Source organism: Gallinula chloropus (genome assembly GCF_964237585.1).
Source record: "Gallinula chloropus genome assembly, chromosome: 3".
NCBI classification, from domain to species: Eukaryota; Metazoa; Chordata; class Aves; order Gruiformes; family Rallidae; genus Gallinula; species Gallinula chloropus.
In genome coordinates this window covers 112,285,857-112,349,719 of record NC_140087.1, presented here as the reverse complement: position 1 = coordinate 112,349,719, position 63,863 = coordinate 112,285,857, and the positions used below count along the sequence as shown (strand labels likewise).

General features: G+C 40.6%; 3 protein-coding genes across 6 annotated transcripts in view; 2 read left to right on the top strand and 1 right to left on the bottom strand.

Moving 5' to 3' along the window:
• Positions 1–4,605: 4,605 nt before the first annotated feature.
• WDR35 (WD repeat domain 35) lies at positions 4,606–51,066 on the top strand (the record flags this gene model as incomplete). 2 transcript variants are annotated; one of them, XM_084261732.1, is made up of 28 exons in its annotated part: positions 4,606–4,629; positions 5,210–5,327; positions 6,122–6,193; positions 8,174–8,266; positions 9,711–9,839; positions 10,060–10,193; positions 11,596–11,761; positions 11,858–12,003; positions 14,081–14,206; positions 17,393–17,578; positions 18,154–18,186; positions 20,161–20,221; positions 30,624–30,768; positions 32,003–32,072; positions 32,796–32,849; positions 34,563–34,672; positions 36,196–36,406; positions 36,965–37,045; positions 37,177–37,313; positions 40,606–40,809; positions 42,682–42,828; positions 43,834–43,966; positions 45,242–45,352; positions 46,414–46,578; positions 47,611–47,751; positions 48,555–48,711; positions 49,307–49,547; positions 50,641–51,066. In XM_084261732.1, the coding sequence occupies 28 exons, from the start codon at positions 4,606–4,608 to the stop codon at positions 50,786–50,788; spliced, it is 3,543 nt and encodes a 1,180-aa protein (XP_084117858.1). In that variant the 3' UTR covers positions 50,789–51,066. The 2 variants fall into 2 exon arrangements, with proteins under 2 accessions (XP_084117858.1, XP_084117859.1); XM_084261733.1 differs by lacking the exon at positions 18,154–18,186.
• Positions 51,067–52,001: 935 nt separating this feature from the next.
• TTC32 (tetratricopeptide repeat domain 32) lies at positions 52,002–54,522 on the top strand. The gene is made up of 3 exons (XM_084262587.1): positions 52,002–52,148; positions 52,228–52,388; positions 53,348–54,522. The coding sequence occupies exons 1-3, from the start codon at positions 52,018–52,020 to the stop codon at positions 53,473–53,475; spliced, it is 420 nt and encodes a 139-aa protein (XP_084118713.1). The 5' UTR covers positions 52,002–52,017; the 3' UTR covers positions 53,476–54,522.
• Positions 54,523–59,611: 5,089 nt separating this feature from the next.
• Positions 59,612–63,863, bottom strand: part of LOC311190302 (zona pellucida sperm-binding protein 2-like) — a 12,362-nt gene continuing 8,110 nt past the window's right edge. For 2 of the 3 annotated variants that reach the window (XM_084262188.1, XM_084262187.1), the window contains exons 9-18: positions 63,472–63,589; positions 63,224–63,390; positions 62,999–63,099; positions 62,787–62,908; positions 62,618–62,668; positions 62,341–62,524; positions 62,135–62,258; positions 61,056–61,152; positions 60,536–60,637; positions 59,612–60,014 (exon numbers count right to left, since the gene is read on the bottom strand). In XM_084262188.1, coding sequence (XP_084118314.1) covers positions 60,555–60,637; positions 61,056–61,152; positions 62,135–62,258; positions 62,341–62,524; positions 62,618–62,668; positions 62,787–62,908; positions 62,999–63,099; positions 63,224–63,390; positions 63,472–63,589 — 1,047 coding nt within the window. In that variant the 3' untranslated portion in view covers positions 59,612–60,014; positions 60,536–60,554. Of the gene's footprint in view, positions 60,015–60,535; positions 60,638–61,055; positions 61,153–61,915; positions 61,980–62,134; positions 62,259–62,340; positions 62,525–62,617; positions 62,669–62,786; positions 62,909–62,998; positions 63,100–63,223; positions 63,391–63,471; positions 63,590–63,863 lie in introns of those variants that run through there. The other variant, XR_014617199.1, reaches the window with a different exon arrangement.

Here is a 63,863-nt window from a genome sequence, read left to right as displayed (position 1 = left end):
CACAGGCTTTATTTGGACTATTTCTGTCAATTCGGCTTGTAGGATAAAACACACAAGCTAACAATTAAAATATGTAATTGTTAAAGGAATCCACTCATTTTGCACACCTGGCATTTGTAATCATTCAAAGCATTTAGAAACTACATTTAAATAAATTTGAAAATGGAGTCAAAACTATGATTTTTTTTTTAGATTAAAAAATCCAATATATTTTGAAGAGCTTTGCAATTCAACTATACAAAATATTCTATCAGTAGTTTGCATGCTGAGGACATATAATGACAGCTGTGCTTGCTTCAAACCTACCCTGCTCTTGCAGCTGGGAAGGCCAATGGTATCCTGGGCTCCATCAGAAGAGGGGTGCCCAGCAGGGACAGGGAGGGGATTGTCCCTCTCTACTCTGCCCTCGTGAGGCCCCATCTGGAGTCCTGTGTCCAGATCTGGGGCTCCCAGTACAAGAAAGATGTGGAACTGTTGGAGAGGGTTCAGAGGAGCCATGAAGATGATTAGAGGGCTGGAGTATCTCCCCTATGAAGAGAGGCTGAGGGAGCTGGGCTTGTTCAGCTTGGAGAAGAGAAGGCTGAGGGTAGACAATGGCAGGACAAGGGGGAATGGATTGAAGCTAAAGGGGGGAAGGTTTAAATTAGATATTGTGGGAAGATCTTTGCAGAGAGAATCGTAGGGTGCTGGAACGGGCTGACCAGAGGATGTCCCATCCCTGGAGGTGTTCAAGGCCAGGATGGATGGAGCTCTGGGGACCTTTGTGTAGGTCCAGGCCTGGAGGTTGGTGGCCCTGCCTGTGTCAGGGGGGTTGGAACTTTATGATTCTTGGGGTCCCTTCCAACCCATGCCATTCTATGATCCTGTGACAACAGATACAATTGCAAGGAAGACTGGTAGGCAGAAGTAATCTTGTTCACTGCACGTGCGAATGAGACTTCAGACATGTCTATACAGTAGCAGTAAGTTAGAATACAATACTAAACAGCACAGGTGAACATGGGACACAGCTTCAGCGAGGGCTAAAAATGAGGCTATAAGCTCTCCAAGACTGCTGGATTGGTCTGTGCTTGATATTTTGTGATCTGTCCCCAGTGATATTAGTTTCTTGTAGTTCAATTGAAGTTAGCGTGGGACAACCTCCCTACACTATTCTTGCTTCCTCAAAGTGCTGTGTAGGCATATTTTTCCTGTAAGTCACAGAGCTTTGTATCCAGCACTTCACTTTGCTTACTTTCATGTCCTCTGCTTAGAAATGAGTATTACATATGGATTTATAGGGCCAGAAGTATGCCTCTGCCTCTGTAATTGGTAAGAATAAACAAGTTGTAAATCTAATGAAGACTTTTCAACTTCTTGGCAATTGGAAGTGGATGACATCAGTCCCATTTACTCTAAGGCCAGTTGACAGATGAAATGTATAATTTCATATGATAGTGGAAAATTGTCCTGGAGGCCAGATGTGTCTTGCAAGCTGTCAGCTGGGCAGGCTTTGCTTCCTGCATTATCTTTCATAACTCCATTTTACATTATAAAGGATAGTATTTACATTCGATTCTTCTGAGCAATTATCTCGCCTCACTTTGTGAACACCAGATAAAATACCATGATCTAAGTGACTTCTTCAAAATAGAACATACCAGCATGTCCTATCAGCTGAAAATTTTTATTTTAAATATAGATGTATTTGTTGATATGGAAGGAGTAATTATAGTGTTTTAATTATCGGGGCAGTAGAACTTTAATGCAGAGAACTGTTAGGAAAAGAACTAAATTTAATTTGTTGGGTGGTATTTTAAAATTATTTTTATTCTGAGCAGAATATTTCAGGTGGCAGGCACCTACAACCATCATCTAGTCTAGCTGCCCGACCACAGGCATTTCTTAAACTACCTTTAGCTATCTTAATGCAGCTCGAAGATGCTCACAGGGGTTCAGCCAGCTTTGTTTTATAGTTCTGTCTTACCTATGTGCTTCTAAATTGGCATCAGTCAAAAGGCTGGGTGCTCGGTGCTCCTCACTCTCACTTCCTCACTGAAGTTCATGTAACTTCAATAAATGATGTGATATTAATCTGTGGCTGATTCTACTTCTCTGCATTCCCAGATAGCCTCTCTGAGAAGAGGGGAATGCACTAAATTTGAGAAGACATAGCATCGAAAACTTGGCTTCACAATGATCCTCCTTTGATGTTGAACAAATTGCGTATCACAGAATCACAGAACGTTAAGAGTTGGAAGGGACTTTGAAATATCATCTAGTCCAACTCCCCTCCCAAAGCAGGATCACCTAGATCAGGCTGCACATGGTGGCAGCCAGATGGGCTTTGAATCTCTCCAGAGAAGGAGCCTCTGCAACCTCTCTGGGCAGCCTGTCCCTGTGCTCCGTCACCCTCACAGTGAACAAGTTCCTTCTTATATTCACATGGAACTTCCTCTGCTCCAGCTTGTACACGCTGCTTATTGCTTATATTTCAGTGTTTGTGAGACTTGCACTGCAGAGTGCTTAGCTGCCATGAAAGCAAGGGCATGCCCTGGGAGATATGGCACTTCTGTCCCTCCTGTGTCTGGTAAGCAAGTTTTCAGAGCGGGATGCAGAAGACACAAGACAGACCATCTTCAGTACCTCTCTCATATTCCCATTTTGTGTCAATCAGCTTCAAAATAGCTTTGGTATGGGAAATATTTATTTTGCAGCTAGGCCCAACGTATTTTGGAGTCAGCGCTGCAGAGCCAGGCTGTTCCTGCAGCCCCTTGTGCCCCTCATGAGGGCACAAATCCAGGCTCGATCCTTCCCTCTTCCCCCTGCCCTGCCCAGTGTCCCAAGCACTTTGTAACCATGGCCATGGGGCTTCCTTGCTCTAACACACTGAATTAGGGCATTACTCCTGACTGCCCAGACCTGCTCGTGTGTGCCGGCAGCACCTTCCGAGGGAGCAGGAATGGCCTCAGCCACAGTCACTCGTTACCTCACTCAACTGTAATGCGTGGGGCAACACCAAGCGTGGGCTACTCTGTGGGTGCACTGACACAAGCTGTACTAATAAAAACCCATGCACATACTGTGGCATTTACAAGCTTTCACGTTTTTCTTCATGTGTGACCAATGTGGCCGTTACTACTGAACTGCCACAGTGCTTCTACCCAAGGCGAGCATGGCCCCTGGGACAGGCTGCCCAGAGAGGAGCATGACCCCTGGGACAGGCTGCCCAGAGAGGTTATGGAGGCTCCTTCTCTGGAGAGATTTAAAGCCCGCCTGGCTGTCACCCTGTGCAGCCTGCTCTGGGTGACAGTGCTCTGGCAGGGAGTTGGACTGGATGATCTCCAGAGGTCCCTTTCAACCCCCACTGCTCTGTGACTCTGTGATCAGTAATGTGCTGTTGGCCACTGTGCTGGGGTGGGGTAACCCCCAGCCCACGTCTCCACTCAGGGGAAGGAGGGAGGGAGAAGGAAGGAAGGAAGGAAGGAAGGAAGGAAGGAAGGAAGGAAGGAAGGAAGGAAGGAAGGAAGGAAGGAAGGAAGGAAGGAAGGAAGGAAGGAAGGAAGGAAGGAAGGAAGGAAGGAAGGAAGGAAGGAAGGAAGGAAGGAAGGAAGGAAGGAAGGAAGGAAGGAAGGAAGGAAGGAAGGAAGGAAGGAAGGAAGGAAGGAAGGAAGGAAGGAAGGAAGGAAGGAAGGAAGGAAGGAAGGAAGGAAGGAAGGAAGGAAGGAAGGAAGGAAGGAAGGAAGGAAGGAAGGAAGGAAGGAAGGAAGGAAGGAAGGAAGGAAGGAAGGAAGGAAGGAAGGAAGGAAGGAAGGAAGGAAGGAAGGAAGGAAGGAAGGAAGGAAGGAAGGAAGGAAGGAAGGAAGGAAGGAAGGAAGGAAGGAAGGAAGGAAGGAAGGAAGGAAGGAAGGAAGGAAGGAAGGAAGGAAGGAAGGAAGGAAGGAAGGAAGGAAGGAAGGAAGGAAGGAAGGAAGGAAGGAAGGAAGGAAGGAAGGAAGGAAGGAAGGAAGGAAGGAAGGAAGGAAGGAAGGAAGGAAGGAAGGAAGGAAGGAAGGAAGGAAGGAAGGAAGGAAGGAAGGAAGGAAGGAAGGAAGGAAGGAAGGAAGGAAGGAAGGAAGGAAGGAAGGAAGGAAGGAAGGAAGGAAGGAAGGAAGGAAGGAAGGAAGGAAGGAAGGAAGGAAGGAAGGAAGGAAGGAAGGAAGGAAGGAAGGAAGGAAGGAAGGAAGGAAGGAAGGAAGGAAGGAAGGAAGGAAGGAAGGAAGGAAGGAAGGAAGGAAGGAAGGAAAGAAGGAAGGGAGGGAGGGAGGGAGGGAGGGAAGGAGGGAGGGAGGGAGGGAGGTTAGGAGGGCAACCGCCGCTCAGGTCGGGCCCGCATCTAGCGGTTGGCAGCACCTCAGGCACCGCCCCCTAGCGGGAGCTGGCGCGGCTGGCGCCAGAGGGCGGGCAGGCGGGCGCCGGCGGGAGATTCACGTCCCTCTTCTCTTGCTCCCGGAAGTAAAGCAGAGCGCGGCCGGAGCGGGCTTCCGGCGGCCGTTGCCAGGGTGACGCGGTTAGCAGGGAGGCCGCGCTGGGTCCGCCGCGAGGAGCCGTGCGGGCTGGCAGCGCTCGCCTGCTCGCTCCTCCGCCATGTTCATCTACCTGTGCAAGAAGGTGCTCCTGGGGCGCGGGGCGGCCGAGGCGGGAAGGCAGCCCTCGGGGCAGGCGGAGTTCCCGCTCCCTTCCCCCACCCGCCCTGGGGATCGGGCTGAGGGACCTTCGGCGTTCCCTCCCGCTGCCCGCGGCTCTGCTGGCGCTGGCGGTAGGGCTGGGAGCTTGGTCCCTGCCTACGGTGCTGCCCGGCTCTGTCCTCGGCCCGGGTGTGGGGCTTCTTTGGTCTTCAGCTGTTTCCCAAGCGGTGCTCCCCTGGAGGCGTTGGGCGTAGCTGGAGAGCGGCCCGTGGCGGCCCTGTGCCACCCCCTTTACCTGGTTTGCTGCTCATGGCACCTGCTTTACGCGCCTCCGAGGACGCCCTGTTACCGTGTACTGTTTTGAAGCGCCGTGTTGCACAGTTTAGCTGGTGCTTGTAATTCTAATTGTCTTCCGTCTCCTTTGGCATGCACTGATCTGTTGATAGACGTAAGCTTATCCCGTGTGCGCTTGGAGGTGTCTTTAGGGTGTTCAGAAGGGAGTATTTTAAAATAAAACATGATTCTTGCAACTCTATAGAGATGGCAAAATATTTCTCTTTCAGATTGCAATTCCTGGTAATGTTCGGTTAAGATGTATTTCCTGGAACAAGGACCAAGGCTTCATAGCCTGTGGTGGCGAGGATGGATTACTGAAAGTTTTAAAATTAGAAACACAGGCAGGTAAAGGAGACTTTTTTATTTCTTCTTTCTCTTTTTTTTTTTTTAGGAGTAAAATACACCATACTTCAGAATTCCAAAAGCATAAACCCTTCCACAGATTATTTGATGATATTACATCTGTTTGAAATCTCTACATACATAGGCATGTATTGGCATAAACATTCAATGTGCTGTCAGTTTCTTTTGAACAGTTTTCCTTCAGCTTTCCTTACAAGGCACATATGTTTGTATACCTGATCTGCTGGAATTTTCTTCAGTGCTGCTTTTTTTTCAAGTCATGTTTCATTCTTGTTCTTTTTGTATAGGCTTCCAGTTGTTTGGAACTTCCTTCATTATTAATTATTGATTCTGTTTGAATGTACTCTAGGATCTTCATTGTTTTAGGAAGACCTTCATTGTTTTAGGAAGAAAGTTGTGGTGGTGGTTTTTTAAATATGTTTCAAGAGAAGTAAAATCTCATACATTTTCAAATTCTTTGAAATCTTTTTCTGAGTGTAACAAAATGTGATACCCATAGTTGTTGTTGTTGTGGTTTTTCTGTTGTTTTTGGGGTGGTTTTTTCACCCCCAAAAAACTGCAAGACCATAAAGAGTATATGAATTTGGATGACAGGTGTGAATGCAAAACACGTTGAGCTGAGATGGTGGAAAATTCATCCTGCAGTTAGAATTTACATACTTCTAGGTCAATAATTTTATTAGTGTGAATAGTGATTAGAGCTGCAATACTGATAGAGACACAGTAATGTATGTGCTTTATTAGGTTTATTTTATAGCTATTTTTGTTATTTTTAGATGGAGGAAAAATAAAGGGACTTGCAGCTCCTAGCAATCTTTCTGTGAATCAGACTCTTGAAGGTCATAGTGGTAAGTGACTTTGGGCATTTAATGCACTTTTGGTTAGAATTAAAAAATACAAACTTCTGTGAAGTTGATAGTTTTGCTATAATTTATTATAAGCCTGAAATAAACTTTATCAGTATTGAACTCTGGTATGTAACAGCTTGGCTGCCTGTCTTTACCACATTACCTGATGGAGGATCTACAGCTGATCTTCCACAGTCTGCGAGTGAATTACTGGGTTGGGAATGCAACTGGTGTAGCCTCACCTCAGTTCTCTTGGCTGATACGGTGTGTGGGATGCAGCGTGCGTGCTGCACAAACCTCCAGTCTGCTTGTAACGATCTAAGGTTTGCTTCTGGATTTTGCAAGGTTAAGTCCATGAACTTTGACGTTACAGCCTAAACTTGTGCTTTGTATTACCTCAGGCTTTTCTTTTTCTGATTTATTTGGAGACATTTTTTTTCTAAATCAATTTTGCAGTGGTACTGGTAGTACTTGTCATCTCTGACTTCAGTGTGGTTAATCTGGAAGTGCTACTCAGTTGTGTGGGCCTGGTTATATATTTTTAGGTGTTTACATGGAAGATCATGATACATTTGCTCCCATACATTTGTTCACATACTGCCTTGGTAGATGACAGATAAAGAATACTTTATAGCAGAAGAGAAAAGCTAAACAGATGGGTAGTTGATGCTGGAATTCCCAAGTTAAAGGAATGATGATGTTCTACTGTGGTTTAAAAAAAAAAAAAGAGAGCAATTTTTTCTTACACTGTATATATGAAGTGTAAAACTCTATGTGACAGGCTAACATCAGAAATGAGATTGAAAGCCTTCCTAAGCATTTTTTCTAGTGACACTTATGTGGAGAAGTTTGTTTTGTTTTGTCTACAGGATATCCTTATATGTCATTGTAGTTTTTTATTTTCTTCTGAAGAAATGAAAGTTAGCTTTCAGTAAATCTGATCTCTGTCTTAAATACATCTTTATTTTCCCTTTATTGACAGAATGTGTAGATGCAGAGAATGTGGTAATGTATGAAGTTTAGAGAGTTTAGAAGGCAGGCTAGAGAAAGATAGTACGTGAAATTAAAAATTGAATGTAGGGAAATGAGATGGGGTGACAACTCTCACATGAGAAGTAATAAACGGTCGTTATATTTTTGTCTAAATTAATTGATTCCTTCCATTATTTGAAGAAATAGTCCATTTACAAGGATGTGCAATTCAATCCTGCCACCGGTCAGGCTATTATTGTAGGAGCCTGGTTAAATGTGATTGAAAAATAATGAATTGTGTGGAACTGATTTTGAGTATATTTTGAATGTGTGTCTTCAATTCTGAAATTTATTGCCATTACCTTATAAAATCCCTGATGTTCAGGGTATTTTTGCATCTGTTGACGAAATTCATGACTGAAATGCAGAAAAATGGAAAGGATACAGAGGATGTAATGACTAGTGGTGAGGGCATGAAGGAGTGTGATGCTTGAAGTAGCCAAATTCATGTCCAGAATTGAACTGATGAAATAAGATGCTGTTTAGAAATGGTTTGAAGATGTTTCAACCCAAGTCAAATATTGAAGGAATTTTGTGCAGAGTGCTGTTTTTGGTAATTGTGAGATAGATTTTGTTTTAGAAGTGAAGCATTACTGATGATCAAACTACTACTAAGAAGAAAAATACTTCTTACGACAGTTTTGTCAGCTTCCCAGACTAACATGTCAGAGGTGGGCAGAAACTGCAAAACTATGATTTGGATTTTGCATATTGAAGCAATATCCTGAGCAGAATTTGGAGAGGATGTTAATCAGTGGGTGACTACAGAAACAAAAGGGACCGTTTAATAGAATTTTGAAAGAGGAAATGAGGGTTATGGAAAGAATGCCTGAAACTAAATCTAAATCAGCCATGCAAATTTCTGAAAAGCTCCAGTTTAAGTTGTGTGTGGTGGGTTTTATTAACTCATTTATATAGTATAAATAAAAAATGTGTATAATTTTCTAGGTTCTGTGCAAGTGGTGACATGGAATGAACAGTATCAAAAACTGACTACCAGTGATCAAAATGGGCTCATCATTGTGTGGATGCTGTATAAAGGTATTTTAGAGGACAAATTTGAGATGGGATAAGTATTCCTCCCACCCCCACCAGCAATTTTAAAAATTCTTCTTCAGAGTTTTTATTTTGCAGTCTGTAAAGTTCAAAATAGATTTAAAACAGTTTTCAAAATGTTCTTGTAACACTTGCCTGCATGTTTTGTAGTGTAGTAGCATATAAAGAGAGATTTATCCTGCAGAGCTACCCTAGGAGAAGATACCAGTTCTTAGCTGTGTGCTTGGTAAACTGCTTTATATTTCTTAGTCTCTTATCTCTGTTACTTCATTCCCTTGGAGGAAGATAGTATATTGAACAAAGAAAAGAAGCAGTGCTTCTCTGTGTAGGATCTGTTTTGGGTATCCTTGTAATATTTAAATAGTCCTGCAAAATGCATCAGGTGCAGACATACTGGTCGGACTACAGGAATTAGCAACCCTGCTTAGATTAGTTAAGTTCTTTCATAAAACCCATCTTTAGAATTGTTTAATTAAGACAGTAAACTAATATGACTTACAGTGTATTACCGTAATTAGCTTTTACTGTTCTTTACCTTTTCACACATAGATGTACTTTTTTGTTGCAATTAAATTCATCTGAAAGCCACCAAACCTCTCAGTCAAACTGACCACTTTCCAGCATGTGTGAAGGAAGAGGAAAATACAGGGTTTTCTTTTTCTTTTGGGGATTTATGTTTAATGAAAAATGGAGATAGAAACTCACTTGATTAGTCTTTCTACCTGATACGTGGTGGCTACTGTCACATCTCTTAGTTTTGGAAAAGAAATGCTGAATTACTTAATACGTATTCCTATGGACTTTTTTTCCCTCTGCTTATGTTTCCTAGTGTATTCTTGTCAGTTCTGAAATAAGGTGAGCACAGATCTCTTCCTGTAGGGCCCCTGTCGGACTTTGGCTACCCTCTCTCATTCCTCATTTGTCAGGTTCTTCTGGGAAATAGCTCACATCTGAACACTTGGTTTCACAGTAATTATACCTGTGTAGTCTGGGGTACACTATAGTATTGTCTTGCTAGAGATTTACTGAAAGGGCAGAACAGCTTTGGTTTTTAATTCCTTTCCAAATGTTATTGCTTCTGTAGCTTTTTGATTAATGTTACATCATAGGGTCACATGTAACCTTGTATCTTGTGTTTACTTATAAGCAGACCATTCTTAAGTTTTTCCATTTTATTGAACAGCTAATTTGATTGCTTGGTAACTTCTGTACACTTCTTGTCTGTCTGTATTATGTTTTATTTGTTGTTAATTTTTTTTAAGCAACTTTAAGGAATTCATGTTGCTACAAAATGTCATCATCCTGTTTGCATTTCTTTTTAATTGAGAGTTCTTCTACTCTTCGAGTTCAGTGATTAGTGTGTACCTTGAATCAACTAGAGGATTATCAAATCAGAAGTATAACTTAGATTTTCATTCATTACTGATAGGTGCTTGGTATGAAGAGATGATTAATAACAGAAATAAATCTGTTGTTCGAAGTATGAGCTGGAATGCTGATGGACAGAAGATTTGTATTGTATATGAAGATGGAGCTGTGATTGTTGGATCAGTGGATGGTAAAATTTCAGCTCTACTAACTCTTTTGGTATTACATAGATTTTGCTTTCAGTATTATGTACATAGTGTCTCTGTTTCTATAGATAAATATAAATAAATAGTTGTGTTCTAATTGTTGCTTTGACTTTCTTTAGCTGCTTAATTTTTTACATTGGTGACTTACATCCCATTTTTAATGTTGTGGTATGTTTATGAAGTAAAATCAATGTCGTGTTACAGGTAATCGCATCTGGGGAAAAGACTTGAAAGGTACCCACCTGTGCCACGTGGCCTGGTCCTCTGATAGCAAAGTTTTACTCTTTGGAATGGCAAATGGAGAGATCCACATTTATGACAATCAGGGAAATTTTATTGTAAGTTCATGGTGGTATGTTAAAGGTATTAACTTCAATAGGCATAAAAATCTTACTTCCTCTTTATTTATTTCGTGTCTGTTTAGTTGGTGGACTTCAGAACTGAGAACAATGTCTTGTGCACAAAGCTTTTATTCAAGATTTATGCAGCTGCAGCTTTTTAATATAAGTATTTCTTTCTTGGTAGCTATATGAGTAGCACATCAGCTAATGCCTTTTTGCCTTGCAATAGTTATTGAAAATATAAAAATAAGCCTGGTGATACTAATGAAGTTAGGCTCATGCTAAAAGTACTAGTGTACTTTTAGAATAAAGCAGTAGTTTATATTTTATTTAGAGCTCTTGTAATTTTTTATTACACCCTGGTAATAAGTTGAAAATTGCAAAGAAGTAACTATAATATTGCTGCATCCTTACACCTGAGATTTACTTACTTTTATCTACCTATTTGGAATATTTGAATATGACTGTGACAAAATGCTAAACAGAAGTAAAACAGACTTTGAAAAAAGAGCAATGTATTTGGAACCATATTCTTGACATATTATTGATCATATTCTTGATGCATATTATGCTGAATTTTCTCCTCCTCTTCCCTTCCCTAAAAAAGTACTATTCCCATTTTTTTTAAATTTCTTTAACTCTTCACTGTATCTTTCTTTCTTCTCACTGTGTGAGTCATGGTCTTTCTAGCATGTGCAGTAAATTACTGAAATTCTTTAAATAATTTATTGTTGCTCCTCCTGTCCCATAACCTTTAGTCAACAATGTGTGGTTGTGCGCTCCCTCTCCCTCCCTGCACTCCTCCTTCCCTTCCTCCCTCCCTTCCATAAGTTACCTGGTAGCCCTCCCTAAAGTGATCCTTTCAGAAAAAGCCCTTAGCTGTGTTGCCAGTTGTACAGGGCTAACTGTGACAAAAGTAAACTTATTTTAATTGGTGTTCTAATTCAGACACTTAATTTTTCCAGTTAGTTTTCTGTATTATTCAAGAGACTATTGAAAAGAAAACTTTAGTCCAAACTTTTGAAAACTTTTTTTCTTTGTAAAAGAATAGGTTGGGTTTTTTTCCTCCCCCAGAGTTCTAGCAGGGTTCCTTATTATGTGCACGTGTGTGTAGTGAAACTTTTTGTGTGCGTGTTTTATTTTAAGTTACTTCTTGAAGAATAAAAATGCCAACACTAAAATGTGTCTTTGTAGTTAAAAGATGTGTTTTCATATGTCTGCTCTGGCTTTGAATAAATAATTTTTTCAAACTTAAAATTTTGAGAATGTGAAAATTTTTGTTCCGGGCAGAAAAATATTTTAGACATCTGATCTTTTGCAAGGTATCAGTAGAGATAGAAATTGTTCTTTGAAATAACATGTTGTACATGACTTTAAATGATTAACCATCCTTGTCTAGGTGAAAATGAAGCTGAGCTGTTTGGCAAACTTAACTGGAGCCTTCAGTATTGCTGGGATACACTGGTATCATGGTACTGAAGGCTACATTGAACCAGACTGTCCTTGTCTTGCTGTCTGTTATGACAATGGAAGATGCCAGATAATGAGAGATGAGAATGATCACAGTAGGTACAAAATGTGGGCTGCTAATTACTGATATACTGTTGATCCAAAGCCTCTATTTGTGTTGATATTCTTAATGTTTATTTCTTAAAAACTAGATCCTGTTTTGATTGACACTGGTATGAATGTAGTGTGTATTCAGTGGAACCACTGTGGGAGTGTACTGGCAGTGGCAGGCTCGCTAAAAGCAACTTCTCAAGATAAAGATGTAAACATTGTGCAGTTCTACACTCCATTTGGTGAGGTAAAACATAACTTAATAACTTAATGGTTGTTTATGTTAGTGTGTTTTGTCTGTGTAGGCATTACTGGTGGAATTTTGGATGCCAAAACATAGATATTTAGTGTGTTTAACATGCTCTAAGGTATCTAGGATATCCACCTGGATCTGGAAAGATGATACAGAACCAGGTACCCTTTTAGAACAGCAAGTTAGTGGCCAGTGCGAAAATCTGAGTGTATCTCATAAAACAGTAAACAATGGGACCTGTATAGTGTGTATAAATTTGAACAACTAACTTGGATACCTGAGTTCAAACTATAGCTAGTAAGCAATTTGAAATGCTTGGGCAGCAGTTAAGGTGCTCACTTAACATCCCTGTATCATATCTGGAAGCACTTATCTTTCTCCACTGGCTTTGTAAGACAGCCAGGCATCTCTAGATCAGGAGTTCAAAATTAGGCAGTGAGTGCTCCTCTGTATTTTTATGGAATTGGTAAAACTGAGCAAGCAGTATCTAGTATTGGTAAAAGCAATAGCTCAGAAACCTGAAAAAAGGTGAACTGTTTGTAATCTCATTTGTCTGTTGGGGATATTGTTTTGTAATTTTTTTTTGTACTTCCTGTCTTTTTTTATACAATGTTAAATGTTCAACCGTTGAAAGGCAACTTCCCTGTATGTTTTTGTTCATGGTGCTACTCTTTCCTTGCCAAGTAATTTCAGCTAATTTTACTCTTCCTCCTACTAATATGACTGGAAATCATTAAATCAATGTTAGGTAGCAGAGTGTGAGGAAGTTTGTCCCTTGTACAGTGGAAGTAGTGTCGGTCCTGAGGGTAACTGTGCAAGGATAAAGCTGTGTGACCCATGCTGTGATGGGGCAACCTGATGGTCCAATGTCATCTGTAGGGGTTTCCTTAGTTGAAGGTATTTTTGGAACCAAATGTTTCGGTAATAATGTTACGTCTCTTGTAGCTAATGTCCTTCAGATAAACTGAAACTGTTGTGTGTTTAGTGTTTAGAAGTAAATTCTTTAGATTTTGGGACTGTTCTGTACTAGATCTGACACTCAGATCTATGGACATAGCTTTTGGAAGACGGTATCTTCTGTGACTAGTGTGTGACCAGTATTTGAACTTAGTATTTGCATCTGATCAAATTCATGATACAGGTACTAAACCATATAATTTCATTGAAAATTATTTATTTAGCTACAAAGTTGTGCCATCAAAAGGAACATTAGATCTAAGCATAAATATCAGTGTTCTGTTTATTAAATAGTTGTACTTTTTAAAGAATATGAATTATTCACAATCTTACAGTAAATAGTAGAACAATGTATCCTTTTTTACATCTGTATTATTTGCAAACAAAAAGCTTCCCACAAACAAAGGTTTTGTGGGACTAAGGTTACAGCTTTTGAAAACATTATTTTTTTCAATTGTTTCCTTCAATTGAATAAAGATCTAAAAAAAAAAGTTCGAAAGTGTATTTCTTTGCTGGCTCTTAAATTGCAAATGGACATCTAATTGCCTTCCTTAGCCTTTTCTGGAAAGGAAATAGAGAAGGGGAAAACGTTTGTTGCCTCAGTGCAAACTGTGTACCTTTGCAGCTTATTTATTGTGTGCTTTTGGCAGAGATGAGCTGGTATATGTTTTTATTTTTTTTTTGTTTAAAGTATCAGGTGTAGTTAGGGGTGTTGCACATCAACTGATACACTTACAGCAGAAATGTCAGGTACTGTTGTGTTTATTTTAGTAGCAACTGACATTATAAAGGTGATTCAAATTACCAATCAAAGGAAAAAATGTTTATACTGTCATTTGCCAGCTAGTATTTATTTTTGTAGGTTTGAACTACCATTGAGTCCTTGTTTCTTTCTCTCTGACAAAAAATATTTGGGGCAAAAGAACACTTCACAGTAATGCATGTTAAATATCTCCACCTTTGTTTGCATGTGTATTGTAAATTGGGAGTCATTATTTGGTACAGTAAAGAAGATCCACATTTGGTTTTCATCAACTATTAAAACTGTTGGTTATGTTTGTTAGGGTGGTTTTCCTCTGAAAGATTCAGAATCTTTTCCTTTCCTTGTTTTAAGCATTTGCGCACTCTGAAGGTTCCTGGCAAACAGATCTCTGCCTTGTCTTGGGAGGGAAGTGGGCTGAAGATTGCGCTAGCGGTCGATTCTTACATCTATTTTGCAAACATTCGCCCAGATTACAAGGTCTGTAGTATAATGTGGTGTTAATAAACTTTATTAACAAGTTTCCTGTTACCTGTTCTTTTTCTGAATGGTTTGAAGAAGTAGCTTTCTCCAATAGAAAAATCAGTGCTTAACTTATGATTGCTCAGGGTGATCAACACTACTGACTTGAAGTTTTAGTGGCCTGTGAGTGTCTGTGTTGGTGATGGAATGACTTAGCTGTTTTTATCATGAACTAGTGATTATATTTTCATAATAAAGAAATGTATACGTTGTTAGTATTGACAGAATTGGGCATGATGCTAAATTTGGTAGTAGGAGAGGCTGTTGTCATTAAGGCTCCGTTGTTTTCTTTGCCATTTAGTTAAGCTGAGAGGGGTGACTGGGAATTGTTTGGGCCTTTCTTTTAATGTCATTTTTTAGATGGTGAGTTATTAGTTTGAAACCATAAGAGTTGTGTAGAAACCTGAACAATAGATGTGAATGCAACCTGATAGGTATACTTCCTACTTATATTTCAATTCCCAATCTACTTTTTACAAATCTGTATTCAGCTAATTCTAAAAAATCTTATCTACCATATAATGGGTTTTTTATTGTTGCTGTTGTTCAATTTTTAAAGTCAAGACTATTTCATTTAAATTTACAGTTTAACAAAAATAGCAATTACTGTCTAGTGTGCAGTATTGTATACCTTTTTTTTTTTCCTGGCATAGAATATGTTAATTGTCAGCATGTTGCAACTGTGATTACAGAGAGAAATAGAGTGTAATGTGAGGAACATACTGCAGCTATATCAAAATGTATTGTTCCACCTGGTTGTGAAGAATAATTGGTCATAAACACATATCCTCTAGGAAGCAATGTCAGATAGCTTTTTGTAAACCTGCTGGAAAAGACTTTGGAAATTTGAGCTGGAAAATAGTATTGCAGGAAATGCTACCTAATGTTTATTCCAGGAGGTGTGTAACAGCTGGAACACAGGCCTATTGCTTCTTAAAAACTCATCACTATCTATGAGACCATTTTTATTTCAAGATCTGGCACAGTTTGCAAATTAATAATAATTTGAAACCTTAGTTTTAGAAACCTCATGTGTAAGCTCTTTTTTTTCCCTTTTGCGTATTTAAAGTGCAAAAAGTGCTCAAATTAATTAATTTCTGCAGCAAATAAACTCTGAACCTGTTAGCATGCTCAGTATAAATGTTAAATATTTTATTGTAAATTATTTATATAATATATATTACTACTTCTATGTTCATTCTGATTAGACCAGTAATTTCCTTTTAGGAACTAGATATTGGAAAAGGTGACAGTCATTAAATGGTAGAGATTCAAAGTGTCATTAACGTAAGCTGTAGTGCAATGAACCTACAGATGAAGTATTAGTATCCCATTACAATCCAGTTTCCTGTATTTTTTCAAGTATTACCATAATAAGAGAAAGGAGGTGTGTCTAAATTAATACGACAAGACAAGCTATTAATTGAGCTGATCTCTTTGGAACTATTCGGAGTTTACATGGTATCTTTTTGGAGTCTATGGGTCTAGTTATATTTCTTTGTATTTACCTTGTTCAAATCTGCATTGGATTTCACTTCATAACCTCATTATCCAGCATTGTAGGGTCCTTTGCCACTTCTTGATATCAGTTTTAGCTTTGACCAACATGATATACAGTTTACTGAGTTGTTACCTCATAACATATTCCATTCATATAAAATCTGAATATTCAGAATAGTGTAAGTTCCACTTTGCATCTCTAGAAAGTATCCTGTGAGTAGCGCTCTTAGTTGTAAAAAACTACCTTTATTTCAATCCTTTTTTTTTCTTCCTGTGTCAAAAATGAGCTTGATTTTCTTGAAAATCCAAGAAGGTCCTATCAGTTGGGCCATCTTCGTTCATGTGCCTGTTGCCGCTCTGAAAGACATAATAATAAATTAATGAGGTGCAACTTCCAGTGCTAAAAACATGACTGTCCAGTGTGTTGTAATTATCCATGTCCTTCTAATTCAATTATTGTATTATTTTTGCTTTTTACATCCCTACCTTATGTGAAAGCTGGATTTACTGATTTGTGATTCCAGGAATCATAATGCTTTTTGTATCTGGCCTTCCTGTTCCTCTGGCTGTACCCCACAGCACTGGGGTTGAATTCCCATAGAACTCTGCTTGAGTGAAAGCCATTGGGTTCTGACAATTTATTAGCATTCCATTTGTAGATCTATTCTAAAAGTTCTTTTGCTTATACTTTAATTTATCATCTTGGTTTCATTCCCTGTAGAGTGTGGGAACCCTTCTGGTCTGATCTCTATGAAACTCTCTTCTCTCTAGTAAATAATGATGCAGAGAATTTTATTAGTTTTTCTGCAACTGCATCATCATCCTAAGTGGTTTCCTTTATACCTTGTTTGTTTGACAGCTTCACCTCCCTCCTGAGATACTTTCTGATTCTGCTGTGTTAGAAAGGGATTTTGTTATTAGTTTCTATCATTTAAATCAGTTAAATGCAATAGAACACATCTTCATGTTTTTTACAGTATTTGGATATTATTTTTCATCTTTTGCCTTTTTGCTTTTTCTCCTATGTCTTAAATAATTATATTCTCCTGGGGGCAAGTGAGGGTTTTCCTCTGGTGTGGAAGAGGTGATGTGTTATTACAGCTCTCTATATAACTGCTTATTTTTGTCTGCTTAGCAATTGCACTGTTTGATGTGTTTATTATCTTTCCCTTGGGAAATGAACTTTGGGTTTACAGTTCAGTAGTCATAGAGCAAGCACTTTCACAGCAAAAAATACCAACTCACTGGGTATTTCCTATTTGCTGAAGGAGGAAGAAAGGAGAAAGTGAGATTCTGTCACATTTTGAGGTTGATCCTCCCAATTCCAGTAGATTATTCTGCATGATGGGAAGGCTTCCTTTGCCAGTTCAGTACTATGCAAGTAACTTGGGATATGGTTTAGCTTAGGATGGGAATGGTTGGACTTGATGATCTGCAAAGGTCTCTTCCAACCTTGTGATTCTGTGAACTTACTACTGGAGCTGTGTTCACATACTTTTAAGAAAACAGTTCATTACTTGATGGGGAAAGAATATTAAATACTGATTGTGTATAAGAAATAAACACTTTTTTGTAGCTGTGAACAAATTTTACGGAATTCTTACAATTTCTGATAAGTTTTATCAAAATTGTCTCTCTTGGCAGTGGGGTTACTGCTCCAATACAGTTGTTTATGCCTACACACGACCTGATCGTCCAGAATACTGTGTAGTCTTTTGGGACACAAAAAACAATGAGATGTATGTGAAATATGTCAAGAGCTTGATTTCTATAACAACCTGTGGAGACTTCTGCGTTTTAGCAACTAAAGCAGATGAAAATCAACCTCAGGTAAAGACTTTCTTTTAACTTTCACTTGAAATGCTCTGTTCCACGTGTCAGCACTTTACAGCCAGAGTCAGATTAAATGTAAAATTCTGAATCAGTCTCAGAATGTGTCATTCAGTTGTCATCTGACAGAATGGCACTTGAATGGTCTCAGTGTTTGAAAACAAACAATCCCATCAAACAACAAATAGCAAAAATGTGCAATACTGATTCACTGCTTCTATATTTTAACTCCTTGTAGCCATTAGTAACTTAATGAAAAATGAAGCCTTCAAGGTGAATGTTTCTTTAGCAATACTTAGAACAGTTCTCCAAAGAAAAGCTAAAAGCAGGAGAGCATCAGAATGGTAACAAATGTTTATTCAGTCAGAAGTGGAACGAAAAAGGAGAATTTTTTGGGTATATCACGTTACTACTAATTGCTTAGTTTTTTATTTTAAATGTAGTCACAGATCATATGATAAATGTACCCATTGGTTAATGGATGTTGGTTAACATGATACTAACTGCTACGTAGTTTTTCTTCCTGCCTTCATTTCTGAATTATTTTCTGTATCACTTGTATACTGCTTACAAAGGAGGAGCATGAGACCGAATCAATTGGTGCAACGGTAAAAAAAAGTGCTTAGTGCTGCTCTGCTTGATTGTACAAGAAATGATGTACTGTCATAGGGATTCAAAATTATGGCATGTGTGGCCAAAACCATTTGGTGGAATTGAGTGTAATAAAATGAGATTTTTTTTCTGGGTTGTATTTTTTAAATAACAAACAAGCAGTGGAGGGATAATAAACATCTTTCAGTTATTTCAGAGTGGCTGGCATGTTAATTATTAACACTGTTGGGTGGTTCAGCTTTTGGGAAATGAAATGAACAAGAGTAGCAGTTCATTAGAGTTACTTTCTGAAAAACAGATTCATTTTGTGATAGATTTGGTCATTAGAATTGTGATTCCAAGTGAGCAGAATGTACAGCCATAGTTGATGGGGCCAAAAAGACTTAATTTCAGCAGGAACTGTTTAAAGGTATGTGAATGTGAGTAAGTTACGAAGAACTGAATGTTCATACCCATAGCAAGGCTTGAGTTTTCTGCTTTGATCAAATCAGACTGTGCAACCTCCCTTGCCCAGGCATCACCCTGGGTAGGTCCTGCAGCCTGTCTTGGATACTGTTACTCCATCAACCCTTCACAGTCTCTGGTCTACTAACTTAAGAGTATCAGAAATAATTAAAAAGGGCATAAAAAAAGAGATCAATTAAAGAGTAAATGTTGGGATAATTTACCAGAGAAGAATTAATATAAAAGTAATGGAAACAATAAATAGTTTTAAAAGCTGGGTGTGGTTTCCTACAGAGCTGGAGGTGCAACATAACTTTTTGGAAATGAGAAATTTGAGAATGCTCACAGAAAGTTTAACTCATGAACAAAGAAATTAAAAAGTATTATTTTAGAGAGCTGTTTATTGGTAGCAGCACCAGAAAAAAATTGAAAGAAATCCGTCTTCAGAAATTTTTCTTCGAAACACTGAAGTTCATACCAACTATGGCAACAAATGGCAGCTAAGTTCTGCCATTCTCATGTGATTAATGAGCTATCAAGCTGCCAGTTTAAAGCAATAAGTCAGCTACTACAGCTACATGAATTGTTCGAGAGGCAAAAGAGCTATGAAGAACTAATTATCTTCCATTTCCTGGACAGTCATAGCTCTCAGGTGATTGAAGCTTTGGTGGCCCTGTGGTTTGTTGTGTGGGAGTTTTTTTCTGTGGTTTTTGTTTTTAAATCTCAAGACAGTGCAGTGAAAGTCGCTACTTCAGCCTTCTCAGTCAACCCTTGATTTAGGTCTGTAAAAGTATATACATTAGCAATGACAAGCATCGGTGTCTATGTCAATTGTATTTAGTTGCATCTTCCTGAGTTTAACAGCCCAATCCAAGGTATGGCTGTCAAAGCCTTCCTGAGCAGGATTACAAGAAAGGTAAAACTAACAAAACTTACCAGTTATCTGCAGTACTGCAGGACAGAGGGATAGCCTTATTCACAATTCTCACCATGTTGCAACCCTCCTGGAGGTTCAAGGAGATCTGCAAAGGGTAGAACAACTTCTGGGAGCCAGGAAGGGGGTCAGATGCAATTTATTGGATTATGCTTTGCCTGAACAGCTAGGCAAGAGTTGAGTTGCTGAGAAATTGCTGGTGTATTATGCTAGTAAATAATCACAGAGCTCCCCAAAGCAGAGGGTGAGACACTAGCTGTTGTGCCTGCATGTTTTCTGTGGACCCTGCTGGTGGTAAATTCCATGTATCATGTTTTGTCTGGTAGATTTGCTCCTTCACTTGAACAGCTGGTCATTTTCCTGTTCTGTGCTTGGCTTCATTTATAGTGCTAATTGGCAAATATCTCATTACTCTAATGCTTATGCTGCTTTATATTTACTGCAGTCACAGCCCCCTCTGTTTTCTGTTGCTGATCAGCATTAGATTGCGTGAAATGTGGGTTGTGAGCTACACCTTCACAGAAAACCTTGTATAGCTTACTAATTCACAAAACATGTGGTAGTAATGACACTTGCTTTTACTTCCATACAGTATGTGCTGGTTCTCTGCAATTCTATTGGCACACCCTTGGATCCAAAATATATTGATATTGGTAAGCAAATTACAATAGTCTTATTCTGGGTTGGGTTTTGTTGTTTGTTCGTCTGTCTTTTGCCCAGTCTTTATAATGAATTTCTTATGCAAGTCTGTTGTTCAGCGAAACAGTCACTGTGTGCTAATGCCCCTTGCATCCAAATGTGACTTTCCATTCTTTATGTGGTTGTAACTGTGATTTTATATTGGTTTCTCCTACTTGGACTCTCCCTAATGCAATAAACATGTAATCAGGGGCTTCCGGGAGGTGAACTGTAATTTGTGTTGGAAATGACCTATATGACCTATTCTTAATAAAAACAGTGGCTTATAAACCCAGTCCTCGTAAAAATTGGCTAAACTGAAAATGATTCTTCTGGTTAATATAAACTATTTACAATGAAATAAATAAATAAGGGTTTTTTTTTTTTTTTAATGGGTGATCTTGGTGATTCATATTTTTCTTCAGCACGGTGGTAATTCAACTCCTTTTTAAGAATATGTACTTTTTTGAAGAGGGTCCCATTTCTCAGAGCAGTTGAAATAGTTTTGTATGGAGTTTAGATTAAAAATAATATATTGCTGTTTCCCAGATATCTTAAAGATCAATTTCTCATATTTCAGTGTTGATAATACATTTTCCTTATCAATTTAATTACAATTGCTTTATGTAAATAGTTTCAGATTATAAATGAAAAGAAAAATCAGTTGATTATAACAGAAGTATGAAAACACCCCAAATCTTAAATAGATCTGAATTCCAGGCTTTCCTCCTGCTTGTTTCATGCAGGTGCTGTACAGAATGTTGCCAAATAATTGCAAACCACTATTTTCTGGCAGTTTTGCTAGAGAATAAAGATCATTGATTTTTTTTTCCCTCCCTTCAAGCAAATGAGAGAAGTGCAGGCAAAGTGAAAAATTAATCAGCTTTTTGATTAATTAATACACTTTGTTGGTTTATTTTTGGCTGGTTATCTAAATAGATCTGAATTTGGATTCAAAATAGATACAGTTAACCTCATTTGCAGTTTTCTTTCTGAAGCTTTGATTAACTTTTCTGTTTTATTAAAAGGCTAGAATTTGTGATGAAGTTTTAGCAAAAATATTTATTTGCTTTTGAATGAGAGAGGATAGTTATTTAAATGAAAAGTTCCTATTTATTTTTAGAACCACTTAGCTAAAATTATAGTAAATAGAAGGTGTATTTGTCAGTAGATGTCTAACGTGATCCCACCATGCTAGAAAGATGGGATATGTTATACCACTGCTGTGCTCAGTGGTATAACACTTTCTGAATGCACTAAAAATATGGAAAACAATATTCTGTGCATGGTTGATGCAGCAAAGGAGCATAGCAATATTGGAACACGTTATGGATAAAACTACATTGCTTATTTTAAACTTACCAATGTAAAGGTAAGATAGAAATGCTGAGGAAAGCAAGGTGAAGAACTGTAAGAAAAGGACGTAACTCAATGCACAGAAAAATATAGATACGAAAAAATCAACCAAAGAATAGAAATAGTTGAGATCATTAAAATTATTATTTTCCTCAATCAGTGGTACTAAACAGTTTTATTATATATTAATTAAGTTTCTAAGTGTAATTTTCTAACAGTTTTCAGTGACAGCAGGAGGAAATCAGCTATGAATCAAATATATATTGATATATATTGTGAAATTCATGTATGTTGTAGATCATAATTATAATGAAGAGTGTCCCGCTATAAGGAATGAGTTTGACTTCCTTCTCTTATGGGATGTGTAAGAAATACTGTGGTACTTATCAGTCTGGTAACTTCTGTTTATGTCAGTTTGATGCCCTCTTGCCACTTTTTACAATAGGGGTGGGCACATCACATAGCAGATGATACTAAGATTGGTGGGAGTTTTGATCTGCCAGAGGGTAGGCAGGCTCTACAGAGGGACCTGGATAGGCTGGACTGATGGACTGAGGTAATTGCATGAGGTTCAACAAGGGCAAGTGCTGTGTCCTGCACTTGGGTCACAACAATGCCATGCAAAGCTGCAGGCTTAGAGAGGAGTGGCTCTCCAGCAGTGTGCCCAGGTGGCCAGGAAAGCCAATGACATCCTGGCCTGCATCAGGAACAGTGTGGCCACCAGGAGTAGGGAAATGATCCTTCCCCTCTACTCAGTGCTGGTGAGGCCACACCTGGCGTACTGTGCTCAGTTTTGGGCCCCTCACAACAAGAAGGTCATCTGAGATGCTTGATTGTGTCCAGAGAAGGGCTACAAAGCTGGTGAAGGGTTTAGAAGACAAATCTTATGAGGAGAGGCTGAGGGATCTGGGATTGTTTAGTCTGGAGAAAAGGAGACTGAGGGCAGACCTCACTGCTCTCTACAACTACCTAATAGGTGGTTGTAGTGAGGCGGGGGTTGGTCTCTTCTCCCTGGTACTTAGTGACAGGACAAGGGGAAATGGCCTGAAGTTGCCTTAGGAAAAGTTTAGGTTGGACATTAGGAAAAATTTCTTTACTGAAAGGGTTGTCCGATATTGACACAGGCTGCCCAGGGAGGTGGTTGAGTCACCATCCCTGAAGGTATTTAAAAGAAGAGTAGGTGTTGTATTTGGTCACATGGTCTTAGTGTGTCCAGAGAAGGGCAGCAGGGCTGGTGAAGAAGCTGGAGGGCAAATCCTATGAGGAGCAGCTGAGGGAGCTGAGGATGTTTAGCCTGGAGAAGAAGAGGCTGAGGGGAAACCTTATCACCACCTACAGTTACCTGAAAGGGTGTAGAGAGGTGGGTGATGGTCTTTTCAGACAGGTGACAGGAGATAGGACAAGGGGAAATGGCACAAAGCTGTGCCAGGGCAGGGTCAGGTTAGATGTTAGGAAAAAAATTTTCCCTGGAAGAGTTGTCAGGGCCTGGAACAGGCTGCCCAGGGAGGGGGTTGAGTCACCTTCCCTGGATGTGTTTAAAAAAAGGGTAGATGAGGTACTTAGGAATATGGTTTAGCATAGGATGGGAACAGTTGGACTTGATGAACTTAAAGGTCTTTTCCAATCTTGTAATTCTGTGATTCTGCGTTGGACCTAGTAGGGCTGATAAATGGTTGGACTCAACGATCTTGAAGGTCTTTTCCAGCCAAAACCAATCTATGATTCTATGGTCAGAACCTTAAGGAATAAAGTGCCCAGGAAATACAATACCAAGAATTTTACAATGTGTGGAAGGAAAACAAAAAAAGACCCAAAAACTGAGCACTGAAGTAACATGTGGTGGTGGGTAGAGTCTGTGATGTCCCCTCTCTTGATGAGACATCTACACTGTGTATTCTTGCTAATCTCCTGGACTTGACAGGTGGGATCGGGGTGATGGAGGGAGGATTTGGGGAATATAGGGAGTAGTTCTCATTTCTACATTTGACATCTAAAATAAGTTCAGTGAATCATTCCGAAAGGGGCCTTTTTTCTCTCCACTGGGTACAAAGAAGCCCAGGACAACCACAACCAGCCCACCTCTGTCGTCTAAAATTAGACGAGACAAATCCCACATAAATGGTCAAAATTAGCTTTACATGCTCTGCATTTCAATTCTTTTTGCCTTTTCCTTGTGGTCTGTTAACATGAGCTTTCTCAATCTTATCAGTGATAGTTTCATTTATTTACATTCTAAACAAAGTTCTCAGTTTCTTTATGATCCCCCCATTATGGCCTGTGTGCTACAGCTGTCTGTACACAAGAAAAGACTGTTCTTTCCAGTGACTGAAAGCAGTTAGAGAAATGCTATTTAATTGAAAAATGCTTTTGTTGTTCCAACTGTATTTGAATTGTGCTGAAGAGATTTAACAATTTGGGAAAAGCTTCTCTTCCTTTAGCTTAACTAAGCTTTCTTCAGTCAGCTTCCATTCCTTCTGGTGTCAGAGGATCAGTTTTGTGCCTAGATTTACAGTGCTCTTTCCTAGCATGATTTAATTTGTGAAAGCACTAGACATTCTAGCCTTCAGCCTGCCTCCCAGGCAGGCAAATACTTGAGGTTAGGAATATTTGCATTTTTGAGTCCTGAAAAAAAATCTGTAGTCTCAGTAGTTGAAACAACAAGCAAGTCTTTCATTGCTGTAAACACTGCCAAAGATCCAACTTTTTTTTTTTTTAATATATGCATCCTGTAAAACTTCTTTAAAGTTAGCCACTAAACTTACAGAAGGGATTGAAGGTGAAAGTGAGAAGTAAACACCTATAGAGGCAAGAGTTTTGGGACATGTTGTGCCTGTTTTATTATAGTGGATTTCCTTTTTAGTAATCTTTGAAGATACAACTTTAGGGAAGAACTTCAAATATTTATAAGGTCAGTTTGGGTGAGGTGTAGACACTTGTACACAGTCAAGGTCTTAATACACATTATATCATGCTGTTTATCAGAGTTGGAGCTTCTTGGCAGTAGAAGGCATGATTGTTCCAATTTGACAGGGTACTGAACTTCAACAGCTGTCTGGCCTTGCTGAGGTCATTAGAGAGAGAAGACCTTGTAAAACTTTAAAGGCAGAAGACCTTTCTGTAAGTTCTTTTAAGATTCCATTGGTGCATATTGATCTAACAAAATCAGTATCCTTTGGTTGTGTTTATAAGCAAATCAAAAATCAGCTTTAAATGAATTATCAGGCAAGAGTAAGCAGTACAAAATTAAAATTAACTATCTCTTACTGAAGATAATTTTAGGGGTGTTACTGACTTGCTAAAAAAACATTATCTGTCTGTGAAATTATTTTTCTTTCTCTTCTCTCTGCTAAAAAACCTTTGGAGACTATTCCATTTTAGTAAAGGGATAAATTGTTGCATTGAGTTCTGTCCAGAAAAAGAAGTTGCTTACATAATTTTTGTTTTCAGACTTCCAAGTGCCATCTCTCAGAGTGGTTTAAAAACACTGAGGTTGTTACTCTTATTTGATACTCATCACTGTTTACAAAAAATGCCTTCTCATCTAATGCAGTGTTCCTCAACAGACCACTCAGTATCTGTGTGCTCTTGCCTGTTCTTAAGTGGATGCTCTTCACTGTCATGAGGCCAAACTGTATTTTTTGACTGGCTGTAATTAGTGCAAATTGAACACACAATACAGAATCACAGACTATCCTGAGTTAGAAGAGACCCATAAAGATCATCAGGTCCAACTCCTGGCTCCACACAGGGCCAGCCAAGTCAGAGCATAGGACTGAGCACATCATCCAGGTGCTTCCTGGCCTCAGCCAAGCTCAGTGCTGTGACCACTTCCCTGGGGAGCCTGTTCCAGTGCCTGACCCCCATCTCAGTATAGAACCTCTTCCTAACATTCAGCCTAAACCTCCCCCGTTGCGGTTTCATACTGTTTCCTCGGGTTCTGCCACTGGTCACCAAAGAAAGGAGATCAGTGCCTGCCCATTCGTTCCCCCTCGTCAGGAAGCCATAGAACACGATGAGTTCTCCCCTCAGCCTCCTTTCCTCCAGGCTGAACAAACTAAGGGACTTCAGCCTCTCCTTCTAAGTTTTGACCAGACTATCCCTTGTTGGAATAGCAACCACCTGATGCTCTACCGAGCATAAGGAATTTACTCCTCCATGAGACTTTGGTGCCCTGCAGGTCCCTTGGCCTGGGTGGAGATTGACAGTGGAGAAAAAAGATTGCTTACCTAGGTATGCTGAGTAGTTGATGGAGCATTTGAATAATGTATCTGAGAACATGTGTTAAGGCACCATTTGTACAAATTGTCAATTTATAACACTTCATAAAATTGTCTTGACGAAGTTCTATCTATCTCCTAATGACAAAGTAATTGTGCAGTGGGTAATGTTTGATTCATCCCCAGGAGATGCAAATCTGACATTGTTGGGCCCTGAGCCAATAGTTCAAGAAGGTCTCAAAAAACAAAGTGCTTATTCCCATTATTCTATTGAATTTTTAATTATGTCATTAGCTTTCTAATGCTTGCTTCTCCTAATGATACCAAAAAGATTAATAGGCATTATCTGGTGAAAGCCATCACTTCCACTTTCTTTAGAAATTGGTGGATGGTTACACCTTAAAGCTCTTCCTCATGTTGCCCTTTATTTTGTTGGAGGATATTTTTCTTGTGCTGCTTGTGTCTTGTTTTTGGTGTGCTTCACAATAGGTAGTGTTTGCTAGCCCATAAATTAGTCTTTTCTCCATTGTCTGCCCTTATTATATTCCTCTCTACTAAGGTACAAAAATTAACCAACAGAGTGTGCTTGTTTCACAGGCTCACAGGCTTTCTGTCAAAGTCCTTTCATGAATACCTAAATATAAACTACAGAAGGTTAACTATCTTGTTATATAATGTCTTTTTAATGGAAACACAACAGATGGTATCTGCTAAGAAAATGTCACTCAGGCTGGATTATATCATCTTCTTACACGTGCTTAGGCGCACTGACAGACATAGTAAAGGGCTGAGTTATCTTTCACATGTGTGTTAGTGCCTGCTGCAGTGAATACAACAGCCTGATCAACGTTCAGGTGGATTAAGGGCAGAGTGCTGGAGTCATACCTAGGTGTCTCGCCTCCCTCCTATCCCCAGCAAGGATGGCTGAACTGTATGTGAAACAGCACTTGAGTTGCTGTTATTTAAAGTTGAACGTTTTAAAGTAAACTATAACTTATTTTTAGTATTTCTTCTTACTCTGTAAACTGTCATGAGTTGTCCCATGTGCAGTTCAGCTATCCCTGCTGCTGTCTGAGGCTTTCTTCTATTTATGAGCTAACACTTTGGGAGGCATTTGAATCAAGCTCTAATATTAGGTAGATGCTATTGATCAGATTAAATTTGTCCCAGTTTCTCAGGAACAGCGTGTAACAGACTTGGATCAAAACAATAGTTTAGTCTTGTGTCTGTCAGATGGCTTCCTTTCCATCACATTTAGGTGGGACTATGTCTTGTGTTTGCATATGCTATCTCATATACTAGAAAGTGTCTCAGCTTTTTCATGCAGTGAACTACTGTAGTTGAACATTTAACTTCGTTTTCCAACTACAATTTTTTAAAGAAGATTAGATGTGAAAGCATGAAGGGTGTTTCCTAACTGTTTTGAAGTGAGGTGGAGTGAGTGTGGATGAAATACAGACAAGGCAGAAGGTTACTTGAGATTCCTGGATGTGTAAGAAATAAAGTTTCTGTCCTGCAGCAAAGAGGTTTTATGATGGAACAGTGAAGAGAAATGAGAAGAGAAAGAAGGGCCAGATAAAACTTAAAAGGCAGAAAAGGCAGTTGCGTCACATGTTCACAATGTTTTGATGGGATAGTGTTTTTAATTCTTTCAATCAGTATTTGATCACTGAAAAGGCGCCTATTTAAATGTTTTCTATACATATTTTTGAGGTATGAAAAGTATTAGGGCATTCATATGGAAATTCTATCTCTGCAAAATCATTTGGAAGAACTAGATAATCAAGGAGGTCCATGTTTAGCATGGAAAGCTGCTGTGCAATGGAGCTGCCGAGCAAAGGAGTGTCTATCTCTTGCCTCTCTCTGATTTAAGCAGACAGAAAAACAAGCTCCTTAATAGTCAGAGCACAGGTTCTTTGAAGGGCACTGACGACCAAGTGAGCAGCACTAAAATCAAGACCACTATATAGGAAATAAAGTAGTTAAACCAGCTGCTGAGAAAGGGAATCTAGATCTTCCTCAGCCTGAAGGGATTGAAATGAGCATCTTTTCCTTTCCCAGGAAAGGACAAATCCCTTTCTTCTCTGCCCTGGCAGCAACTCAAACCTGGAGTGGCTGGAACATCCTTTCCTTGTGCTGAAGCTTGTGTAAAACAGCTAAAAAGCATTTTAGGAATGGAGTGTAGCCTGATGGTTAAGGCTCTAAGTGAGAAGGGGGAATAGAAGAGAATAATTCATTTGAAAGATCTACAGCAATCATTTAGTCCAACTGCCTGACCACTTCAGGGCTGACAGAAGTTAAAGCATGTTAAGGACATTGTCTGAATGCCTTTTAAACACTGACAGGCTTGGGGCATCAATGACCTTTCTAGGAAGCCTATTGCAGTATTTAACCACCCTCTCAATAAAGAGATGCTTCCTAACGTCCAGTCGAGACTTGGATTTTATTTTCTTTTTCAACAGATTTTTCTGTGGGTGGGGGATTTTTTTGGTGATTGCTTGTTTAACAACTGTCCAGTGTAAAACACTAAAGCAATTCTAGAAAGTATCTCATATGTCCTACTTTAATGCATTTCTTTAAGCTATACAGGCAGTTTTTAAAAAGCATCTGTTCCCACATATAGATACTGCTCTTCAGATGTGTTTTTGACTTGATCTGATCCTGGTGATTGTGTCTGTGGGCTGTGTATCCCTCTCCTGTGTAAAATTTGGCTTAAATCCAATCATCGTTTAGCCTGCTGTTGCAGAGAAGGGAAGGCCCTGCCCTCCATGCTGGCTGCTCATTCCTGCCCTCTACAACGTTTGTGATTTTTCTCTTTAATCCACCTTAAAATAATCTTTTATTTATTTAATTTTGAGGTCAGTTAGATGAATGAACTGATCTGGCCCTCTGTGGCCAAGCTACCGCTAGAGCTGAAAAGTGGCAGGGAAATGCATTCAACCAGCAGTTGAAGCCTTAGGCACATTCATAAAATGCATAATTGATTGTATTCCTCCAGATGAAGCATAGATATGTTGCCATTGTCTTTCTGGATCAAAACAGAGCTTATGTGAGCATCCTTTTTTCCTAGATTGGGGTACTTCAAGGTGTGCACAAATGAGTAAGTTGAGGCTTCATGTAAGCTGTAGGTTAAATGGGAGGTCACCTTGTGACCCAATGCCCATGGCTTTGACATGTGGGCTTGGTTTAGCATTGTCTTGGAGCAGAGTGTTTAAATGTTGACTAAGCTGAGTCCAGTTGTGAGGCTTAGTACTAAAATTCTGTGATTTGAGCAAGAGGAAACCTTGTTCCCTCACAGGTCAGAAGATTCTCATGTTTAATTTTTAAAGAATAAAAGCATTGATTGCTATGGCATGTACAGCTACAAGGTAATGAAAGAACGAAGCAAATACACAGAGTTTATTAATGCTGCTAATGAAACAGAGGAGACTGTATCCTTCAGTTCTGATTGATTATCAAAATGAATGTGTTGTTAAGTATACAAAACACAGAGTTGCAGATAATGTAAACAACTGTACTGCTTACATGTTAAGCATCATCACTAAGCCTTCTTATCCAGTATTTACATTTATACTAAAAAGTATTCTAGAGCCATCAGGTAGTTTATATAATCCTCTTGATTTCACAGAAATAAAATCTGATCAACCAATCTTCCCCCATCTGTCTCTCTTAGCACTGCTCTTCTTTACAGCAGGCTTATAGCTCCCCCCAGAGTTCTGTTGTGGGCTAAAATACAGAAAAATGAGCTTCACTGTAAAAGAATCAGATTTTGTGCTTGCAGTATGTCATCTGCATGACTGTTTCACTAACAGGTTGGACTACACAATTCTTCTCAATTTGCCTGTTTGGACTGGTAGCATTCTGATTTACTTGTAGAATGTGAAGATGTCAGGGGATTTACTATTGCTTCTACATTTTTTATGCCTTTTTATGTGCATTCACTGGTTTTCAGAAAGATGAAACAAAAGACTGTAAAAGGGAAAAAAAGAGCCACAACACAGTCAAGGCAGTGTATTATAAAGAATAATGTAATGATTTGAGTGTATAGAGGTGTTTTCCCCCCTTTGTTCACTGAACGTTGACAGCGGGAATGAGATAGACAATTTATTCACCTATTCTAAATGGATTTAGGGCTTAGGGAAAGAAAAATGTCTTGCCTTCTTGCATTGTGATCTCTGGATGCAATAAAGTAAGGCAAAGTGCACACGTTGTTAAGTATTTCATTTGTGGCCATACAGATAACGAATTGTTATTTGGCCCAGCTATTAAGTAAGATAGAAACAGCACTGTGGGTCCTATCTAACTCAAAATTTATTGACTGTTTTTAAATGGTGCTAATCAGATAATCTTTTCTAAATTTCAACTCCTGAATAGTCTTCCTTTTATTTATCTTTGATTAATCCAAGATATGACAGACATGGAAGTATTTTAGATCTTGTTAGAGACTGGAGATGTTCATGAACATTAACTGGAAAATTTGTTTATATGTATTTGATGTCTTCTGCATTAGCACATGGAAATTTGCTGAAATAATAGGGAGAAAGGTGTTTTAAAAATCAGAACTTGTGCAGAACTTCTCTGTTCTTCTGAACAAGTTCACAAGGCCCAAGTGAAACTTCTTAGCAATTAATAACTGCTGCTTGTTTGGTGTGGTGTGCTTTTTGTTTTGGGGTTCTTTGTTTGGATTTTGTTTGTTTTTAGCGTATGGAGATAGGATTTCATCCATCTGACAAAAAGTTTACAAATTAACATCTAGTCCAGTATTTGCCACACTAATTTTACAATCGTTTGGGTTTCGTAACAGGGCCGTTGTTTGTCACAATGACCAAAACTCATGTGATAGCAGCTTCCAAAGAAGCGTTTTACATCTGGCAGTATCGTGTGGCCAAGAAGCTCACAGCAATGGAAATCAATCAGGTAGCACGGACCCGAAGAGAAGGCAGGGAAAGGTTTGTCTTCAGGCTTTGTAATTTTTCTTCTTTTGCATTGGTATTCTTGCTAAAAAAATGAACTGTCTTCTCATTCTTTCTACTTAGATTTGTTGACTTGGAGGCCTGTAAGAGTAAATACCAAAGAACAGTTTTTTTATAACAAATGTGTATTTGTTATTCAAATCTCTTCAGACTTTTTTGGATTAGTTTCTGTTCGGTGTCTCCTTTTACTTGCTGTGTGCTTCCTTTACAGAGCTGTGTGTTTTGATGCTTTCCCCCTCCCCACTGCCTCTTTTTCTTGTCCACACTCTTAGTTTGTAGGCACCCATATTCCCTCTGACTTTAAGTGCTTCTTGTGTATCAGTGGCTGTAAGGATGTAATGTCTATCCAGCTAGTTCTTCTCTAAATACACTTGTGTCTGATTATATCTTTGACGTCTAATCCTGAATGGACTTCTGTCCTCTCAAACCAAACAAGCCAAAGTCAACGTCATTTTGCCTCCAAAATACTTCCTTCCTAAGTGCACATTATTGGCATTAACATTTCTGCCACCTCCGCAAGCTTGCAACTTTGTTATGATTTTCTTTTGTGTTATTTTTTCTTCCATAGAGATGTTACAGAATCTTAAAAATTTTCCATCTCTTCTCACCATATACCCAGAATAATGAGTAATTATTTGTATGTGGCGTAATCACTTCTGTTTTTCTAACATCTGGATGTCCTGGCCTGGGACAAAGATTGTAACTTTGATAGACATACCAAGAAAGAAAATAGTTGTAATTCAGCATAAATTACAGTTTTAGAATTCTCAAATCTTTCCTAATGCTACTTGTTAAGGTAAAAAAGAAATTATGATGAAGCACTGCATACAGTAATACATCAGTTCTGTGGATATGAAGGTGAAGCTTTTCCTGACTATGGCAAAGAGCTTGAGAAAATAGGGAAGTGCATGTTTGAAAAGAGACAGTTGGGGTGGTTGATTGTTTGCTGGAACTTATTGTTGAGGAATGAAAGTTTGTAGGTATATGGAAATTAGACCATCAGGGGCTGTGAAAGTGAAAGCCAGTACCATCTCTGCACATCAATACAAAGCAGGCTTATTGAAGGGGATCCTACTGGAACATAAGAACAGGCAGTTTTTATTCCATTTTCCAACTGCAAAGATTTCTTCTCCAAGGATTGACCTATATGCTGTCAAAAACAATTCTTTCTTTGGACTCATATTTTCTTCCTAACTTTACTTTTCTACAGGATTTATCATATTGATGACACCCCTTCAGGATCTGCAGATGGACACCTTGATTACAGCAGAGCTATTGAAGTGAGTGATGTTTTTAACTAGCTCATTGTGGCGTCACGGGTAGCTTGAAAGAGAAGTAGTTAGCATTGCTTTAGATATTTTCCTAGACTTTCATTAGTGGAAGTTGTCAAACTTTCTTTTACTTCTACCTTTTGTATGTGTCTGTTATTATTCTTCCCTATGGGTTAGTATGTTGTTACTGTGTTGCCATGTATTGCTGGGAATATACACCAAACTGTAGGGAATATAGGAAAAGTACGTTCTGGGCTGTAGTATGTAGACACCCGCTGTCTGCTGGTGAGAAGCAGCTCGCCATACTTCAGCCAAATACAAGCTTTTTGAAACCAAATAACCCTTAATCTTTTCTACTACTTTTGGCTTTCTTAACTTTGTGTGTGTGTGCTTGCTGTTGTACTTAGTAATATACCTGAAATTAATGACAGTCCTCACAAGTCAGGAATAGTTGCCTTCTTTTGTTTTCTGTTAAACATTGTTACATTTTGGTTTTCTTAGTTTTCTGGAGGTTAAGTGGCTACTAATGTTATTGTCATTGCTGTTATTGTCATGATTCCCCCAAAAAAGGCTACTATAATAAACCATCCATTTACTGTATACTGACAAGGTTTGTAGCCCTGTGTGTATACTTAGCAACATTCTCCTATGTTTACATAAAACTTCTTTCTTCAGCAATGCATTCTTACTGTTAGATTAAAACTGATACTGATATTGCTTGTATACTTTCAGGGAACTAGAGATCCAATCTGTGCAATAACAGCATCTGATAAGATACTACTTGTGGTAAGCTACATTATTAAAATAACTCCTAATTGTCTGTTGTGCTTGTAGGCAGGACATACTTCTGCAGTGTGTCAAAATTTCAAAGCATTCCTGAATTTAGATCTTGGATGAATACTCTTTCTAAACATTTTCAAAGATAATTTTAACAAGTGCTTCTGTTAATGTGACTCTTTCTGTAGAAGAGGTAATTTACATTAAGTGCTTACAATTTAAGTGCAGACTAGTAGCCTCAGTTAGTACTTACAAATAGGGTTTGATAAAGTCCAGGCCAGGACATAATTGTGTAATCTGAGTTCTGGGAAGTCTGGTCTAGGCGGTATGTAAATGCACAAAGATTTACAAAATCAATTTACATATTAATGGTATAATGTATGATGATAGATAATATCACATGTATGTCACATGCATGCATACAGTTTTGGATTATGGATATGAGTTATGGAAGAGGTCTTGTATCATGCCAAACAGCTGGTGCTTTTTTTTTCCTGATCTGATAAGAGTGATGTTATTAGATGAACAGAGATACTGGTGGCCCTTAAAACAAACTAACTGAGCAGAACAAAGATAGAAAAAGAACACTATTTCTTCATTTTATCCACCTTCCTAAAAAAGATCTTGATATTTTCCCAAGTTCCTACTCCAGTGAGTTGTCTTGTTGGGTTTTTTTCCTGGTTATATCATTTAACTGGATTTTAGAAAATCAGTGGGTGATGAGTTAAAACATGGATGAAAAAAGTGTGATGGAGACTATGGCATTTTCTGCTTGAATAAGAGTGAGAAAATTAAATGAAGGGAGTAATTAACCAGTGACTTTGGTTAAAAGGAAGGGAATGAGAGGAAATGCCTTTGAGATTAGATCTGGATCAATGTGCTGAAGCTGAATGCTTATTACAGTGGTTAGATTTTTCTAACATTTCTGACAAAATCTGCTGCTCAGCTTATAGGGTACACAGATATGAAAAAATCAGAGATGAAAGGTGGTTTATGCTGAGTATCGGGGAGGGGGGGGAGAAGGGATAGATTTGGACGACATTAAAGCTTAATATTGACTCATTTCCAGCACAGTGTTAAATGGTAGGTAAAATATGTTGGATATGTTGTTCAGTCTACAGAAACACCATGAGAACATAGTGGCAGTGATCATTCATGTCAAACTCATTTTAGACTGTTGCCCTGATAGTGTCGTGATGTGGGACACGGGTGTGTCATTCAGCAAAATAAAGATAAACCACATCAGTATTTGGATTTGTACACTGTTACTCAAGCTTTGAGCAATGAGTATATTTTACAGCATTTGCTTTTAAAGCTAGCTCAGTAATTGGTGAGACTTGTTAGCATACAGACAGCACTACATGAATGCAGCTGTGCTGCTTCCATACCTGAGCTGGTACTGTTCAAGTGGATTTACCAATGTGGGACAGGAATCTGGGGAATTGTCAGGCTCCCAAGACTGTTCCGCAGGCTCTATGTATGTGGACTATGGCTTTTCATTTTAACATCCCTAATTTAAGCAAATCTGTAACTTAAAGCATGTTAAGAAACTACCTCAGTTTAAATAGCAGAATTTGGAATTTTTAGGGTGGTGACAATTCCTCTCTACTTCTGCTCCATTACTTATCCAAAACACTTTTGACAGCACATAAATAAAACCTTTGAAAAGGCTTTATTGATGGAAAAAAAATCTCTTAATAAGCAAGCACTGCTTTTCCTTAGGGAAGAGAATCCGGCACTATTCAGAGATACAGCCTTCCTAGTGTTGCTATAGTACAGAAGTATACCCTGAACTGTCGTGCATACCAGCTGTCTTTGAATTGCAACTCCAGGTAAGTTACAGGTCTATTTCTAATGGCAATTTAAAAATAAACCACTACAATTTGTCGAAATACTAATGCTATATATCCTAGGATTCTATGATAATCATGCACTAATTTTACTTTGACATGAACTAATTATTATTTTAGCTTGTTATTAGTGTTTGTTTAACCATTTATTTATTAATTACACCTGGCCAGTCATCAGATTTTTCTCAGAGACTGTGTTAGTATAGTAGCTCTATGTTTTAAACTCTTTAGGGTGTGTGTCTGAATTTTAAGCAACCATATACATGAAAGTATCTCTGTTATTAGATGAACCAAATATAAGCTTCCTGTCATCATGACATGAATTGAAAAAAATATGTCATAACCTGCAATTTTATATGCCTAAGTCTTCTTTCTATTTCCATGTCCTTCTAATGCCCAGGAACTTTGTTCATCCCATGTTAATTTTCTGTTGTTACAAGCTGTAGCCGGTGGCAATGCTTCTAGCAAGACTGATTTTCCGAAGCTTCAGCTGAGCCAATACTCAAGTTACTTTCTATAACAGCTATGTTTCTACAAGAATTTAAGTCTTGGCAGAAAAGGCAATATACTAAAGAGGACTTGTACAACAATTGTAATAACTTCAAAGTAACCTTATAATTTCAAACAAAATTCATAATGCATTTGTAGATCGCTCACCTTTTTAGGTATAGACTGCAAACAGATTACTTCACTTAAAAGGCAATGTGTTCCAGTCAGAGCAATGTTAGTTTTATTTTGAACCTGAGCTGTTTCCTTCCTAAATGACCTTGTCCTAGTGAAAAGGCACAGATCCATAAGCATTACCAAGTTAATTTTCTAAATTACTTTTGAAATGTTAATAGAGATTAAGGTTGCCCAGATACCCATCAATATTTGGAAATGCTGTTAAAGTGGCATTATAGTAAATATAGATGACTATGATTCACTGAAGACCTATGTCTCTGGAAATTTTAAAATGCAACCCTTTAGAAATTGTTTTTTTCCCATATTTTAAATAACTGCAAAGACTAATTGGATTATACTTCATATTGTCTGGAAAAAAAACTAAAGAATACCCTCTGTAGAAATACAAGAAATCATGTTTTAGAGATTAATAGTCTGTATCACCACACTGTCTTTTTAAGGATCTGCTTCATTGCCTCCTAGTAAGTAATGAAAATAATTCTGATTGATGACTAATTTTAGGCTTTCTCAAGAAAAGTTTGGCGAGGGCCAGAACCTGCAATTTAATCAACTTGATATCTGAAGGATTTCCAAAATGCTGGATATTTCAGAAAGTTTGCAGGACCAGATCCTGTATGAGCAGATGAAAAACTGCTTTCCACATCCCCAGACTCTGCTGTGCAGATACATGAAAATCAGACACATCTCACTGAATCTATGGAATTATATTGGTATTGGATTAGAGGGGCATGAGGGTGCCAGTTTAAGGAACTATTTCAGATTTACAACCTCGAATAGTATTATTTAGCTGTCTTATTTTTTCTCCCTTTGTTTCTCTGTAGTCGCGTTGCTATCATAGACCTTTCAGGTGTTTTGACTTTCTTTGACTTGGACACACGGGTAGCAGACAGTACAGGGCAGCAAGCAATAGGTGAGCAGCTGAAACTGGAACGCAAAGATGTCTGGGACATGAAATGGGCCAAAGATAACCCAGATTTGTTTGCAATGATGGAGAAAACAAGAATGTATGTTTTCAGAAACTTGGATCCAGAGGTAAATATTAACATACACAAACTGCACATTTTAAAAACTAGTTCGTAAGTTAATGGCTCTGTGTTGAGTAGGATTATCTTGTGCTTATCGTTCAATTAGGCAAGTGTTTATATAAACAACCTTGCTTCTGGAAATCTCAGAATCTCGCAGGCTCTGTTGTGGGAGTGTTGTTTGGGAACAAATAAGTAAAATGAACTATCAGTCCTGGAAAGCTGTCATATTTTTCTTTTCAGAAGCATATTTTTGTATGCATTGGAAAACAGAAATACAGTTTTAGTAATGATGTTTGTAAAACACAGTTCAGTTGAATCTAAATATTGGCAGGTATTCCTTAATATCTTTCTTGTAATTTGGTTATAGAAAACATGAGGATTTTAAATTGCTTCTGTGCGTGGATTTGTCAGTAAAGTTAATGATCTTACTATTTGTTTCCTGTTGGAAATGTAATTAAATTCTAGTTTGGAGAAGAAAATATCTTTATGTATACCTAACAGATTTGGTTAGGAGTTAATCAGACAGAATACAAGTTCATTGCTTTGTAACTTATTTATTTTTAAGGAACCTATACAAACTTCTGGATATATTTGCAACTTTGAAGATTTAGAAATCAAATCTGTTCTTCTGGATGAAATATTAAAGGTAAGTATAATTGATTTTACTTTGTCGGAAAATTTGATGTCTGTCTTAATGGTTTGAACAGTAGATACCTGTACTGAGTGAGAATAAAAGTGGTATAGAATAAAATTATGTTTCTTTATCTATTATGTTAGCGCCCTGAACATCCTGACAAGTATTATATCATCAATTTTGAGATTCGGTCATTACGAGACAGTCGGGCATTGATTGAAAAAGTTGGCATTGAGGAATCTTCCCAATTCATAGAAGACAATCCACATCCCAGACTTTGGTAAAAATCTCTTTATAAGCCTACTTTGTTCAAACCTGTGTTCTTTTGTATTCTTTTCCTGTTCAGACAGATCAACCTTAGTTGACATGGTAGTATTGTAGTTGATATGGTGGTATTGGGCAGATGGTTGGACTTGACCTTAGAGGTCTTTTCCAACCTTAAAGATTCTGTGATTCTAGTATTAAAGTACAACACCTCAAATGAAAACCAGCCACTGCAATATACACTTAAACAGAATAATGTAAACAAAAAAAAAAAAAGAAAAGAAAAGAAGAGCAACAGTGCTCAGATGCAATTTGAATGGCAGCTGTTCTGAGAACTTCTTTTCATTGGGCTGAATCACTCCAGAGGGGTATTACAGTGCTGAGGGAAGGACTAAAGTGGGCCTTGCTGTCCCCGGCTGGAACTCCAGCTGTGTTATGTTTTCCAAGGGTGCAAGAAAGTGAGTTTTTTGTTGCTGAGCATTTGAGAATTCATGATTTGGGAGATTCTGAACAAGAATCCTCGACAGCCATCTTAAAAAAGGAATTTGGGACCAGTGCTTTCCCAGGCTTCTAGTTCTCGAAGCCCCAAAATAGGGCCGTTAAATTGGAACTCTGTCCTTTTATGCTGTAGTACCTGGAATGGCAGGCATGCTATGTGTGTCATGGTAGTGGATACAGCACTTCCTGCTTTTAGAGGCAAATCTGAAGGAAATTAAAAAGTTGGCAGAAAAGCAATTTTAAGTTAATTAAATTAAAATTAAAATTGGTGATGAATTGAGAGGGTATTTATTTATATATTTTATATCAAAGCTGGATGACAAGGAGCTTAAAGCCAGTAAAAGGAACATAGAATAAAAACAAGAGCAGTTGCCTAAATTTGTAGCATTTTGGACAGGCCATAAAGGACAGATGAGAAAGGGAGGAGTATGTTAACATGTTGTTTTGCAGCATCTTAGAAGTAATCTGAGAAAAGGAGATGTTGGCATGTTTAACCTAAACATGGACTCAGTTATTAAACTAAACTTGAAAAGCCTGCACAGCAAACATTTAAGAGTGAACCTGTGAAAACAGTAGCTCTGGTAATCTATTTCATGTCATGAGGGCTGGAAGAGTAAAGGCTTCAGTAGATAATTTAATGGAAACTCAGAAGCAGAAGCTAAAATGTTGTTGACAAGTTACTCCTTGAATACTGCCAATTCTCTTTAACTCTCTGGAGGTTGTCTCTCTGAACCTTTCTTTAGTTGTTTTGGCTCTGCTTTGAAGCTAACTGATTTCTTGCAATAATGGATGTATGGCTTCCATCAAGGGGGATTGAGAGTTCTCAATTTTGACAGTTCAGAGGGGGATTTAGTATTGCTGAAAGGCTGGACAATACAACTTGCTTTAAAAGTTTGTCACAAAAACCCATTCCTTTCTATCCAATTGTGCTTTTGTCTCCAGAATGTGCATTCTGAAAAACAGTATTTCATAGAATCACCTAGGTTGGAAGAGACCTTTAAGATCATAGAGTCCAACCACAACCTAACCCTGCCTAGTCCACCTCTAGATCACGTCTGTAAGCACTTTATCCACACAGCATTTAAATACCTCCAGGGATGGTGACTCCACCACCTCCATGGGCAGTCTGTTCCAATGCCTGACAACTGAAAGTAAAGAAATTCTTCCTGATATCTAACCTAAATGTCCCTGGTGCAACTTTAAGCCATTTTCTCTTGTCCTCTTGCTTGTCACCCGAGAGAAGAGACCAACCCTGACACCTCTGTAACCGCCTTGCAGGTAGTTGTAGCGAGCAATAAGGTCTCCCCTCAGCCTCCTTTTCTCAAGACTAAAAAGCCCCAGCTTCTTCAGCGCCTCCTCATAGGACTTGTACTCCAAACCCTTCATCAGCTTTGTTGCCCTTCTCTGGACATGCTCCAGCATCTCAACATCCTTCCTGTAGTGAGGGGCCCAAAACTGAACACTTTGCAGCCTTACCGGAGCTGAACTATCATTGCCCTACTGCTGCTGGTCTCAGTGTTCCTGATACAGCCCAGGATGCCGTTGGCCTTCTTGGCCACCTGGGCACACTGCCGGCTCATGTTCAGCTGGCTGTCTGCTAATACCCCCAGGTCCTTCTCCTCCAGGCAGCTCTCCAGCCACTCTGCCCCAAGCCTGTAGCACTGCCTGGGTTTTGTGACCTGGCACTTGGCCTTGTTGGACCCCACTCTGCCTATCGATCCAGCCTGTCCAGGTCCCTCTGCAGACCAATCCTGCCTTCCAGCAGATCAGCACTCCCACACAGTTTGGTGTCATCTGCAAACTTACTGAGGGTGCACTAAATCCCCTTGTCCAGATCAGTAATGAAGATGTTAAACAGGACTGACCCCAGCACCTAGTCCTGGGGAACACGAGTTGTGACCTGCCACGTGCTGGATTTAGCTCTGTTTATCACAACTCTCTGGGCCCGGCCGACCAGCCAGTTTTTAACCCAGTGAAGAGTATACCCTTCTAATCCATGAGCGGCTACATAGAGTACTTCAAAAGGATGCATAAGGATCATGGAGTCCAACTCCTTGCTCCTCACAGGACTAGCTAGACTAAACCATATGAGTAAGAGTGTTGTCTAGATGCTCCTTGAGCTCTGACACACTTGATGCCGTGACCACTTCCCTGGGAAGTTTGTCCCAGCGACTGACCACCCTTTCAGAGATGAACCTTTTCCTAACATCCCACCTGAACTTCCCCCATGCCATTTCATTCCATTCCTTTGTGTCCTGTCGCTGGTCACCAGCATTAAGCACAGTATCTGGTATTTTATGCTCTGTGTGTGCATGCACATCTGTGTCCATGTCTCCATATAAAGCAGCATATATTTTATTATATTTTTTTCTTAGGTTTAAGAAATTGATGTTTCTGGAAGAGTATTGTAACTTTCAATTTAGTTGGAGGCCTTTAGACTGGGGCTGCCATCATGGCTGAACGTTATGCATAGGTAGAAATATCTAAATGGAACTAGTTTGAGACCAGCCACACATTTCACACAGGACAACTCTAACACTCAAACCCTGCCCATTCCTCCCAAGCCAATGTCCCTTCGAACAGCTGGACAAAAGAATATTAGCAATTCTTTGAACATCTTACCCTGAGCAAGTACTGGATAGATGACAGAACACACTGGGGACAAGCATACAACCAAATTAAGATTAATTAGTAAACAATACAATTGCAGTAACTTGAATCTCTTCTTTAAATGATGACTAGTTAAATGGATCTTCATTTAAGGTACCGGATAGCTGCATTTATATCTAACACGCTGACTTTTCACACAGGCGTCTCTTGGCTGAAGCTGCTCTTCAGAAACTGGATCTGCAGACTGCTGAACAAGCTTTTGTCCGTTGCAAAGATTATCAAGGTATTAAATTTGTGAAGCGTCTGGGCAACCTGCAGAGTGAGTCAATGAAACAAGCTGAAGTGGCAGCCTATTTTAGCAGATTTGAAGAAGCTGAAAGAATGTATCTGGATATGGACAGAAGGTAATGGCATGTCATCATCTCATCAGTAAATAAAGGAAAAAAAAGTATGAAAATATGCTTGCCTTAATAAAGAATGCCTAGTCTAGCACTGCAGGCTCTGTACCAGTTTCTGGGAAGACAGAAAAGGATCAGGTTGAGAGAATTCTATAGGTAAATCAGCACATTCCAAACTGTTTGCAAAACCTCGGCTGTTCTAGGTAGCACTGTGCTTCACAGATGTTTTTTCACAAGTATTTTGATGGCATTTCAGCTGGGATTCCAAAAATACATACAATCTTAACTAATGTTTAATTTATGTACTGTTGCTTTTAGCTAGTAGCCAAGTACACATTCTTTCCAATTACATATACAAACAACGGGTGTTTTAATGAACTGCAATCTCTGGAGAGACAGAAAGGACTCTGGATGAAAATGTGGACCAATCAATTGAATTTTTCTCAGGAATGAAAACAAACAAAGCAAAATTACATTATTACTCAAAAATAGAAATGTATGCTAAGTAATTAGCTAGAGCACTGTTTTTACTGAAAAATGGTAATGAGAAATAATAAGCAGCAGTTGTACGATGTAGCCTGTAGGTGGTGGTCAAACATGGAGAACCATGAATCACTTAGAAATATGTGCAATTTTTAAGCTATGATTAATGCAACCATGAAAAAAAAACAGTAGGGAATGATAGAAGAAAAAGTTATTCATTCATGCTGCTTCTTCACTGGTAAAGGTGGAAGCAGGAGAGAAGGTAGGAACTGGGGAGAGATGCACGTTAGAGCCTGGTAATGGAAAACCTTCTTGCCCTTAATTTAAGTAGACCATGGAAGTATGCTGGTTAGGAGGAGCAGGCTGTCTCATAACCACTTCAGTCACACTGCAACACTGACTTTTAGATATGGCATATTCCTTTCCATGTGCTTGAAGAGAAATTTGGCGATTATTGGATTGTAGAAGACAAAGAATTAGATTATGTTTTGCTTTGGTTTTTTTTTTACTGGTTTCCTTAACAGTAGAGCATCTTAATTCTCCAGCTACAAGACTATGGAAATTCTGTGTTGACCTACTGTGTCTCCTCACCACTAGAAAAATCTTAATAAGGATCTACCATAAATCAGGTTGAAATAAAACTATTTTTCATATAAAATTTAAATTTTTTTTGATAGATGCTGTTATTTCCCTGATTGGACTGACTTGCTGTTGCCTTCCTTTACTCACTTGCAAGTTTAGGACATTTTAAAAAGAATTGCATCTATCTCTCCCATTACTTTTCTATACACCTTCATATAGAATTACCTTTATATGAAGTAATATAGAATTACATGATATGGTGGAAAAAGCCTGCAAGACAGAGACATGGCGGGTCATGTATATGCAAGAATAATAAGAAGGAAGGGCTGTTTTTGAGTCCTTTCTCCTTTGTCCAAAGTCATCCTGAATCTGAAAGTGATGTGTCTGATTTTTATTACACCTCAACTTTAGCCTCCATTATTCACATTACTTGTTCCTTGGCCCTTCCCCTCATCTCCCTCCTGTCCCTCCTTTTGCAGCTGCTGACATCTACTGTAGTGGTCAGTGGTGAGAGATAAAGAATAGTATACGGATAAAAGGATGTCTGAAGTAGGTCAGCTGACTTGTCAGCTTTTCATTTAACTCCTCACAGTGGAGAGTGGCCAGTAGGGAAGCACACATGTATGATCTAACCTGTGACCTCTCTCAGGATTTGCTTTTATGGAATACTGTCTCAACTGTAAACAAGATCTCTGGGATTATTGTGGTACCTGCCATGTAGGTTATGAACATGAAAATACTTCTGGCTGATTTCCTTGAGATTTTTGTTAGCTGGTTTATTCTCTTTGGCTTTTTCTTGTTATTTTCTATTAGAGATCTTGCCATTGGCCTACGGATAAAACTGGGCGATTGGTTCCGAGTACTGCAGCTGTTGAAGACTGGCTCAGGTGATTCAGATGATGCCCTTCTTGAGCAAGCACACGATGCTATTGGAGATTATTTTGCCGATCGTCAGATCTGGTATGTTTTGTAGAAGACCTAGTAAGAGGAAATGATAAAATAAATGGTAAAATTGATGACAAGACTTAATTTGTGAGGAGGGACAGATGTCAGGAAGGTCAGGATGCAATACATGGAATAATTTTGGACCCTATACAGTTATATTAGGCTGGATATGGAAAGTATTAGAATTATTAAACATCAGTGAATTTCAAAAACACAAGCATTCTATAATGCTTAAACCCACAAATATTTGAAAAGGTTCTCTCTGACCTGGATCTGTCTCCAGCTATTACCCAGTCTGGGTACCCAAGGAAGGTCCTTGGGTCCTTGTCCACGTATGTGGACACATTTTGCAGTCACATTTGCTTACTGACCCAGATGTGACATCTTCATAATTAACAATTTGCAGAGAAATTTTGTTTCATTAACTTCTCTTGTTGCTTTATAAGCCCATGTAAACTTGTAGCATTCAGAACACACTGTCTCCCAGAGTTCCAAGGCTCCACACTGTGTATTGCCATTACCCGAACTATATTAGCTCAAAGAATCTGGGTCCAAAAGCAGTTGAAAACTCATGATTAGATTTTGAAAGTTGATTTTTAGATGCTTTAGGTAACTTTGCCAAATGGCCTTTGAGATCATAGTGCTTGCATTTTAAAATATGGAGGCACAACAGCAAAGCCTTTTTCTGAAAGTTTAGTGTAAGTTGTTGTCTATTATCAGCCATGTTCTGTGCAGATGTGGGAATAGTTTTAAGATTCCTTGACTTCTTAGCCTTAAGCTAGTCAGAGTTGTCAGTCCTGCTACCACTTCAGTATAGTGATCTCTGAAAATTAAAACTTCTAGTGCATTTTAGCAAAGCAGTGAACTTATAGCTTTCTTACCTACAAAAGCTCTCTCAAGTAAAGTTGTCTGTTTAAAATAATGTAATTTTAAACTTGCAAAAGGCTTACACTGTGAGAAGCTTCCCTTGTGTTTGTATAAAAGAAGCCACCACATTTTAATTTTTTTTTTTATAATTAGGTTCAGTGCTGAACAGTATTATGTAAAAGGACGAAACCAGGAACGTTTAGCTGAATGCTACTACATGCTAGAGGACTACCAAGGACTGGAGAATCTAGCTAAATCACTTCCAGAGAATAATAAATTGCTCCCTGTAAGCAAAAAGCACCTTTATTTTTCATTGTCTTATGCTCAACTATTTACTGAGAATTTCCCATCTCAGGAGGTTAAGAAAGAGAGAAAGATTTTACAGTATACGACCTGCTCACTGAAGCATGATTGTGTTACTTTGGTATTGATCTCCAGTATTACTGTTGTTTTCATACCACCACTTTACCTTATCATCCAAGTTCCCCAGAAAGACCTAATTATTCATCATGCTTTATGGATGCTTGGCTAAGTCTGTAATTCACTGCTTCCCTCCCCAAACTGTACTCTCTAGAACAGCTGTGCTTCACTGAGAAGTCACCCTTCCTGGCTGGACCCTTACTTTAGCTCTCATTTTGTCATCTGGTCTACACTGTTGTGGTATTATCCCCCCCCAATTCTTCCTGGTTGCTATCCCTGGTTTAAGTTCTTACATGGTAGCTCTAGTGGGAATGCTAATGTAGAATGAAAATACAAGATATTCTGCTGAAAGGAGGGAGTAGGTGGTATACCCTGAAATGACCTCCGATGAGACTGTACAGCGAGGGGACCTCATAGCAGCCTTCCAGTACCTGAAAGGTGCCTATAGGAAAGCTGGGGAAGAACTGTTCCCAAGGGCATATAGCAGTAGGACAAGGGGTAATGGTTTTAAACTAGAAAAGGGGAGATTTTGATTGGATATTAGGAAAAAGTTGTTCAATATGGGGGTGGTAGATCACTGGAACCGGTTGCCCAGATTGGTGGTCAGGCCCCATCCCTGGAGATATTCAAGGACAGGCATGATGGGCTCTGAGCAACCTGACCTAGTGAAGATGTCCCTGCTTACATGATTAGGTGACCTTTAAAGGTCCCTTCCAATGTAACACATTTTAGGATTCTGTGATTCTATGACCCACTAAGTAATATCTAATTTAAAACTCTGATATGATTGATTAATCAAAAATGCTTGAAAAAAATGCAAAACATTCTCATTTAATGGCATTTTCATTTGTTTCAACAAAGCAAGACACAGCACTTTCTCTTTAACCTCTTTCTAATGGCAGAGTTTTGTGAAATTCTTTAAATGGTAGGAACACAGTCCTGCTGATATGATTTTATTTGAAAGAGGAATTTTTAATTTTCCAAATCCAAATATTTACAATAGTACATGTTGTCTGAATCCACAGAGCAAACGACCCCTTTGCCCCCTTTTGGAGTTAAAGAATAAAGTGGTATTTCAGTTGCTACACAACATGCTGAAAGTCTGGAAGTGAATTTAACATGGTGCTGATGCTTTTTGCAGGAGATAGCTTATATGTTTGTAAGAGTGGGAATGTGTGAACAAGCTGTGTCAGCCTTTCTGAAATGTAATCGACCAAAGGATGCAGTAGATACCTGTGTACATCTCAACCAGGTAAAACAGCAGTAGATAATCTGCTTTACTAATACGAGTTTAACAGATTTCTATCCTAATGCCCAGCTAAATACACGTCCTTGTTAAGTGTCTGATGATTCGTTATGGTTTCTAGAAAATTCTTTCCTCAGTGCTTAAACCAGCTGTCTGAAATGAGGACCAGAGCATTGGGGAGACAAAGCTATATACAGCAGTGCTGCTTCTGCGTGTGTGGCCTTCACAGAGCCAAGCTGTGCTGCCTCCTGATGGAATGGGAGAAAGACCAGAGCTTCTGGCTGCTCATTTTCCACATCCCCCTCCTTCCTTGTACAGACACAAAATGTGTTTGGCTGCGTTAGGATGTAGCTGGAAAATTCTCTCCATGTTTATAGCTAGAGCTGTTCCCCAGTATGATTTACCTGTGCAAATGTTTCTGTCAAGGTAAGTAAGAGAGAAACTGAAGATGGCAATGAGGAGCATGATGTATGGGACCAGGAGGACTGGCTAGTGGTGTCTTTATGGGAACACTTTCCTAGTTTATGGATCTGAAGGGCCATTAGGTATGAGATTCAGCTAAGCTTCTCAGTTTTGCCAAACTCTGATCTGGGGCAAACAGTAGCCAAACATTTGAAGGTCAGGAAAATTCACAGACAAAATGAGGTATATAGAAGGATGAATAAAGTGTTATTATTTGTGCCTTAAGCTTATGGGCTGAAGTCCTCTTTTAGACATGCTTTTGAGAGTCTGGGTTTTAGTAATACCAGAAGCATTGAAATCCACATGTCCAGCTGTGAGCAGCAATGAAGTGATTTTGCAAAGCTTTTACCAAAGCAGAAGCAACTGCTTTGTATGTGGTTTTGGACAGAGGTTCAGCATTTGTTTCACAAGCCTGCTGTATCACGATTGGCAATGATGTTAGCATTTGTATTCTCTTGCTTTTCACTTTAATTTTATAGTAGCCTGGTTCTAAGTGGCGATGAAGTATTGCACACAAATGTTGCAGGCTATTCATGGAAAAACCAGCTTGTTCTGAGGATGTATTTGGAAAAACGGGGTTGGTAATTGTCTGCTTTTATTTCTAGTGGAATAAAGCTGTGGAGCTGGCTAAAAATCACAATATGAAAGAGATTGGATCCTTGTTAGCCAGATATGCAAGTCATTTACTGGAAAAAAATAAAATCCTTGATGCTATAGAACTCTATCGTAAAGCAAATTATTTCTTTGAAGCTGCTAAGCTCATGTTCAAGGTACTGCATGTTTTATTTTTAAGTCAAGTAACTCGGGTTTTGGGCTAGCTCTTTTTATTTCCATGCTATTTTAATTTTCTTGGGGTTATTTTAGTGTTAACAAAGTCCAGGCAACAAGGAGATGTCATTATACAGGATACTGCAGAGATGAATCCAGTTCAGGTACTGCTATCTGAGAGTTACCCAGTGTGTCCTCAGTAGCTGGTGGAGAGGAGACTTAGGACACAAGCCATCAGATTTATTTTGAGACTTTCACTTCAGGATGAGATGATCTGTGCCTCAGAAAAGGTCCTGTTGCCCAGCATTGCCTAGTGGAGTACAGCAGACCTGCCTGGGTGCAGCGTCCACATTATTTTTATATATTGTGTGGGTTCATTTTATGTCCCTTATTTTTAAAAATAGCAATGTCATTAACTAGCAGTTACAGTTTGGTATTTCTTCAATTGGTGCCTTCAGTTATAAACTGCTGTGGCGTTCTTTTAAGATAAAGATATTGCTTAGATTTGGTTTGGCTGCAGAGATTCTGTACATAACTTACAAAGTCTGTAATAGTAATATGTAATTTTTGCAGCAAATATTTATAGTAAAACATATGTATATGTTACTTTCAAAAGCCATTCTTCTTTTCTGGGAAAACCACCAGACCTTATTGAAAACTATGTGTTTCTTAAACTTCAGTGTTTAAAAATCACTATTTCTTTTTTTTTCAGTTTATTTTTATATTAAGTGAATTGATTTATACATAGTTACACTGATTTATCCTTCCCGAGAATCTGGCTTTAAATGCTTGTTAGCTAAATAAATATAGACTGAAGTGCATTCTTCACTTTGACGTTTTCATTTATAGTTCTGTTTGCAGTCCTAATTATTACATTCAAATGTAGAATGGGTTTTTGGCAGGATTTCTTAGGTTTGTACAAGCATGCAATTGTCCAAGAGAATGAAGCGACTCTTCTAATATATATATATATATATGTATATTATTTATATATATATATAACTACATTAAATTATTTGATTTTATTTTGTAAGATTGCAGATGAAGAGGCAAAGAAAAGGACAAAGCCTTTGCGAGTTAAAAAACTTTATGTATTATCAGCCTTACTTGTCGAACAGTCCCATGAACAAATGCAAAATGCACAAAGGGGAAAGGTTAAAGGAACAAGTTCAGAGGTACACTGTTGGGGGTGTGGGGGTGTGTGTGTATTTTTTTATCTTCCTGAATTCTGGTTTCTGCTACCTAGTCAGAATAAAGCAAGGTATGTGAGGCTATTATGTTTTTTTAATAAAGCCTTTTCCAACTTAAGAACAAAGCTTTCCTTAAAGTAAGTCTTTCCTGAAAACATATGGTTTAAAGAATTATTTTAAACATTTAAATCATATGTATTAATAGATATTTTTCTTCCTGAGTTTAATGTGTTTTTTCTTAATGTTTTCACTGTGACAATGAAAATCATAGAAAGCATCTCCAGATTTTTTTTTCCTGCAAGACTCTCACTCTCCTGTCATTTAGGAGTAATTATCAATCCCAAAGAGAGATCTGTGATTAGATTAAGCTGTGTTGGCTATAATTTAACAGGAAGATGGATACAGATATGGGGGAAGCAAATGGAAGAACTTTTCTGCTCAAGCTTTCATCTTTCTATGCACAAATGAAAGAGTTTAAACAAAGTTTTAAGAGATCTGGTGTTGAAATGCAGTATTAATCCAAACTATGAACCAGTCTGCAGATGTGCACAGAATATATTTGTACACATGTATATGATATTTATCTTTGAAAATCTGCACCATATGTTCTGCCTATGCACTGTATAAAATACCTAACACTGTTCACTTTAGGTCCCTGTATTTATATTTTCCCTAGCTAGCACATAGTGGTATAATCACCAAGTACAGAAAAGTTCTTTTCATATACCCCCATTTCCTGCTGTATCTGTTTTGTATAAAAATTACTTGTGATACTGCTTTGTTTTCAGACTGCTTCAGCTTTGGCTGGTCTGCTAGAAGAAGACATTCTTTCTTCAACTAACCGCTTTGCAGACAATGCTTGGCGAGGAGCTGAGGCTTACCATTTTTTCATACTAGCACAAAGACAGCTCTATAAAGGTTCTGTAGATGCGGCGCTTAAAACAGGTAGGACTTCATTTTTAACTCTGTAAAGTAACTGTTCTAATTGTACAGACTTGAGCAGCACATAATTTCATTTATGGTTGGCACATTTTTCTGTTAGTGCTAGCTCCATGGAACTGAAAATAAAACTCTATAATGAATCAATATGGCTGCAGTCAAGGTACCTGGAAAGTGTTTTGTTGGAGACAATGGAAATCTAACTTAGTAAATATTACCTGGTTACATTGGACAATATCTGCAGATTTTCTGTTGATTGTTTTGTTTTATTCTTTAATTTATAAGGCATGCCTGAATTCACATCAGACCTCCCTGTAGAGCTTCATAAAAATAATGTGGGAGTTAGAGAAGCAAACAGTGCCCTCCAAGTTATGAAAGAGGAAAAAAAAGAGTCCCAAAAAGACACCTTAATATCCCAAATCCCCTTATTTATTTTTTTCAGAGTTGAACCATACATGTTTCACAGTCATGTCACTGAAAAGACTTTGGTTCATTGTGGCCAATTTGTAAGATTAATACCATCAACTAGTAGCAAATATTTCATACAGATGTTTGTGCTTCTCAGAAGACTTGTAATTGGATTTTTTTTTTCATTTCTTAGCTCTTCATTTGCGAGGCTATGAAGACATTATCCCTGCAGTTGAAATCTATTCCCTTTTGGCGCTCTGTGCATGTGCAAATCGAGCATTTGATATTTGTTCAAAAGCCTTTGTTAAACTAGAATCCTTGGAAACTCTTAGGCCAGAGCAGAGGCAACAGTATGAAGACCTTGCTTTAGAGATATTCGTGAGACATTGTCCAAAGTACAACAAAAAGTCTGATTTGGATGACGTTCTTGAGAGGTGGGTTTATATTTATATGTTACTGTAATAACAGGAGCATTTTTTTTCCTGCTATTTTCTGTCTTTTGGGTTTTAGCAGGTTTTGTGTGACTAAGCTAATTAGGTGCTTTTGTGCTTAAACCAAATATTGGGCAAGAATGATGCAGGTGTCAGAGGGTCTGCAGAAAGGGTCATACAGCACTATTTTATTTGGGAGAACAGACAGTGACTGTGTTTGAGGGACAAGGACATAAACATGGAACTTCATCTTAATTTGAAATGTGTGAGAACAGGGCGCAGGAGTTTTAGGACCTCTGATAAGGTAGCTTGTGTCATTAAAATAATAATATTACTGTTCACACCACCGTTGCGGTGTGATGCAAACTCACAAGAGAAGGTTTAGCCAGTATCAACCAGTAAACCTCCAGTGTTTTGTGAATTACCAAAATCTACATGGTGTGAGAAGATGACTGTGTCAAATGGAAGAATTAGAATAGGAAGAAAATGAAATAAGAGAGTATTAGAATACTTAAGCAGTAAGCCCTTGGAGCAGCTGTACTCACAGTGGTAACTTTGACATACATCTCCTGCTGTCAGCATGGAATTTGTGTATGGAAATGGGTTGTGAATCAAATTTCTTTTTAATGAACAGGATTTTAACCTGTCTTCTTTGATTTTACTGTGCAGAAGTGTGGAACCTCGCTAGTGGTGTTCACACTGACTCTTCAGAGGAATAAGCACAAAAGTAGTGCAGGAGTCTGATCAGACAATACCTTTATATAGCCTTCACTGCCTGGTTTTCACTTCATCTTCTCCATCTGCTGGTCCTGATTGGCTGCCTGTATGGTTCTTGGGGTGTGCAGTCTGTTGTGAGAAGATGTACGCCCCTGGCTATGTTAAAAGTGAAGTGTTACATGATTTAATAACTTATAATCAAGATGCAGTGCACATCTGAATAGGGAAGCAGTATTTTACAGACAGACATCCAGGCTTTGCAGTTAGCTATAGGCTCACAATTAGATATGTGTGCTGTTTTGCAAATTTCTGCAAAACAAGTATTTGTTGCTATCATAAAACCATGTTTTCATCCTTTTGATTTCCTTTCTCTCAACAGTGAGGACGGGAAACTTCCTGTATGCGTTGCAACAGGTGAGCCTATCCTGGAGTGTGGGTTCTGGATGTGCAATATATGTAAGCACTACATGAAAGCCAAAGAAGCAAGCAACTACAAGTTCTGTCCTCTGTGCCACAGTACAGCATAGCAGAGGATGAAGGGCCGTGCGTCCCTGTATCCACCATGTCTCCTAAAAACACTATCTCAAATGTTACCCAGGTACTGCATTTTAACAGTACGGTGTTGTAACAGTCCCACGAGGAGAGAAATACAGACAACCAAATAAAGCCAACAACAGAGAACCCACAGAAGAACCCTTCACTGCTTCCATTTATGTGAAGACATGACTCTGTTAGGCTTCTTTTTTGTTTATTTGTTACTCTTTTTATAAAGGTTTAAGGTAAAAAGCATTCTTATGACTGTAAATTTGAGTTCTGAAACCACGTGAATTGAATGTAGGTTCACCTTAATACATTTTACTCTGAGCAAGCTCCACTTCTGTTTTCAAATTACTGCGTTTTCTCAAAATTGGCAATTTTTGAAGGAAGCAATTCCCATGCTGAATTCGGCCACAGTAATTTTGACACTATTACGTATACATTTTCCTACTGCCGCTTTACTGGAGCGATGGCACCAGCGTGGGTGTATGTTTGTGCTGTTGTCTTTTGTCAAGTGTGTTTAACCACCCCCCACGGCAACAAAGGGCTCACAAGCATTGGGCAATTGGTGCTGACAGGCTGGGCCTGGTCTTTGAGCACCTCCAGCCAGCTAAGGAAACCTCTGGGAACTTCCCAACTGGGATGTGGTAACCACCTCCTGTTTTTTAAGTTTCGTTAAGGGCGTGTGGGGAGAGAAGGCGACCTGTGCTCCCTCTGTGGGGCAGATTTCAGGAGCTGAGCTCTCCTCCCTGCTTCACTACTCCTTTTGCTTGTCCTGAGATTGGAGCCATGGCTCTGGCAGTGCCCCAGGCCCCTGCTCCACGCCTTGACCTGTGCCCAGGGCCAGCCTGGCAGTAGCCCCGAGCGCGGTGAGGTTCTGCCCAGCCTCACACAAACACACTCAGGCCAGGTGGAGCGAACCCCGGGTTCCACAGCAAACCGGGAAACGTTACTTCTCTCTGATCGCTTTGCTCTGTCCCGGAGTTCTGCCTTTCTTCGCGTAGAAACACCTGTGAGCGTGCTGTGCAGTGACGTCATTCGGCGTCCCTCCATCAGCACCCGCGGGGGGCGGGTACCTGCCCGCCCCTCCCTCCCTCTCTCCCCTCCATGGCTGCCCCGGGCACTCGCACCCCCTTCCGGCCGCTGCAGTCGCGGTGACGCAACCAGGCGACAGCTCCGCGTGACGTCACCCCGGCGCCTCTCCGGCGGCGCCGCCGCCATGGAGCGGGAGACAGCGGAGCTGCTGTCGGCGGCGCAGGCGCAGTTGGCGGCGCGGCGGCTGTCGGCGGCGGAGGAGCTCTACAGCAGCTACATCGCCCGGTGCGCGGGGCCCGGGCCCGCCCCCGCGGGGTACGTGCCGGGGCGGGGGCGGGGGGGGCGGCGGCGTGGGGCCCGCCCTAACGGCCGCTCTCCCCCTATCCTCCCGCAGCGCCGGCCGCGACCTCGCTACGGCTCTCAACAACCGTGGTCAGATCAAGTACTTGCGCGTGGAGTTCGCTGCCGCCGTGGAGGACTACACGGCCGCCATCGAGTGCCAGCCGGGCTTCGAGGTGCCCTACTACAACCGGGGCCTGGTGCTCTACCGGCTGGGTACGGGCCGCGCCGCCCCTCTGCGCCGCGCGGGCCGTCATGCGGCGCCGCGGGGCCCGGGGCCGTTCCCTGGCTGACCCGGGGCGGGACGGGGCAGGGCGACCTGGGCCTGTGCCCTGGCGAGCCCGGCGGCGGTCTCTGACCTGCCCCGCACGGCCTGCGCAGGCCTTGCCGCCCGGGCTGCCATCCGCCCGGCGCCAGGGGCGGGCGCGGAGCTCTCCCGTAGCTGACACGGGCCGGGAGCGCTCTCTTACCGGTGCCGGCGTTGGCCCGGGGCTGCGGCGCGATTCCCGCCGCTTTCCAGAGGCAGGGAGCTTCGTTTGAAACGGCACAAGGGAAAATGGGGTGAAGGTGCAGTTTCAGCCTTGGAAAAACTTGTGTTGGGGTAAAACCCGGCAATTCCAAATGTTGCCATTGCACCTAAACTAAAGTCTCTCCTAAACAGGTGCAGCCCAGCAGGGCAGCTGTCGCAGTGCACGGTGGGCTGGTGCCCACCCGTCTCTGGGGAATTTGTTGCCTGAGTTTTGAATATGGTGTAAGAAAGTGACATGCCAGCTCCTTTTGCTGGAGCTTGGCTGTTGCATCAAGACACACATGCGGGACCAGAGGGAGCAGCAGGAGAATGGAGCCTGCCGGAAGGCAGCAGCTGGGAAGCGGTGTGCCAGTGTTCCAGGTTTATGGCAGACTGGCTGTTGGTGTGGGCCTTTTGGCTCCTTTCTTTTAATAAGCTGGTGGAGTTGAGCCATAAGTCTGCTTTAAGTTCACAAATAGGCCTCGGGGTTCTTGCTCTTCAGACCTTTGACTTGCAGTTGGGCCTTGGAGAATCCAAATGTACTGGGTCCACTAAGTACCGCTGCTACCTCTTGTTAGTGACAGTGTGAGGAGTCATTTGGTTTGAGTTTGAGCAGTTACAGAAAGATAATTCTTCCTTTTTTTTTTTTTTTCTTCTTTTGGGACAGGATGCTTTGATGAGGCCATGAAAGATTTCAGGAAAGTATTAGAGCTTAACCCCCAGTTTGAAGATGCTGCATTGAGTCTAAGACAGGCTATTCTTGACAAAGAAGAAAAACAAAAGCGGGGTTATTGAAAATGCTGCTAGTGGTGTGAAAATGTTTGGCTAACCACGTGATTTTTGTCATTGGTGGAATCATTTACATCTGTTACGCCCTACAGAAGATACCTGATTCTTGGGTAAATAAGTAAAAATGGGTTGTGATTGAAGAATAAACTATTTTTGTGTATTGTTAGTGTTGAGGAAAACCATCTTGTTAGATCTGTGTGAGATACTTGTGCAGATTTTGTACAGGAGTGCTTCATGAAGGTGTTGGAGGCTCAGCTAATGAAGTCCATTGTCCTTATTACAACTCTACTTCTGTACTGTCACAGATTGTTCTAAGTAGTCTTTCATGGGGAAGAAAAATCAACCCATAAAACATTTAGATACTTAAGATTGGAGCTTATGAGAAGTACAGCGATTTAATAGTGATAGTGTGTGTCCACATTGAAATACAAATTTGATTTAAGCTAAAAGTGCAGTTGTTAATTATAAGATGTTGTCCTTGAGATGCTTTTGTAACTGATTTTCTTTTCAGAGTGTTTCAGTATTAGGAAATGCTTCACAGAAGCAGTGAGATCTTTTCAGGTAACACCCTTTGTCCTTTGCGTGAGGAACATGATAGAGGACCTCCGACCTTTGTACATTTGCTCAACCCTAGAGATAGTTCCACGTGACCTGAGCAGGATCCAAGCATACCTGTATTTTTTTGTAAAACTATTGGTCACGTTAATAATTGGATGAATAAAAACGAACATGTACTTTTTATCTCATGCTTGTCTGTACAGAGCTTATGACAGAGAATGTGGTTGGGCTGTTCACAGTGGGCAGTGGGCTTTCTCCTTTTTGTGGAGAAGGTCAATCACTTGAAAAATACAACGTGAAATCTGCCTGATTGAAGTGGCTGCCAATATCCACATGAATTCTCACATGATAGGAGGGACCTTTGCAGAAATCTGTAACAGTCATCACTAAGAAGCATCCTTACATGTTCAAAGCAATACAAGTTCTTATAGAAGAAATACTCTCCTACGTGAGCTTTAGGATATATTTTTTTCTTAATAAATTGTGCTAATGCCAGTTCTGCTCCTTGTGGTGAGTTTCTCCATGGATGGTCCTGGAGCCTGCACAAGTGCAGGGCTCTCTGGAGGTGGTGGAACTGTTTGGGGTAAGTCATGGGAACAGACTTGAGCCTCTGAACATCTTCCCCAGCAGCCTTGCTGAGAGTCACAGAATCACTGAACGATGGGAGTTGGAAGGGACCTCTGGAGATCATCCAGTCCAACCCCCTGCCACAGCAGGATCCCCCAGAGCAGGTTGCATGGGGTTGTGTCCAGGTGGGTTTTGAATCTCTCCCGAGAAGGAGACTCCACAACCTCTCTGGGCAGCCTGTCCCAGCATTCTGTCACCCTCAGAGTAAGGAAGTTTTCAGTCATGTTAAGATGGACCTTCCTGTGTTCCAATCTGTGCCCACTGCCCCTTGTCCTTTGCTGGGAACCTCTGAAAAATGTGGCCCCAACCTCTGGACATCAACCCGTTAGATACTTGTAAGTGTTGATGAGATCCCCTCTCAGTCTCCTCCAGGCTGTCCAGCCCCAGCTCTCAGGCGTTCCTCATACGAGAGGTGCTGCAGTTGCCTCATCATCCCCGCAGCCCTGGAATGAGGTCACTGAGCTTTGGGGGGAAACGGCAAGAGCCGCAATGAGCTCATTTGGAGCACGGGGCTGAGCAAATGCAGCACTGGCCTCTCGTGTTCTCGGGCTTTTGACAGCAGGAAGGTTGATGTAACAGCAATGTGATGCATGATAGCAGAATGTACCATGGACAGTTTGGAAAGCAGGCTGTGATGTCATAAAAATGACCATATTTTTAAAAAGATTTTAAATTTGGACTTCTCTGAATATTGTGTACGTGCTGCACTTCCATTTTTGTATCTTGTTGCTCCATCTCTGAAACAAGGTTGATAATTTAAGGATTTGACACATTTCAGACCGCCTTGGTCTCAAAATCTGAGATATCTCACCAATTCCTGGCTGGTGGTGAGCAGGTGAGGTAGAAATAAGCCTGTTCCCCACTTACCCTGCCAAGAAAACTAAAAAGTCAGTATGAACAGTTGAATATGACCTACCGAGTTTTACTTTGACTGGTCACAGATGTGGTTGTGCACTGTTTAAATGACAGGGGACAGTTCAAAATCAAAAGATGAACTGCAAACAAGTATTTTAACAAAGAAAGAGGCTTGTAATAGATTCCTCCTACTTCCTAGCTTGTGGTGGTTTGTGGATGTTGCTCAGTGACTTGACCATATTCAGTCTTGGCACAGAAATATTTCACTGGACTGGGAGTGATTGTATCACGGTATTTCCCTCTCCTGTGAAAAGATGAACTGTCATGTTGCATTTCAGCATAATTTGGAATTCTTTCAAGGTAATTTTGGCCAGTAAGGTGTTTTCACAAATTTTCCTGTTTCATGTGCACACATGAGTCAGTCCTCTGGCTTTACATCACAGGAGGAATTGGGTTTTTTGGTCTGAAATTACTAAATAATATTGTACAGCATTCTTTCACTCAGGCCTGATGAAAGGGTATAAACCACTGTTACCAATATAAAAACAACTTGAAGAGGAGGATGTGTTTAGAATCTTCCCTTGTCCTACAAGGTAGGTTTCCCTTTTGTAATACTTTAAGAATTAAAAATCTAAGTGGGAGTAGTAAAATTCTTTTTATGTAGTGTTTCCATGTGAAATTCAGATGAACTCAGCTTGTAAAAGGCGCAGGGGTTGTGTGCTTTGGATGCTTCGCAGCGTGGGGGTGCCATGGCTTTCTGCAGTCACTGGGCTGTAGGGGTTGTCTCTGCTTGAAAATCACAGACCTCTGTAGAGCGTCTGGGTCAGTCTGCTCACTCCATCACCCTTGTGTAGTGTTTGCTAGTCAGAGTCATGGTGCTGTACCAGCTGCTCCAACAGGTGGTTGCTGCTAATGGACGTGGAGCGACTCTACTCTGGCCAGAGATGTGTCAGATGTGAATAATTCACAGCCCCTTTCCCAAGGTTTCCTACCTATAAACCTGCTTTCCACTTACCAGACTCTTTCCTTCACACAGTCTTCACTGGCAGCCCCTCTGTTTTGCTCCCCGTAGCTGGGATTGATTTGGCAATGAGTAGCAGTGTTCTCACCTGCTGAGAACACCTCTAAACTTACAAAACCAATGTGATTTCCTCAACACATTACAGAATCACAGAATCACAGGCTGGTTTGGGTTGGAAGGGACCTCAAAGCCCATCTAGTTCCCACCCCCTACCATGGGCAGGGACATCCTCGACTAGCCCAGGGTGCCCAAAGCCCCATCCAGCCTGGCCTTGAACACTGCCAGGGTTCCAGGGGCAGCCACAACTTCATTTAGTGGGGTTTCTTAAAGTTTGGGTTTTTCAGTATCTGGAACAACAGTCTCCAAGATGTTACTTGCTCAGAGACCAAGGCAAAGTACAGCATCATACCTTGTCCTTTTCCCTAATGCCCTGTTTATCCTTCTACTGAAACAGCAGGAGTTGTCCCATCACTTGCAGTGCTGTAGCTTTCCATTGCTTTTGTGCAAAGTAGGAAAAGGTGACAAAAGCCCAGGCTAGCTGGCCCAGAGCAGGGCACAGAGAAGCATGTATACACATTTAGGGTGAGGTGCAGGTGGGGAACAAGGAGTGCCTGTCTGAAGGGAAAGCTCTGGCAAGTGGAGGGGAAAGGGCTGCGTGGTCAGGTGGCTAGTCTATTTCTGTGCCCTTTCCTTCCGAGCACACAACAGAGGTCACAGTCAGCATTAAAAGCCTGAAAATCCTTGGCTGCTACAGCTGAGGGCTGCGCTGTGGGCTGTCCCATTTAGTAGGTAACCTTGGTAAAACGTAGATCAGTGGGGAAAGGGGCACTATGCACATTTTGTGGAGAATTAACTCCTTCGTATGAACCATGCTCAGCGATGCAGGCTGTGCTCTCCCTGACTGTCAGAAAGGAGAGGGTTCAGAAAGAGGAAACCTGATGTTCAGTGCTGAAGTTTGCTAGCAGAAGAGTAATATTCTGTATTCTTTCATGTTAGCAGATGATTGTTGGTCTGCTGAATCCTTTTAGTAGAGGCAGAGGCTGGACGAGTAGAACAGATTCAGCCTGTGGCTTTCATGCATGATGGAAGGGCTGGTTGCTTTCATCACAAGTGTCTGTTGTGAGGTCTGGACAAGGTGGAGGCTGGCCTGGCATTGTGCTGTGCTCATTTGGGTTGAATTCTGTTTCTGAAGATTCACCATTTCTAATGCTTTCCTCATAGAACCCTTTAGTCCATGAGCAGGGATAGGATGCAGGCCACAGCATCACTTCCTACAGTCCATGGCAATCAGATTTTTCATCACTCATCTTCTTGTGTTGCACAGTAAGCATGGGAAATGCACCTAAAGGATATCATCACCTCCCAGCAAGGAACAGCTAGTCCAGCCCAGCCATAGACATCAAAACATTAGATTTCAGGTCAGGTTCCCCCTATTGCCATGCAAAAGGCTGACCCAAGGTTCAGTGCTAAATAATGTAGGATTCATCAACTGAGGTGATATGATGGGAGTGGCTCCTAAAAGCCTAATCCAAGGAAGTGTTTAAACCCATATGCCTGAAATGTGGGATCTAGGGGATGAGTTAGGTGCTGAATTTCTATCTGCAGTGCCAGAGAGGAGGGAGTAATCACAGAGCTCTGTGCTCTTTGATGCAGAGCTCTACATCATGCAGCAGTATGGCTGAATCATGGCTTGGAAAGACTCTCAAAAGCTAAACGATGAATGCCTAACCCTAGAGACTTGTGTGCTTGAGTGTGAAAAACATTGTCTACTGTGAACAGCAGCCAAGGTAGGAGGAGGTCACCAGGGATGTGCAGTTTTTCGGGCTTGTCTGTGAGAGTGTGAGAACCTGAAATGCCTGTGGAAATGGGAATGCAGTTATGTGTCATCATCTCCTTTTTTCTCCCAGCATATAGAGGAGCGAAAGGTCTTCCCATGTGGTGGGTGGATGGCTATGGAATGCTGCTGGACCCTTTCCTAGCTTCCCAAGGCAAAAGGGAAAGATCTGGGATATCCTACCTGCAGTTTACCCACATCTGTTTTGCCAGACTGCAGAGCAAGCAAACCTTAGTGATGTCACACCAGGCCTGATGCCCTTCTGTGTGGAACTAGACTGTCCCATAAGCACTGGGAAAAGAAGAGTCGCCGTGCTTCAGCCTCCATCCCAGTTCACACATTTCACAAGGGCTGCTTTTCAGATTAACGGAAGGTTAACCTCACCTGCTGAGTTTGTTACTGCTAACAGTAAAAATGGGGAATGTGCTCGTGGAAGACGTGTGGGAGCAGTAAGCTCTCGACTCTGCAGTGTCAGCTCCGGACAGCAGAGTGCACTGCTCATGCAGCAGAGAGGAAGACACCTCCCAGGCTGCTGCTGAAGGGGTCTTGGGATCCCAGTACTCCCCTCCCTTCTCTCCACCCCGATTCCTTTTTACAACCCCCAGCCCTTCGGCAGATACAGCTTTAAGCCTGCATTTATTCAGCAATCATCACGGGCATGACCGCAGCTTTTGGGAAGCGTGCCGTGTACATGCACTCATCAGTGTGTGTAAGCTGGCCAGCCCGTGAGGATCCAGCCTGCACGAGCTGTGCAAACCCTCCAGACCTACACATGTGTACGGTATCTGCATCAGCATTGCTGCAGCTACCCCCTCTTTGTTCCTGTTGAACACCTACTCGTGCTGCAGGCTCACCTGCAGTCATGATGTAGGCGTAGCCTGAGGTTAGATGTGGTCCCGTGTCTGGTTTGTCCTTGATCTCTAGAAAATAACCCTTCTAAATTCTGTGGCACAGAAAATAGGAAGCGAGTTGTTCTTTATACCCAGAGCATCCATCTTCTCCTGTTTTCTAGAGTTAGTCTTTTCCACACTTGGGCAGGTGAGAGGAAAGTGAAGAACTGGCAGGTTTCCAAGAAACTCGGGTCAATGCAATGTCACAGTCAAAAATCTGCATCAATGGTACAAAACCCCTTTGCCATTGTGTTGGATGTGGAAGAGGCCCTAATTAGCAGGTCACTCAGCTCTTTGAAGCCACTGTTGGTATCCCAGATAGTTGCTGTTACACTTTAGAAAGGAGATGTTCTGCACTTATATTACTTTTTCCGTGGTTTTATTTGACTTTTCAGATTTGCACTTTACATTCACATGAGAGGATTGGCAGTCTCCTATGAAATATTACAAGAAGCAGCTGTAATCAGGGCTGGAATAATTTCTAGTGATCTACAAGTCCATATTTCAACAGCTGGAAGAAACAAGAAGTGTTATTTTGCAGCCTTGGGTTATTTTCCATGAAGTTTTCTTTTGTAGCCGCTTCAGAGAGGCAACTGGTTACAGCATTTGCTAATTCTGTTAGCAGACCCGAGCACTTTGCAGGCCCACGGTCTGGGCTGTTCACTTCAAGCGAGATAGTTGTGGAGGTCACTGAAAGAGGTAGTTCCTGTCTGTAGTTGCACCATTCAGAGAGCAGCCAGTAGAGCAGAGCCTTCAGGTGCTGTTGGGGACACACACAGAGTGAGGGGTGAGAGGAGCACACAGCTGGGTAGCTCTGGTTCTCCAAAGGCAAACAAAGCTACAGGATAAACCTGAACGGTTTGGGGGATTTGGACCCTTCAGAAGAATTTGGAATATGGGGGTAATTTGTGTTTATTTTTTAAAATGTTGGGTCCATTTTCTTTCAGCTGAGTGGCCATGACTGCTGGGGACAGTCAAGTTGAAAACCTGGTGAAATAACACCTGTTTCCAAACCTGCCTGCTACAGCCCAACTCCAACATGCCCCGGTCTACTATTGGCACCTTCTCTGGAGCTGTGCCACCCGTGTGTGGCTCGGCACATGTGTTCTTCCCTCTCTTATGGACTTGAGCTTAGCTTAGAAGACTTCAGGCCCTGCCTGCTCCCTAGATCTTGTCCCAGAACTTAACCGTTCTAAGGTCTTGAAGGACAGGCTACTCATTGCTTGTGCTACAAAGCGTGGTGGTCTCTCTAGGTGAGTACACAAAGTGTGGTGTTCTTACCAAATCCACTTTACATGGGTCATCTTAGATCTGGATCAACAATCCAGACTGGTCCAGCCAGTATGTAGCCCTGGAGATTCGCTGAACGGTGACGTGGAAAGGCTGAGAATGAGAGACAGTGTATTTGTGTAGTTTTTCATGGAATCACAGAATATTAGGGGTTGGAAGGGACCTTGAAAGTCCAACCCTCTGGCATAGCAGGATCACATAGTCTAAATCACACAGGAACATGTCCAGGTGGGGTCTGAATGTCTCCAGAGAAGGAGACTCCACAGCCTCTCTGGACAATCTGTTCCAGTGTTCACATGGAACCTCCTATGCCCCAGCTTGCACCCATTGGCCCTTGTCCTTGTTTTTCAAGAATACATTCATGCTGCACATTAAGTGCTAACATAGTAACATGTGAGCTAAAGGTAATGCTATACATCCATTTCAGATGCCAACATCAGAGATGCAGAACCCCTTAAAAACATCAGGTCAGGAGTGCTCTGCAGTGGCTCCTTTTCTCCTGCAGACCTACCTTTCCTCTCCCTGCTTGAGCTGCACTGTCCTCTGCAGGGGCTGCTGGCTAGCACGTTGGGAGGAGAGCAGGCTGCCACCAAACAGTGCACGTACACCTGAGAAGAGGAAAAAATACCACTTGGTCCATAGCAAATCCCTTTTAGGAGAGCATTGCTTTGTCTTTGGTCTGCCTTCCGTAGGAGTCACCACTGATGAGACTTAGCCTTGTCTGAACACTCACAAGCGGCACCTTCTAGCTGAACCTGCCTTGAATTTTAGATTTGGTGTCAAAGAAGCCCTCAGGCAGTTTGGTAACTGAGAGGCTGAGACAGGAGAAGTTAAAACCTCACGAGCTGCACTGAGGGTATGTATCAAAGCTAGACAGAAACTCAATCTAGTGCTAGATGCAGCTGTGCACTGAGGAAGCAGCACAAGCCAGAATTGCATCATGTTAATTTCTAGCGAGTTCAAGCTAGTTGAACTGCTCATGAAAGGCCAAGTCAAAAAATGATTATTTAAGTTGCCAAGGGAGAGGTACCTCCATAGCTCATATGTGCTAGAGTCCACTCAGTGGGGTGCAGCAGGAGCAAAGCTCTCGGCTGATTGTCCTGGGCTCTCTTTGCTCTTTTTAGACTTGTTAGAAGATGAAGGAACCTCCATAGTGTAAGGCCAACCTCACATGCCTCTGCTTCCCTGCCCATTGGGCTGGCATCTGAGATGGTTGCCTAGCTGGGACGGACGGGACACAACAGAACTGAACCACATGTGGATGTTATGGCATGTAAGTTGACTTTTCTGTTCTAGACGTTTTGAGCTGAAGTGCTATGAATCTGACCCTATAAAATGTCAGAAACACCATATAAACCCATATTTACATACCACACTCTTCTGTTTACTCCAGCCAGTCCATTTGCAGACCTGTGGCGCACAGCAGCTTTCAGAACTAAATTGAAGTTGTGCACTGGTCAGGCTATTTGGGTTGAGTGCTGCCCTGGTCTTACATTTGCGAGGTGTTTAAATTGGCTGTTTTTAAAGTGGTCTTAAGAGGTTCACAGGGTAGGGTCTGTTAATGGGAGGCAAGCTTTGGCTTAATCTCACCTGTTCTAGTTGCCGTGTGAGGGTCCTTACTGCCAGCCTTTTGAAGTGAGAAGGGTGTCTCACCCTGGGGCTAAGCACTACTGGGCAGAGCTCTGCAACAAACTCACTGCCGTTAACCTCACACCTGTTTGAGAGAACATATCAACAGGTCTAGAAGAAATTAGGGCTTTTCTGATGAATGCATTGGTCATTCGATAACTACTTGCCCATCCACAGTGATGTTCCATCTTGGGGTGCTGTTGAAGTCTAGAGACCCAGTTACCCAACAGTTTTCCAGGTATAACTCATCAAGGGGGCTCTTGTCTTTCAGCTCCACCTCGAGAAACACAGGCTCAGTGGGTTGCTTGAGTATTGCCACATTGGGCTCGTAGAATTCCTCAAAAGATTCATCTCAAGAAAACACAGGGGATTGGGATGTGGCTAAATTTTCATTAAATTAAAACATGTTTAGAAATGTTCTGATCTTCTTAGGAGGAAACTTACCTTTGGAGACTCTAGAAACTACATTCAGGGCTTGTCTTATCCTTCTGTACACTGCAGAAAAGGGAATGTTAATGAGGTTCTTTAGTAGGAAGCAGGGCACATCTGAGCAAGGGAGCTTACAGCTCCAAGAGCCACAGGAGCTTAAAACTCGAGGAAGCGAATTGCCTACCCACAGTATTTGATCTTGGTACCATTGTGCCTGAGCCAAAGGGAGGTGATGTGGATGGATCACTAGTGAAGGCACCTAGCACGAGGGTCTCTTTTGCTCGATAGTAGCACAAGACCGTTAGTCTGTAGTAGGAGAAAGGGTAATGTTTGTGTTCACTTTCACTCTCCAGTGCCTTACCGCAATGAGCAGTGTCGGTGAGCAGTAGCTCCTACCTGTAGCCTGGATCTCTTGTGATTTTCCATATGCTCTGTCCTGGAAGAATCTCTTTCTCATAAGAGATTTCATTTTCATAAATAATGTAATCACCTTCAAACTGTGCACATGGGAAGTTCATTAAAAATTGAATCTTCTCAGAAGCTGGGGCAGGGGAACAAAAGAAAAAATGCAGGAGGGACACAGATTTCCAGCAGGTATGTCTGCTTCAGCCATGGGCTTACCCTTACTGAAGTGCCACAGGTAGTGACGTGGAACTTGAAGAAGGCATGTCCTTCATTGTACTCTCTGGGCTTGCAAGAGCTATCCCTTAGTTTGGTTTTGCTCATGTCAATGGCAGGGACTGTCTTCATTTGGGCAGATACCATTATAGTACCGTCTGGGTGGCATACTGAGAATATCAGAGAGTTGGTGATAAGCTCAAGGAAGGAATCACAGATCTTTTAATTGATTAATCTCTTGCATAACTTACTTATAAATGCTGAAGAATTGAAATTGCAGCTAACGGAGAACATCTGTAAGGTCTCCATAGTTCTCACTTTCCTTAGGGCAACGTCAAACCTTGCTTTAATTTTCTGAAAGGACACATCCTGTGGAGGAGGTGATGGAAAAGGTCTCGTGTTAAGGTACGTGATGTGCATGTACAAAGTTCTGCTCTTTAGCTTGTGCCACTTGAATGCCCACAAGTCACAAGAGTGAAGTCAGTGTGAAGACTTGGACCTGATGCAACATGGGGGCAGAAGTTTTCTGGTGTAAATTAATTGGTCGCTATCACAGAGATAAATTTTGGCTGATTATTGTAGAATAGCTCAGATTATTACAGCATCAATTTTCCCTGCCATGTCTTAACAGTTCTACAACACA

Coding starts and splice junctions, on each gene's coding strand:
- TTC32 (XM_084262587.1), top strand. CDS start 52,018: ATGGAGCGGGAGACAGCGGAGCTGCTGTCGGCGGCGCAGGCGCAGTTG. Junction 52,149..52,227: donor CCCGGGCCCGCCCCCGCGGG/GTACGTGCCGGG, acceptor ATCCTCCCGCAG/CGCCGGCCGCGACCTCGCTA. Junction 52,389..53,347: donor CCTGGTGCTCTACCGGCTGG/GTACGGGCCGCG, acceptor CTTTTGGGACAG/GATGCTTTGATGAGGCCATG.